The 72,089-nt window shown below is 37.4% G+C and overlaps 1 long non-coding RNA gene across 1 annotated transcript; it reads left to right on the top strand.

Moving 5' to 3' along the window:
* The first annotated feature begins 24,832 nt into the window (after positions 1–24,832).
* LOC126821745 (uncharacterized) lies at positions 24,833–57,306 on the top strand. Its single transcript, XR_007680480.1, has 3 exons — positions 24,833–24,950; positions 53,041–53,104; positions 54,741–57,306. It is a non-coding gene; the product is annotated as an uncharacterized LOC126821745 (long non-coding RNA).
* The last annotated feature ends 14,783 nt before the right edge of the window (positions 57,307–72,089 follow it).

Here is a 72,089-nt window from a genome sequence, read left to right as displayed (position 1 = left end):
TTTTAAGACTGGCTCAGATCTACATTTCATTTGAAAAGCCATGAATTTTTGGTCGTATTGACTGTTCTACATTTTAACTTTTCGTACAGGAGACCATGCCATAGACAACGGTCTTTCACTGGGATCCGACCTTCATTACCTATCTTTGAACAGCAATTGAGGGTGTTAAATGTGAAATATAGTGAATGTTGAATCTCTAAAAGGTATATAGGTCCAAAAATGGCTGAATTGGAAATTAGGTGTCAAAACTAGAAACGACCAAACTTTATTTGTAAATCACTGAATTCTTGTTTTCATAACACAAATTAAAACCACAAATTAGATTCAATATTTATCCATTGATGTTGTTATCTTGCCGTGAAACTATAGGATCCTAATATCCAATATTGAAGTCACAACATTTTAAAATCAGTCCACGAGTCGTGTACCCTATGGCTTCTGGTGTCATTTTCGAATGAACAAATAAAACATATCCTACAACACAATGTGGAAGTAATTTGTAAAGGCTGATTCACAAACAACAAAATAATAATTTAAAAAGCGTGTAGAATGCACTAAGAAGGCGTAAACGACTGTCGTTCAGTTTGGACTCTTCTCTGAACATAATTGATTAAAATTACAATATTTGTTTCAAAAATTAAATATCAATCACTTTCCATGCATTCATATAACACGGATATGTGCTTTTAGAACTTTTGTCTATTTCAAGGTTAAAAAATAGAGCCACGCGCCCTTTAAACGGATCGGCAGTGCCCATGAAGACGCATGTGAAGAGTGTTTTACCTCAAGAAACTGTATACATCATACAAAGCTTCCAATGCCTTAAAGCGAGAATTTCATATATTCTAAGAAAGTCAAAACATAATTATTTCTATAGGTTGTCAACTCACTATTATACGATCATAGTTATCATTCTCACACTCAAAAATGTTTCACGCCGGAAATAATAACACAATTATTTCCCTTGTTTTTCTATTGACTACCATTGAATAGCTATCTTCAAACGTTTGAATTTGAAGTTGAAAATTATATTTTTGCCAATTTCTCAACCGGCAATAGTGAATTATAGAATTAGTAGAATTATTCTTTATCAAGGTAGGACTGTTTATACATAGCATCGATTTTAAGGCTTTATTTTAATACATTTTAAAAATATAACTTAGAAATATGAAATAGTAGCTTTAAGTTGTCTTTCTTTCAATTTGCTTTAAACAAATGACAACTTTGCAATGAAAACTCTGCGCACTCCTAGAACGACGCCAATTTGAGAACTTCTCAAAGCGTCGTCTCGGTCACCCAAAACCCCCTAGTCTTCAACGTACGGAGGGTCTGGGACCGTTGCCCATGCGTAACCGGGGTTTTTATTTTTAATGTGGTTGATTATCCAGTATCTTTGGAAAGTCAAGTAAGAGTTGCGCCCCTTTCTGCAAAAAATCCTATAATTCTTGCATTAATACACTCAAAGATATTAAAAACGCAATGCCAAATTCAAAGTTTATTTACTGCAACAACTTTTAACGAATGTGTACATAATTGACAAAATCGAGATAACTAGCATCTGTGGATAATTTCATGAAAGAATTCACTACAAATGCACAAAACCGAAACGTCAGAGAACCATGAAACAAAGCTGAATTCAATATCGGTTATGTCTACCTGAGCTTTAACACATGCCCGAAATCGCCTTGGCATGGACTGGCACAGACGTCTCACTACACGCTGTGGGATTGTTTGCCAATGATTTTGCCAAGAGCAGCCAGGCGCCTTCGGACTGTTTGGGGGCTGATCTGACGTTGCCGAGTTCCAACAGTTCCCCTGGCAGTAGCTTACTGGAACCTGTTGCGCAGATGCTGTAGTTGGATGTGGCGATCGTGAGCAGCGGTTGTTACAGGTGGCGCTCCGGGTCGGGGTCGATCAGCAACTCTTCCAGTGGCGTGGAAGCGTTGTCTGAGGCGGGCAATGGTCGGACATTAGAGTGTCTGGCGACGGCTACCTGTGACATCCCCTGATCCAGCATGCCAATAGCTGTTCCTGTTTTGTTGTGTAAGGCGTGGCATTTTTCCGAAGTGATGAATGTTGAAATTTTGATCTGTATTTAAAGGGCCAGAGTGCAGGGAATGTACGTGCAAAGCGTGTAACATCCGGGACAGCTTAAATTCGTGAAAAAAGAACTGATATTGGGTTCAAACACAGAACTCCATAAAAAGAGACCCATCGCAAGTTTCACCTAAGTGCCATAATTCACGAATTAGGCATTGCGTTTTTAATGGCTTTGAGTATATAAACAAACATAAATCATGACGACGAATTAGGATTAATTTTAAAAAAACATATATATATGGCCCATGGAAGAGAGAAATTTTACAATAAATAACATCATGGTGTTGGATATTGAACTGGCAATGCAATCACATGTATTTTTTGAAATCGCAGTCTAATATTAATTTCATAGGCGTCAACATCTTGTTTTAGGACTAGTTGCTCCCTTAGACTTTGTCTATGATAATGTAAAAGACCGTATAATCTAGCCGATGACCTATTATTCTCAAATGTTGACAACGCATCCAGATAAATATTCGTAGAATATTTTTCTGGATGATAAAGACTACTAAAAGCGGCAAGTTTTCCTAATAAGTAAACCTTTAGCCACATCACTATACATGTAGTATTGGTGTATCTATAACTTACCGTCATACAGCCGAGGTTAGAGTACCGGTGTCTGTTCTGTCATTGATATTGTTCTCTTAATTAAATGTTAAATAATAAATTTTAGTACATTTCAGACTGATTTTTTTCCAATTACCCTGTTTTTGTTGTTAAGATTTATGCTCCAATGTAACTCACGACACTTAATTCACTATATTGCTTTTTTCGTCGCCCACCTACAGTCTATGTAGGGCCATTTAGTAAAATAAGCCATAAATTATGACTACTGATGTGGAGGCACCTAAAATATGTTTGCCCCCCAACCACTTAAAACGTTACTTGCCTTTCTGATTTTTGGACCTCGGTTAACGTTGTTAGGATTACGGTGCAGGCAGGTTAGGCGATGATATTGTTATAGTACATATTTTGATGTACATGTAATTACTGTGTCTTGGACAATCAAAGGGCAAAACGTATGACGAGTCACAATTAGTGAACATACATTTAAAACCAATAATGAATTTTTTTTTATCCTTACATAATGACATTAAAAACAAGTAAAATGCTTAATTCTTATCGTGTATATGTTCAAATATGTCTAGTTAAATTATTATTAAGTTGGCGATAGCGACTGGGTATAAATATAAGAGACAAAATACGGAATTCGTTTGTTAATAAACCCAGTTCGACGTCAAATAATTAGTACTTGTGTGTCTTATAAGCGACTTAGTGTATATTTGTGTTGTCTAATAATTCATTAAGTATATATGTTTATATTATGCATACTATTATGGTGTGAAATAGTTTACTACCCTTATTCACATAGTATAATTCGTCCCCTGAGAGGTAAAAGGTTGCAAGTGACAAAACAGGCAAATTTGATATTTTTGCACCAAAAGTTTATAAATTGACCCCTCCAGGTTATAACAAACAATGGTGACAATTGCAATGATACAAACTACAATATGGGCAATTAATATTAGGTAGTAAGTGGAAAACTTTACCAAGATGTCACCGGGAAAAGGTAGTAAGTACACTGATGGCAGTGTAACAAGGTCGTAAGTGACATTTAAATATGTGGGTAGCAACTTCTTTCTGGCAAACTTCTTTCTGGCTTTCCCACAAAAGCCTGTGTACATTTCATTTTGCGATAATAGTGTTTAAAATTGATCAACCCGCAGTAGACTTTAATCCTTGAGTGGCATTTAGGGATTGGGCACATTAAAAAACACAATACAATTTATATGGAAAAAATAATCACTGGTCTGTACACACATAGCACGACGTTTCGACAAGTATCCTCTTATCGTTGTTGTTTTGGGCTTGATAACAATAAGGGAATACTTGTCGAAACGTCGTGCTATATGTGTACAAAACAGTGTTTGTTTTTTCCATATAAATTGTGTTGTGTTTTTTTCACAGTAGACTACACAAAGAACGGGGGTGTAGAGAGCTATTATCGTTGTCGTTTTGTGCCTGATAACGATAAGGGAATACTTGTCGAAACGTCGTCCTATATGTGTAAAACACAGTGATTGTTTTTTCGATATAAATTGTGTTGTGCTTTTTTTTACAGTAGACTACACAACGAACGGGGGTGTAGGGGGCACTTTTTGCTATATTGCATGTAAGAGACGCTTTTAATACCCCACGTATGGGAACTAAAGAGGGATAGGGAGAGGGCTGTGATGCAATGAGACGTCCCTTGAGAGAGAGAGAGAGAGAGAGAGAGAGAGAGAGAAGGGGCGATGGGGGGGGGGGCTGAGAGCGAGAAAGAGAGTTAGAGAGAGTCACATTGTAACTTAAAGATAGGGCTACAGAGAGCTAGAGAGGGGGGGGGGGGGTAGTTAAAGAGACGGGCTAGGGACAGAGAACTAGCGATAGTGAGGGCTAGAGAGAGCGAACTAGAGAGGACGAGGGCTAGATAGAGAGAGGACAAGAGCTAGAGAGCGAGCTTAAGAGTAGAGTAGAGAGGGAGAGGGGGGCTGAGAGCTCGAAAGAGATCCACATTGTAACTTAGAGAGACAGGGCTATAGAGAGGGAGAGGGGGATAGCTAGAGAGGCGGGCTAGGGACAGAGAGCTAGCGGGAGCGAAGGTTAGAGAGAGCGAACTAGAGAGGACGAGAGCTACATAGAGAGAGGACAAGAGCTAGAGAGCGAGCTTAAGAGTAGAGAGAGATGGGGATTAACGTCCACTTGGTTCAATTTTTACTTCTCGAGGGAGAACAAGCTAGAGAGAAGGGCGAGAGCTAGAGAGCAAGCTTAGCCTATTAGAGAGAGATAGAAAGAAAGAGAGAGAATCCACAAGATGAAGAACTAAAGAAAGAGAGCAAGAAGATAGGGAGAGAGGGCGTGAGCTAGAGAGAAAGCTAGAGCGTGTGAGATAGAGACCTAGGAAGATAGCGAGATAGAAGGCGAGAGCTAGGGGCGGGCTATAAAGAGAACTATCGATATGAGGAGAGCAATCTAGTGGGCGAGAGTGAGGGGCGGAGGGGGTGGGGGTTAGAGAAAGATAGAGATAAGCCTGCGATGTGATGATACTGTCAATCTACTGGGAGAAGGTTAGAGAGAGATCGAGAGAGAATGAGCTAAAGGTTGGGGTGGTAGGGAGGGGGCTAGCAAGGGTAGGGAGTAGCGATAGAGAAGGGAGAGCAGGGGGGTGGGGTGGGCACAGCAAGGGAGAGTGGGGGCTAGAGCGAGATAAAAAAGTGGGCGAGTTAGAGAGGTGAAGAGAGTGAGATTATAGAGAGAAGGTTGTACGATACCGCGAGGCTTGACAGGGAGGGTGTGCGCCAGATAAAGGTATCAAGATAGCGTGAGGGAAGAGGGGGCTGGGGTTAGAGAGGGGTATAACATCCACTGAACACAAACTAGGCTATAATTTTACTTCAATAATTTGCTTGCACTAGGGGTCTGTATCAATGATAGAAGTCGGAGAAAACCCAACGAGGTTGAGCAGGCTACCATACTGTTAACCATGCCACTTAACTCAATTACAGACCTTAAGATCTAAAGCGTACTCGTAAGACCAATCTAACTTCCACCCCATCGCTAAATCACACAAGAGAGTAGAAAAAGGTCGTAAGTGACTTTTCCGAGTTACCACACCTGATAACTGAAAACTTTATATTGCATTTCTAGCTATTCCCAATCATAACATACTGTACAAAATATTAGAAAAAACAATAAATAAACAATTTTACAGGACCATTTTCAAACCTTTTAACTCGATTTTCTCGAAAAGTGAAAAATGTCACTTACGACCTTTACCCTCTCAGGGGACGAATTATACTTTATATTCGATTATTGATTGATGTATGCATAATATAATGTGAAACAGCTTACAATTACAGTTGGTCATATAATATATGCCAATATTATACAATCAATTATTCATTAATAGATAATTTGTAATTGATGTTTTAATTGTGATTTCAATCTCTTTATTTGTATTATGCTGACTCGCTAGCCTGGAGGTCGGGTGTTCGATCCCTGCATTGGCCGAGAAAGTTCATCCAGATTTTCCGGCGTGGTTCCCCCTTGTAAGTGATGCAGGACGGAGGGCCTGACAAGGACAGCTGTCTAGTCCTTCGGATGAGACGAAAAACCGAGGTACCGTGTATACATTGGAATGCACGTAAAAGATCCTTGGCAGTTGGAATTCGATATAAGAGTAGGCGATAGTGCCGCTGCCGGGGCAAAATTTCCCTCATAGCACACTGTATGGCGTATGCCCGTCTTCATTAGCCCAGCATAGGAGCAGAACAGTAGGACGTTAAACCCCATTTCATTTCATTCGTTAACAAACCCAGTTCAACATGAAATTTTTATCTTTACTTATGTTTTTATAAATTAAAACTCCCTGAATAGTAAATATTGTGACAACGCGGTGCTTCAATGTATTAGAGCTACGCAACCCCAGCAGAAGCAGTCCTAATATACGTCAAGATAATAACAAACAGTCCGCGCTCTCGCCATTATAAAAGTTTCGATGCGAACACATTGACGAGTATATACTTCAGACAAAATTGCCGACTGAATTATCATAATAAAACATCGGGATTACGTTTGGTTAAGCCAACAAATAATTTCACCTTTCGGGATTTAGAATGCATATCACACCATCCGTGTAAATTATCGATGCTGACCATTGAAAAGATTACACAAACATCGATTAACAATAAATTGCCAACGATTGTTTTATTTATGGTGAGCAAGACCTGATTGCTGAGAATCATTGCAGCTGATGTGTTCTGGAAGTAGAACGCTTACTTCCTCTTCATTGACCAACGATGACGGTTGTTGTAATGTTTACAGTAACAAAACAAACCAAACCCCGTGTAAGTATGTTGACTGCGTTATTTTGACCAGAATCCTATTAATCTTGAATACGTCTTGGTACAAAACACTCGTTAGTAAATTTAAGAGTTATTTGAAGGGAATCGACTTATTTTATTCAGAGATACCAACAAAAAAAAATATCCGTTATCGATCCCGATTCGACCCTAACATGTTTATTTGCGTTATCTGTCGTTTGAAATATAAGAGTAAACTAAGTCTTTTTATAGTTCCTTTAATAAGTAAATGCGTCGTCTGCGACATTATTGGAAATTCTACAATCATGCTTTCTATTTCTATTTTATTTATTGATGTATTTTAAATTCGCCTTATATTCAATTTATACGCCCATATTTATGGCCTCGAATTGCGGCTTAAGTGATCATCCCCAATCTCGTTTCAATGTAGTTCAACTCTGAACGTACGTTCAGGAACCGTCCTATTGAATCCTTGGTGAAAAATTTCACTTCCCAGTAAATTTTACTGGACAACGTTTTACTGCTAAACGGTCACGTGTCAATCCCTGTTAACGCCTGAACAATGTAAATGAACACCTTAGTGAGAAAATAAGACCTTGCTTACCTCGCTAGAACCAGTAGACGTGGTACAAGGGTTAATCAGCGAACTGGATGTATGAGATGTGTTGTTGACGTTTGGGAAAGTAGGACGAGGGGAAATGTGTAGGGAGTGAAGTGCTGTAAAGGGATAGTTAGATGTATTATGAATGGTTAGAGTGGCTGTGGTGTTACGGTGAAATACTATGCCGCCACCGTAACACCACAGCTTTATGATTTGTTAGACAGGAGTGATGTAATGGGTGTCAACAACTGGGTATGCTGGTACCGTCGCAACGTAGCCGTGAAATATATATTGTGGGGGGGAAGGGCGGAAACGGAAAAATATACAATGTTGACAGTATGTGCCAGGCATGAGGCTGCGCAGACCGAGCGGCAGCTCGATAGGGAGTGTGTGGGAGGGTCACCCTCATAAAAAATTTTTTTTTTAAATTTCAGTTTTCTGTAAGCAGTGAAAACACTATTTTGGCATTGTTTGCGGGGTTAAACCTAAAAATCACATTATTACACCTATTGCACGATATTGTGAAACTAGCTGACGAAGACAGCTCGGGCGGCGATTGTTTGACTCGGGGCTGCTCTGTCAGTATCTAACAAACGCATTTAGTTCGCGTACAACTTTTAAAAACCGAATGTCAGTATGGTATTTCTCACATAATTGGTTATCGCAAAAACAGAGTAAACTGAAAGCGAGTAATCTCGACTCAAACCTATAGTCTACAGCCTACTTACTACACTCGTCACTAGGCTTCCTATATTATTGTTTGTGGACGGTTTACTACTCAGTGATAAGCCTGCGCCGCAAAAAGAGGTCTCGCCTTTTATTATTAGTATAATGACTTCCTCATGTGCGGCAGGTTAGTTTGCTTCTAAAAACACTGTTTTCCGTTCCAAAAAATACAAAAGTAATTTTCTACCAGATGACCATGGTTCTTTTCACCGAGACTAGATAATTTCTCTCGGTGTAAGGATATAGCTATGGATAAGTTCATACAAGGTCAATAAATCCGCGGTCACTTCGGGTCACACTGTTGAGAAAATAAACCGATGGGTTTGTTTAGTAGCAAATCGAGCGTGAATCAACTGAGTTTGTACTGAAAAATTTTTGAGTGATATGTATGAACTGTCTTCACACATTCGGTTTATAATTAGCGATACACAGGTACAGTGGCAAGTGTTGTACTTCACAGACTGTTTACCTCCGAACTACCTCCGCACGAAATCCCCGATTTGGGTACTTGTTAAAAGAAAAAGAAATAGTACCTGTGCGCATGCCAGTAAAAAAAAACTAAGAGTTCGCGCATAAAAATGCCCGAACGTACCAGGCGCCAGGTCATCCAGTATGAGCGACACAGCACGCTGTTGCAAAATACGTTCCCATCTTCTAAACGACTTGACCGATGCCATTGATAGGGTAACTCACAGATTTAAGAACTCGGCCATGTAAGAGGAAACAAAATTTAGGTAAGCAGCGGGGACCTAGGGATGACTAAGTCCAATACACAGTCCCATGTACCACCACGTTGTTTTGCTTTACGAAGTCCATAAAGACACGTGTTCATGTGCACGTACATCAGATGCTGAAAGGTATGTCGAGCTTGGTGACGTCTGGAAAGCGGGGTGACCTGATGTCTTGAAACATTGCCGTTGGGTTACTAGACATGTAACTCGGCGTCTGTCATTCTCCTAAAACGGCGAATGCCAAAAAAAAAATAGGGATAAAGCGACTTGATGATCGGGATTACTTTATTCCTCGGGTAATTTTTTATTCTGCTGTGAAAATTGGAACCACCTGAAAATTCACAACGAAATGACATGTTCTGATAATACGAGAAGTCGTCTATATTAAATGCCATTTAAAGACATGTCTTCTATTTGAGCAGTTATAAGCCAAACAACTCAATTATTAAACTACAGACAAATAGGATTATAATTGTAGTGCTTATAAGATTTGGTGACAAAGGGAAATAACATCAATAAGGTTCTTCGATTTAACAAGGTATACATATAGAAGGTATGAATTTCACAATTCACAATGGATTAATAATTGCGTCTAAATAGTCACACGATTTTGGTCTTACCATATGGATGTAAGCCACGACAGTATCTCCTCTGTGCTTTGTCTTAAGTCAGAATGACATCTAACAAATAATTATCAACTAAGATGGATAAACAACAGTGTAATAATACTTAATTCAAACGTGTAAATTCTTTAAAAATGGCGAAATGGTAAAGTTGTAGGCGTAGGAGAACTGATTAAAAAGAAATTTTGAAATGAAAAAAGGATTTGAAAATAGTACAATCGTGACACCTTTGTTGTTTTCGTTGGGTTAGTTAAATTATAAAAATATTCCTTTTGCTCCCCGACAGTAAAATGCTGAATGTACCCCTTATATCAAAATATCGACAGAAACACATGATTAATTTCCAAACACAAAATTAAATGTGAAGTAAAAAATATTAACGGAGTTAAACCTCTATTCTTTGCTACCTAGAAATGGACGCAAATGCTTCGCAACGCATAATAATTTAATATCAATGCATATAGACTGATTTACATTCAATCGTTTCTGTGTTTACTGTAATTTCTAATCAGTTATGTTCAGCGAAATATGTGAAGAGTCAAAATTGAGCGGATGATATTGAGATCCATACGGTCAGCGCAACTTTTTTGACACCACAGATTATGGTATATGGTTATTGTCTAAGATGAATAATATAAAAGAACACGTAAATGAAAACGCTACTATCTTTAAACAAAATACTGTTACCACTAATTATTGATATTTTCTACTAAGGAAGACAACTCTATCACGGCTAATGGATTTCCAAAATTTTGCATGTTTCTTGTCCATTATGTTTTCTGCATATTGGTTTAAATCAAAATTTAACCATATTCTTTGCCGAGGATGAAGGCATTGGGTGTTTTCTCGATATTTAATGTTATGTCAACTTCACAATTGTTCGTATAAATATAGCATTTACTTGACAATTACCACAATTTTCATCTGACCCTAAATCGAATTATTGCAAACACTTTGCTTGGAACACTCTGGATTTGTGTACCTGGTGTTATAAGCTTTCCCAAAATGTATAGCTTGTTTTGTAGGGTGGAACTTGTAGCGGAATTGTGTTTTTAAGCAAGCTAGAAATTTTGGCTGCGGGCCTAAATGAATTAAATTGCACTGGAGTACCATGTTGAAGTACTAAACAATTAGTGTACATTTTATAATCAGTGTTAAAATTGGTTAATGGTTTATTATAGATACCAATTTAATTTTTCCAGAAGCGTTATCTGGATATAATAAAATATCATAATGTGTTTCTTCTAAACGTCCCAAATAAAGGACTGTTGGGCTCTAGTGTATTATTTAATGACGTAGACTAAACGACTTCAGGAATACCTATTCTGGATACAAATGTTATTTATTATGAAAACACAATATTCACAAACTAATAAGACGTATACATTGCAGGGTGGACCTACAATTAATCGACATCCTTAATTTTTATTGATATATAATGTTTATTTGAATATTAGTACATGTATATAAAAAAGAAACGATAATAGTTTTCAGCACAATAGCAAATAACCCTAATTGAACGGCCTACGGGCATTATACTATATAATTAATGATTTCAATATATCACAGAAATTATTTACACTGTAAATTCGATGTTCAAATGCGGTTAATACCTAGGATCTGTTTAGGCCAACGTGAAAGCTTCTACAGAGCAGTAGGCAAACGTTTGCGTATTATAAATTTAACAATTTAAATGAAATTATCCATTTCTACAACATTCCATATTACATATATTTTCTTGGGTATGTTTTGCACTGCAACACACTGTTAAGTATTTTAATAGAAGCAATGTTAGATTTTAAATTTTTGCAGCGGGCCATTCATTAAAATCTTTAACAATCTCAGATTGATGGCCATTCAAATGAAATTAATTGAAAAGAATTTGAAAAAAAACACTACATGTGTAGCTAACTATGGAATCATAAGTTTTTTTAATATAAAAAAAATGACAAATTATATATAATGACAAAAGTTCTTCGAGAGACAAAAAACAAGAAATAGCCGTAATTAACGATGCATTATGTATAATGTAGATAAAATGCTGACCGTTCTTGCTATAATAGTTCAAAAATAGATAATAAAATTAATCTATTGAAAATTTCATTCAAATTACTTTATTCTGAACCACGTTATCACTGTTGAAAGATTTGATAAGATGTGGCAAATATTGTTAATCTGCCGCGAAAAAAAAAACCTGCAAAAGGGCAGATTTATCTCTTGAAAAATACATCTTTAAGGAGAAGGACCTAGTGAAAGAGCGGCATGAGGAATGTACCCATGAGGCAGCAATGGGAAAAGTGATGAAAGTATATGATTGACATGCCAATTTCCAATAACGTATTTCTCATTTTGAACTGGCTCGGTTGATATCTGGTGAACTAACCAGTGGTTCTCGGTTTCAATCATAGCCAAGAGAGTACCCCGACTTTTCACCCTTCTCAGTGGCGAGGAGTCCACCCGTACACGCGAAAGAAAATTGGAAATCCGATGAAACGGAAACGCCACTGTCAGACATTTCCCACTGAATGGCGGTGTAAAAAAAAGAAAAAGAGGACGTTAAACCCCTTTTCTTTTCATTTAGAAATTGATTAGCAAATGGGAAGTGCACAAGTCTTATTAAATGTCTATTACTTTCTATACTATACTATTCAAAAAAAGTAGGGGATATTTGATTTTGGGGGCATAATACTAAAATATGCAAATGACTACGAAAAAAGTCACTATAGAACCTAACAGAAGAAACATTTCTAGTTACATGTGACGCCCAAACGCACCAATAGCTACCGCATGGAATGCAGGTGATGCTTGGGATAATCATGGGGGTCCAACCCAAGATTTGCACGACTCTGACTTTGAATGTTACAGTCATTGTGGCATTGAATTCCAGGGTGGAAACATCAGTTTAATTGTTTTAGTGACCAGAAAACAAATTTTGATATGCGTCGGCTTACCCAAAATGAAAGGTTACGTGCCCTTGGCATGCTACAGATCGGCACAACACAGGCGGTTGTGGCGCGGACGATGAATGTTTCTCAGTCTGTCATAAGCAGGCTATGGTCCAGATACCGTGATACACAATCTGTACAGGACAGACCACGCTCAGGTCGACCAAGGGCGACAACTCAAGCCCAGGATCGATTTATCCGTACCTTGGCCTTGAGAAATCGTGTCATCACAGCAAATCAGATCAGCGCTCGTCTTCAAACAGACACTGGTGTGAGAGTGAGTGGCCAGACGATTCGGAATCGACTGCATAGGGGTCACCTTCGCGCCCGACGTCCTCGCGTGATCCCTTGTTTGAGAGATCATCACATTCAGGCAAGACGTCGTTGGTGTAGGGATCGTCAACACTGGGATAATCGACACTGGAGCAATGTAATGTTTTCAGATGAGTCAAGGTTCACTGTTGATTTTTTGGACAGACGTAGGAGGGTGTGGCGCCGTCGAAACGAGCGCTTCCAAGACGTTAACGTCATCAGACATGATCGATTTGGGGGTGGTTCTGTTATGGTGTGGGGAGGCATCACTGTTGCTGGAAGAACGGCTTTACATGTTGTTGCAGGGCGTGTTACAGGCCAGTACTACCGGGACAACATCTTGGCAGTCCATGTTGTGCCGTTCGCACGACGTCATGGCCGCCGTTTCATCTTCCAGGATGACAACGCAAGATGTCACAGGGCCAGGATCGTTACAGGTTACCTCCAACAACAGAACATCACCTTGGCCAGCACTGAGTCCCGACCTCTCCCCCATCGAGCATGTCTGGGACATGCTTGGACAGAGGTTACGTCAACGTCAACAACGTCCTGCCAATGTCCAAGAACTTGCTGCTGCGTTGCAACAGGAATGGGACAATCTGGACCAAAATGACCTTAGACGACTCATTAGGAGTATGCCACGTCGGATCAATGCTTGTTTGGCAAACAGAAGAGGATTTACCAGTTACTGACTTGGTTGTGATGCTGTGGTAACTTTGCTGTTTGACCCCGGGTATCATTTTACCCTTATAATGGTCAGTCTGTGCCTTACTTAGTCTAACGATCATTTGGAATAAATCGATGAATGTGAACTTCATTTCATTTTGTCATTTGTTTCTTCGTCAGTTTCATTAGGTGACTTTAATAACACTTAAAAATCAAATATCCCCTACTTTTTTTGAATAGTATAGTATATAGAAGGTAGGTCTGAAGAATAGGAACACTTGGTCGCATAAAACAAAAGGGAGTTGATATACTGAAAAGCATAAACTGAAGTTAAGCGCAACCAAGAAACTATTTATCAGTTTATTCACCGGACGCGGTTCTATGGAATACAGTTACTGTTTATTGTTGTGCGGTAAAGCGGTAATATTTGCTATACCTGTCTTTATTTCAGACGCATCCTAGCTACATCACGCATTAATGTAAGGCTAGTGATTAATTTCAAATATGCTAAAGTTTTATTCCATTTTATTATTCGCAGCATAGAATACCGCGATCGGTTGGATTGACAAGATTCGTTTTTTTTTTTTTTTTTAAAAATGAGTAACGATGTCTTATCATGACGTTTGTTTAATAAACATGTTATATTAACTTACACTAAGCTAAATATTCCAATAGGTTGGGAGGTATAACGGCGAATAAAACCGAACTTAATCAAATTCTAATTTGAGAATGATGGGTTCGTCTTGATACAAATTCTTTACGACGTGTAAAAATGTGTCCAACGACCGACTTTGACGTACGCTCGGCTGCCTATATATGGCAGTAATCTAATTACTCAATACAAGATAATATAATAAGTGACGTACTAGACATTAACTGATCGAATGAATTAATTATGAGGATATAAATTATTTTAAATTGATACGTCTGCAATATGTAAGCTACTTTTCCGTTTAAAGTTTATTTTTTGAATAACCTAAACAAGATGTGAATTTGGAGATCATATCACAGCGGCACAACATTTTACGCCTAAACGTTTAAAAATGGTAAATTGCACATTTTGGTACGATTTGAATCACTAAATCGACTTAAATATCAACGGATATCCGGTTAAATCTTTGACAGCTCTTTGAAGACGTCCCATGTGTACATACCATTTGCAGCACCACGTTAATTTCAGTCGAAATCATAGTAGGCCGAAGCGACGGTACCCCCCCTCCACATTTCGACTTTAGCTTATAACAACAGATTATACGATCTGGTGGGTTTATTATCCCTACTTATATACCCACTCTGTAGCTAAAATAGATTCTTCCATAAAACATCCCATTTAGGCTACAGCGTACAATAGATTATACGGTCTAGATTCTTTCATAAAAACAATATCAAAACAAATTAATTTATATAGAATTCGTATAAAATATGTAACAAAACAAGACAGAAACAAGCACTTGTAGTCTAAATATAATATAGTAGTTTATCCTAATTTTAAAAAATGTCCTATAGCATCCAAACAGTGAATTGGTGTCATTTCGTCATTAGTAAGTTGGGTCTTCAGTTTTTGTACTCTATTTCCTTATATATCCGTCCTTTTTGGTGGTGTCGCTCCTAAGGTCAATTGAGCATATTTCGATCGTTAGCACTTTACAATATTTCGAATTATGTCAATAAATCTATAGAGGTTAGGATGACTGTGTGGAATGGTTTTATTCAGTCTTGAGTGGAAACATTTTAGGCTGTTATTAGTCCTGTGTACAACAGTTTCAAATTGGTTCCTTAAACAAACAGGAAATTTGGTCTTAATCTACCCAGGTATTGGTAATGTAATCCTTACATTGGTGATGTTTGGAGTTTGCTCTATTATTGACATCCAGGTTTCCTGTACCAAATGAGCTGGTAATAATGCTAAACCTGCTACTCTCCTACTCCAAGTCCTAACTTTTCATCTTCTTTGTATTGTACTGCAAGTCCTAAAGCTTTACGCCAAATACATTGCGAAAAAATGAAAAAAGCATCCTTTCACATCCACATCAAATTTCGCAGTAGAAGCTTGGATTGCTGGTAGTTCGAAATCTGCTTGAATGATGGATGGTGTTAAAGGTTGACACAAAACTTCATGCGGCAGTAGGTTTGTCTTCTCCCATCTTGCCGTAACGCAAACACAAGTGAATACATCGCATTTCAATCTCTAGCATGAATAACATACAGTTGGTTCCATAACGACGGACATGCTGGAAAGGTACCATCCATATATATGACGTCAGCGAACTGCAGCATCGTAAATTGGGCATCTATCGAAAATACCACCATCTTGTCATCTTCAAACAATAAAAATCGTTTTTCGTCATGCGTCAGTGATCATGGACTGTCTAGTAATGCTGCCTCCAACAGTGACTTGGGCAATTGTGGTACAGTAGCTTTGTTGTCTATACATTCTTCTGGACAGGGAGGAATATGAAGGTAAGTTAGGTGAAAATTATTCAGGTATTTGAACAAGTTCTTCGGTGTAATTTAATTGCACAGATTTCGTTTCTTCCAGTGAACGTTTCCTTGGGGTACTTTTAAATTGATTTTATCTTTATTTTCTGGGTGGTGGTTGTGGTTTGAAACATTTCGAAGGTATATATCCATTGTGGTACGTTTTCCACTACGCTCATTATTTTATTTATACACATATCCATCCAGCAAGACTGGCGGCTTATCCCTCTGAGTAACTACTTCACAAAGTCCCACCATATACACATAAAACAATGTTATTGTTAAATAAATAATTAAACAAATATTGCACAGGTTTCGTTTCTTCTCGTGGGCGTTTCCTGGGGTTACTTTTAAATTTGATTTGATTCCATTTTCTGGGTTGTGGTTGTGGTTTGAAACATTTCTAAGGTATATATCGATTGTGGTACATTTTCCACTGCAGTTTACCCACACATGCTTCCAATGAATACAGTCACCGCGCTCATTTCTTTATGCACATATCAATCCAGCAAGACTGGCGGCTTACTCCTCTGAGAACTACGAATTCTACCCAACGAAATCACGTCTCATACACATAAAACAATGTTATTGTTAATAAATAAATAAACAAATATTTCTACTTCCAAATTCCCGGATTTTAAAATAAACACAATATTTCCTATAAAGGAATTCTAATAAAATAACAAAAATTTTGACTGTTTGATAGTGAACTTGAAGAATGAATGTACAATGTTTCGTACGTTCGTTCCTAGAGTTTTACGTCCACTTTCACCAAGGGTGATATCGTAGACAACTACAAAATTTTCGTTCGTTCGTTCATTCCTAGAGTTTTACGTCCACTTCCTCCAGGGTTAATATCGAAGACAAACTACAAAATTTGGAACAATTCATCTTATATACAGCAAGTATTAAACTCAATGTAATCTTCAAATATTACAAATATTTTTCAAAACAAGTTGATAAAGAAAACAAGTTATATAATGAATAAGCTATTTTAACAATAATCATTACCTCAATTACATCTCTTAATCGCCGGAACAGTTCAATGCTGATTAGTTGGGGTCAGGATTTTGACGGTAATAAAATTTGTAGTAGAAATGGGACGTAGTACAGGAAATGTTTTCTCGTGACGCACTGCATGACTATGTAGAAACGTAAGAAGTTAAACCCCATTTACTAATTCTTTAAGTTGGGGAGAATTTTAAGTAGGTCATGTAACTAAAGTAACTGAAGCGTCGCCCTTAAAGATAATGTTGTGAACGTTATCTGGTACGAATCGCAAAACTGGTGGAATATAATTCACGGATAAAAAAATGTATTTTCTAACATTTTCAAATAAAAAAAATCAAGATTATATTTGATTATCTTCTGGAAAAAAAGGTACTTTCTTAGATGTTAGCAAGTAATCTGTTAGCGAGGACTTCGGTATTTAATATTATAAGTTTGAAAACACCTCTCCGGGCTTCATCTGAGTGTATTGTTAAAGCTCACTTTGTTTTATTTATGTCAACAACTTTAATTAGCTTATATCAAATAGTGTATCATAATCAAAAGCAATTTATACGCGAAATTGATTTGTGGAATAAAGCTGGCGCAACATTTTGACTCTTCCGCGCGTTGGTATTTTGCGGTCGATCAGTATATTTAAAGTGGCTAGAATTCTTGAATTATGTCAAATCTGATCTTATTTCGTTTCGCTTTTGGTTATAAAAGAGAGCAACAAAATAGAGATCAGTATTTAATCAGATTGATTTCCATCCGACTTAAAATTGTCGACTGAAATTTATTATATTATGTTGATTTGTTTTGTGGTATGTTATTATTGATAAACACTGACTTATCGCACCACCCATAAAAGTGTTCAGATGTCATTTTACAATACAAACATGTATAAAATGCGTAACTGGTATATAAATTAAACTTTAAAGGATGAAAAATAACATCATAATTCCCATTTAATCCCAAACTATAATCCCCCAGCAACGCACTTGACAAGACTTGTTAGAAAGTGGAAGTTTGTATTCCAGGACGCGTTTCATGTTCGAAAAGGGCTGCCTCCCGAAACGCGTTCTGGAATAAAAACTTGCACTTCCTTCCAGCAGTCTTGTCAAGTGTCTTGCAGGGGGATTATTTTTTTACAAAGGACCGCCTCCTTTTCGCCCCCATAGTATCGCTGAGATTTCAAAGATTTTCTCGCTACCAACTGAAGGTGGGGGCGGGGGTGTCGGAACCTCCAAGAGCGGGTGCCCTAACAATTCCAGGCGAGCGGCCTAGGGCAGCAGTCGACGAATATCTACTTTTGGATAATCGCAGTCAATACAACAAAACATACGTGAATTGAATAAAAGCCTATCAATATATTAAGCCAACATTGCTGCAAATACGCCTACACAGCAGGTATATGTCTTGAACAAACGATAGCCAGACCTGAAGACCTGAATGGTGACCAAATGTCTTGTAAGATATATGATCTTGAAACAATCTTTAAAAATGTTTGCCTTTGTCGCGTTAACAGTCTTTTTGGAAAAGGGGAATGACTCCGGAATATCGATCGGGTTCATCCTCTTGATTCGCACCAGATTTGAAACAAATCCAATAAAAACTGTAGCCTGTCTATCATGTTCACGTGGTTTTCGTTAAAGGGCGGCACAACGATAGAGTAAGCTGAATATCCATATGGCTCGTCCTCTAAATGACCCAAGTGCTTCACATCAAACTTGAAAAAATCTGTAGCCTTTATCGCGTTCACAAGCAATTTGTTGACGAACGAACTGAAATGTGGGCGCATAGAAATGCCTGGTTTTTCATCACCTTACTGTAACCGCCTTTGTGGGCATGGGCGTGGGTTGTGGTACTCGCCGGAGTTGGGTTAACTTTATTTAAACAAATCTGAAAAGGTATCACCCATGCAAGATACCGATCAGGGCAACAGGTCAGCTTCGAGTTTCATAACGGGTTCATAATCGTTTTAATCCTAATTAGTACTAGGTAATAAAAACATCCTGAGTTGGTGCTTAGAAAATATATTATATGTGATGCATATTTGAATAAGGATAGATTACAGTATTCCCTGGGAAAAGCAAAATATTAGCCAAGTCTGTCACAGATAATATCGTTTTAAAAATACAAATAATATTTCTATTATTATAATTGCTAGATCTTTATTTTGAATTTGTAAATGTCCAGGTATATTTCAGTGAATGTAACTGATTAACATTGTGTGGGGGATTCTTGGAAGTCATTATCCTAGTCCAGGAATCTGGTAGACCTGTATAGTGTGAGACGTGAACCTTGGTTAACATTTCCCTTGTGTCCGGATACACCTGTTTACCTCGCGTCCGAATTGACGTTTCCCCATGGATTTTCTTGTTTCCTTGTGTAATAAAATTTTCAGGATATTACCTCATTTTAATTTAATTCTTGGCAGGGTTTATAACGGTGCTGAATAATCACGTGTGACAGGTCAGTCAATAAAAAAACATTGGAGGTGGGCGCTCTAGTAGCAGTTGTGTATTAACACGATCATTTACAAACGATTCGATATTTAGAGCTGAAACTTTCAGACATTTATATAAATAAAATCAATGATTTCTGTGTGTGTGTTTATGTTTGCCCATCACGCATCGTCGCCCCGCTCCACCCCCACATATGTGGTTTCAAATTAACCAGCATGAACCCGTGAATATTTTTAGGTGATCGAATTTGGGCCCCGGGCGGACCAAGCTTCGTCGCCACGCTCCGCCCACACATGTGGTATCAAATTAACCAACATGACCCCGTGCATAGTTTAGGCCATCGATTTGTCCCCGGGCGAAGCCGGATATCCTGCTAGTGGTATGCTATGTTTTATGTGTTATTATTCGAGGTACTTGTGAGAAATTTTTCTTCGCCTTTTAAGGAATTTGAACTTCTGCATTATCGTATACATTGATTAAACAAATTTTATAAACCAAATCGTCTATATCTTGCCCTACAGAAATATCGTAGTGGAGTGGTTGTAGCCTTTCTCTATTACCCGTGATTAATTAAGGACTATAGATCACACACCAATAGTCCAGTGGCTGGGGGGTGGGGGATGGAATCGCCACCGGAGCTGTGAATTTATGAGACCAAGTTTTTCTAGACCAGTTTTTTGCGTAGATTCCGCATCTGTGTGGTGATCAGGCGTTTCAGGGGGCGTTTTCGAGATATGGGGGGTTCAATGTCTACAATTGGGGGAAATGTCATTATGTTGATATAAATAATGATCATGATATATATTAATAAAACATAAATTTCTAGGACTGTCCATCTCTAAAGAAGTGTATATGATGCCCCTGGACAACTGTTTTGATGTGTGGGGAGGTGGGGTAGGGGTAACAGGTTTGCGTGTGTGGGGGAGGGTGGTAAAACTGGCGGGAAATGAGATTACGTTGATTTAAATGATGATTTTCTTAGAGCTTGGTAAAAACAATTACTTTTTAATTCCCCTGCACATCTCTAAATGTGTGTGTAAGATTCCCATTGTATGGGACAAAATGTAATTTGGGGGACAGAAACCATTCAGTTCAAAATTGACCTGAAAAGTGTTTTCTCGTTAGCTTTTTCGTTCAATCTGATTAAAACACAGATGCTATTTCGTTTCGTTTTACTTGTCTTCACAACACTAGGATCGGGAGGAGTTGTTATATAACAGGCGGTCTAGTTGATGTGAGGAATTAGCCAATGAAACGGTCTGTTACGGCGAGTTCTTGGCGTGCCCTGCACGGAACTGTGGGTAAACCCCTAGAAACGCCAACGCTGATTGATTAATCAATGTCTGACGTCATAAAGTCAAAAGCCGCTCATATGACCTCCCAGTAAAACTGGTCAGATCTTCATGTAGTGCAGGCCATCGAAAGTATAAAAAAACACGAAACGAATTATACATCTGTAATTTAATCAGATTGCTTTTTCGTTCCGTACCAATTTCATCATCACAAATAATAAAATTAAATTACAGTGGTACTTTTCAAGAGATCTGGAAATGTTCTTAGTCTTCATCAGAAGATTCAAAATCAAAGTTCATAATATGAGCGGGATAGATATCTTCTTGATGACTAATCAAAACAGCTCGCGTATATCCTTTGGGTATGCTTCAGATATCCGTTTACATTGTAAATCTTCATTCCAGCTTACCTACTCCTCTTCGCATTGCAAATTAATGGAAGCGCTGAAACAAATTGTATTTAGCTTTCTTTCTCGGGCGAAAAAGACATCCAATCATTCTCCTCACAATGATCCAAATATATACACTTTGATCGATAATGAGACGGGCAAAGGAAGAAAGTATCGCGGTTACATTTTCTGGGTGAAAAAATAACAGACCTTTCTTTATTACCACCTTGCCGTAGTGGTCTTTTGCTGCATAGCGGGAATGAAGATTTACAATGTGAATTGGTATCTGAAGCATATCCAAAGGATATATCCAAAATATATTTATCCCGCTCATATTATGAACTTTGATTTTGAATTTTCCGATAAAGAGATTTTGAATTTTCCGATGAAGACTAAGAATAAACTAATATCTAAATATGTCTCTGATTTACTCTGTTTTTCTATGGACATTTCCAGATCTCTTGAAAAGAAACACCATAATTTAACATATTGAATGACGAAATAGGTAATTAACGAAAAAGCTAACGAGAAACCACTTTTAAAGTCAATTTTGAACCAAATGGTTTCTGTCCATCCCCGCGGGCACCCACCCCGACGTCCACCCCCACACAATGGGAATATTATAATCGTATTTAGAGATGTTTCATCAAGCTCTAGGAAAATCATCGACGTGAACTCATTTCTCGCAAATGTTACCCACCTCCCCCTCCACACACGCACACATGCAACTACCCACCTCACCTCGCCACAAATCAAAACAGTTGTCCAGGGGAATAATAATTTATAGATGGACAGTCCTTGCAATTTATGTTTTATTAATAATTATATAACATGATCATCATTTATGTCAACATAATCACATTTTCCCCCAATTTTAGACATTGGACCCCTTCCCCCACCCCATATCTCGAAAACGCCCCCTCAAACGCCTGATCACCACCCAGACCCGGAAACTACGCAAAAAACAGGTCTAGAAAAACATGGTTTCACAAATTCACAGCTCGGGTGGCGATTCCCCCCTCCCCCTTTCAGCCACCGGACTACAATTAAAATTAACGGAAAGGCCCAAAAGACATTTAGTTGTATAACCTTTATTAACCAAAATGTCATATCTCGCCCGTTCTTATGCATGCATGCATTCAGTTTGGATTAGCAGGCCGTCATGCCTTTCCCCGGTAGAAGCGGAGCGATAATGGGGCCTAGTTGATAGAAAATTAAATACTTATTAATATTAAATGGTTAGAGCATCACCTCTCCAGACATCAGCTGGAAAAACACAACCATATAAAAACCATCAAATCGCGGAAGTTGTAAATCGACAGAGAACATTTAAATCAAGTAAATTGAACCGGGACTGATCGACAACATAGCATGGTACATTTCATGAATGTATGCCTTAATCTCCTGGAAGATTTTAATCAATTTAAGTTTACAAAATAGAACAACGGTGACTTAAAGGAGCTACATCGCTAATATTTGGACAAAAATGGGTCGCAACGCATATAATAATGTAATATGAATGTATATAAACTGATTTACATTCAATCATTTCTGTTTTTACTGTAATTTCTAATCTGTTCGTCGAAATACGCCAGAAGTCTCATGTGAATCGCAATCTTTAGCGTCTGGTTTTTCCAGTCTACACCGATGGTATTTATTTGACATGACTTGTGGACTATGTCTAGCCATATTCTCTGAGTCCCTGGTTTCAAATGGCGCTGAAACGCATTATGGTACACGATTCGTGTACCAATGGTAAAATGTTTATTTTGTTTTGAATATTGGATATCAGAAGCCCATCTGTTCCCTGTAAGATCACAAGACATATGTTGATTTGAATTGACAAATAATTCGTGTTTTCAATGTCGAAGATTTTTGATGATATTGAGTTAGAGACTTAGCTACTTTAAAGAAATGATGCGTAATTTAAATTTTTAGCTGAAATATCAAATTTCCAACGGGCCTAATCCCCTCTAATATGCGGCGACGGGCTTCTTATATACCGAGTAACATAGATCGATGACATTATCGATGACATTTCAAGTCAACAGGTCTTTACAAATCCTGAACGGAATTGAACCATCATTGGAACGACATTCCTATTAGAGAATCATTGTTCACAAAGGTGTAGTTTGCAAGGGATTATATAGTTAACAGTCGTTTACATTTTTATTTAAAAGTATGCACAGGTTAAAGAGGGGTTAGCGAAATTAGAGATATATATGCCCATGCTTGGTTGAAATGTAGACGATCTATCGAGATGTATATATTTTATCGTCGTTTTTGGAGGGTTGACAAACGCTCTTTAAAAGTGGTTGTATTTACGATAATGTGATTTTAGGATTATCTGGAAGACGATACTATTCTAAATATAGCCATTTCCTTTAGTGGGTAAAAATACAAATGTGAACGATATAACTCATAAATTGTTCGTTTTGAGAACATTGTCATAAAAAGTCTGAAATTTTTAAATTAATATGATTTTAAAACGGATATATTTCAAGGTCCCAAACAATTTCTGAAAATCAATATTAAACGGATTTATTTAAAAGGTTGGAGCAGGAAATTACACTTCCAAATATGTACACTATACCGAAGACGGTGGAACAGTTTACAAAATCAAATTAGATCGCATGCAAAATTTGAGTTTTATCGGTACATACATTCCGGAGACCAATATTTTGATTCAACCTTCTGTTCGTGGAATTCCAACTGTAAATGAAATGAAACAGGGTTTAACTTCCTACTTTTATACACCGACTGGCTAATGAACATGGGCATACATCATACGGTGTGACATGAGGGATATTTTGCCCGGATAGTGGCACTACTGTCTAGTCTTATTTCGAATTCCAACTGCCAAGGGTTATTTTGCATTGACGCCTATGTGTATACGGCATCTCGTGTGTGCCATCTAAAGGACTATACACTGTCCTTGCCAGACCCTCCGTCCTACACTACTGACAAAGGGGAACCACGCCGGAAAATCTTAAAAAAACTTTCTCGACCAACACCGGTAACCAACCCTAGATCTCCTAGTTAGCGAGTCGCACTGAGCCACAGCAGGTCAGATTCCAACTTTAAAGTATTTTTAGATGCACTGCTTATAACTTGACGGTGCTTCGAGTTCCAAACGAATTGACGTGGCTGATAGGGATACGACTAAGAGGTTGAAGCCGAGATGCTTTGTGATTAGGCAGATGCGCGTACAGATTCATATATGCTAATAGAGCTCGCAGTGACATTATTGTCTTTAGATATGTCGCCCACATATTACGGACCAATGAAATTACTTTCCGATTAGAGATCGGTTCGTTTCAAACCATTAAGTATAAATATCGTTATATATATTAACAAGTGTCTGAACAATAAGGGAGCGCAGGCTATGATCAAAAGGTTTGGCTCCTTTTATAGACATATCCTCTAGGGGGGTTGCAAGCACGTATAAAACAAAACACATCGATCCAAATCACGAGCCACATTGAGCGTACACGATTTGCAATTCAAGACTCCCGCACATATTCACGTGGAACAAAAATATATGCTTAATATTAATGTCGTTATTTTACGATGCGATGATTCGCTGGATTGATTATCTCTACGTAACGAGTACTTAAAAGACGAAGCTGTCGCGTGTGGGGGAAAAGGGAGTATAAAACCTAGCGGAATGAGTTATTACTTTATTTTAACTTGATCTTAGACCCGATACCATCCACTGGCTAATACTTAGTTCACGCTCAATTTACCAAGAACACTCAAATAACACGAAGGTAAGTTATCGATTTCACATATTTCCAAATGATATAGACATTTTAAATAACTATTAGTTTTACATAACTTTTAATTTGAAGTGATGCTTTGTGAGCAATAGACCTGGACACTTTCTTTTTTAACTTTTTGTTAAAAAATTACTTTGGCTGTATGGATTATTACCAATGTATATTAAAACATTAATAAATATACTACGAAATTGTAACTTTGATAGTTGAATCTTCATAATGGTTTGTGCGTTTCTTTAGCAATTCCATCTTATTTTTTTTTTATTAACAATTTTGTTTTAACTAGTAATAATTGCTATATATCGTTGAGTTGTAAAGATAATGACCGTGTTAAGATTCCATCTCAATGTGCTTTGAACTATTCTATCTTTTTATGAAGCACATACATTTCATGGATACTTAGCAATTCGGTTACGATCGACGGTACTCATACATTTCGTGTTATTATAAGATAACGCTATGTAATTTGTGAGTGTATGTTTAACCACCTGAAGAAATTAACGTACTTGACCCTTACTTATCACCTGCGATGATCAATGATATGACGATATTGTAGAATTTTATCCAACGGGCATTTTAACAAAGAACATGAGTGTATCAGTTGCTTTCGCTATCTATATCAAATAAAATGAACATAGCAAATAATTGACTTTGTCGTCTTCTTTATATCCATACCGGCTTCTTTATATCCATATATTGTATATGTATTTAAATATTTATCTTATTGAATGGTTATACATGCACTCGTCTAAATTGATTTTTAAACACACCTTTTTGATTATTTAAATACATACCGTTCAATAAAATATTACTAGATATGTGAAATGAAATGAAATTTAAATTTTCTACAGTGTGCTATGAGGGAAATTCGGCGTACTTTTATATCGAATTCCAACTGTGAATGTGTACAAGAGAACACTCTTACTATCATAAACATTTTACAATTCGCACAGACAGAAATTTGCTCAAGAAAATATTTTTTGAAGAAATTTAGTAGAACAAATTTGATGAGCTTTTGGAATATTGGGGATGAGGAAGGGCAATTAGAAATATTCCAAGACGTAACCTACTGGAGAATGGACCTTTAGTTATAACATTTGTTATAATTTTCTCGACGGCCTGGGCAGCGGCTAGTCTTATTTCGAATTTCAACCGGCAATGGTTGTTTACGTGGATGTGTCCCATCTCTGCCAAGCACTCCGTCCTACACCATCGACGAGGGGGAACCACGCCGGAAAATCCGGATGAACGTTCTGGGTTAAAACCGAGATCGAACACGGGATCTCCGGGCTGGCGAGCTTACTCAATAATATAGTCTACACTAACGATTCAATTAGGGGGGCTAAGTGGGTTAGACGCTGACTCGCTCGCCTGGAGGTCGGGTGTTCGATCCCTGCATTGGCCGAGAAAGTTCATCCAGATTTTTCGGTCTGGTTCCCACTTGTCAGTGATGTGGAACTGAGGGCCTGACAAGGACAGCTGTCTAGTCGTTCGGATGGGACGAAAAAACGAGGTCCCGTGTACACATTGGCCTGCATGCAAAAGATCCCTTGACAGTTGGAATTCGATAGTGCCGCTGTCCGAACAAAATTTCCCTCATAGCACACTGTATGGCGTATGCCTGTTTTCATTATCCTGGTAGAAGCAGAACAGTAGAACGTTAAACCCCATTTCATTTCGATTAAATAAGTATATATTGATAACCTGCAATAAAGAAACTATGTTTTGAATGCATGCGTACGTCAGTTATAAAAAAGGCACATTTTACTTATCATCAATTTGTGATCATGTAAATTATTTCTTATAATTATACTTTGTTAACAATTAAGCATTCCGTTTTTAAAATTTGAGTTAAAACAACAAAACGGGTTAACATTTCAACTTATTATCGTGACATTGACATCAATGGATCATTAGTTGTAACAGCCGAGTGCGGGACAATTAGTAACTAAGTAACATGAAAAATAAAAGTAGGTTCTAGTGTAAACTTTGTTCGATAAGTACATGCGTTCTTGAATAATAAAGTTGTATATTTTAAGTTGGTCAACAGTGTAATAAAAACTGGAAGGTTGCCACGAATTTGTTGACTTTGCATTCCTGAAGTTTATTTTCAGGAACGCTTAGACGAAAAGTTCTTTATAGTCTGATGTAATTAGCAGTGGTCGCATTAACGAAGCCAAAAATGATACATTAATAATACATACGTTGAAGAAGCGTGATTTGCGCCAAGAACGTATGAACTAAATATTAACAGCAATTTGTACTAATCATAAGGAATATAGAAATGAAATGAAATGGGGTTTAACGTCCTGCTGTTCTGCTCCGACTGAGCTAATGAAGATGGGCATACGCCAAACAGCGTGCACGAAATAGTTTTTAATTCCCATACGAACTCTTGTCAGGCCCTCTTTTCTGTACTACTGACAAGGGAAAAGCACACCGGAAAATCCGATGAACTCTCTCGGCCAACACCGGGATTGAACCCGTGATCTCCAGGCTAGCGAGCCAGCGCTTTACTCACTTAGCTACCGCGGCTAACGGTACTGTCCCACCTGTGGCACGAAGAGGCAATCCATGGGTAATTCATGACAAGACCCGTCAACAATTCCTATTCAGTCGACAAGAGCTACGAACGTGAACCGTGGTCAAATAGGTGCTCAATCGGGCGTGTCAAGTATCAATAGAAATAAATGAAATGGGGTTTAACGTCCTACTGCTTTGCTCCTATACTGGGCTAATGAAGACGGGCAAAACACCATACAGTGTGCTATGAGGGACATTTTGCCTGGGCAGCAACACTATGGCCTACTATTTTATCGAATTTCAACAGCCAAGGGATCTTTTACGTTCTTTCCATCCGAACAACTAGATAGCTGTCCATGTCAGGCCCTCCGTCCTGCACCACTGACAAGTGGAAACCACGTCGGGAAATCCCGTTGAACTTTCTCGGCCAATGCAGGGATCGAACACGCTGACCTCCAGGCTAGGTAGCCAGCGTCTTATCCACTTAGTCACCGTGGCTCCCCAATACCAATAAGATATTCGAAAGCACTAAATCCAACAAAGAAGCATCGTCAATAAAATTATTTTCGAGGGGAGTGTGGGGGGGGGCTAAAATCTGATGTCACGATTAGCTCAGACAGACAGAATGTCACAGCTAATAGTGGCATAGCATTATCGCAGACAATCCTGAACAGGTATATTTCAGTGAATGAATTATGTGTGGAAGGCTAGTCTGTGATACGTTTTGAAAAATAAATAGCAACATCCAGTTGACAGGTGGAATTAGATCCAGTTGGCAAGTGGAATTAGATTTAATCAACAATGACAACTAAAAATCGCGTGCTTTCAATCCTAATATGGGGTAATTTAACGGGGTCGCTCTTGGAACTCTAGCTGGTCGGTCACTTTTGGGATGCAGCAGTGGATTAGTGCGGGCGTATGTGGCTTGGTAATAGGGCAGCCTGCTTAACGTTTACCCCGAGTACCCAGGCTGCCCCCACAGCACGCGCTGAATATTGATAAATGAGACCATGTCTGTGGTATCACCCTCGGATTCGGAGAAAGCCGACGTTAAGTCCTACTAGGGTTTGTCCCTCCATCTAAAATCGATGACAATGTCTACTCGGCCTAATGATTAACATGGAACATTCGAAAACAGATTCAGACAAAGCTTTATAAGTGTGAATCCAGCTGACATTCAATTTAATCACATGTTATCGAATGATTACTTACAATGATTATTACCTATGTCACGTTAACTGTATTGAATAACAGGAACTTCATGTTACGGAATTAACTATTGTAATTGTAGTTATCACCCATGTAATCTGTTTTTTAAGAGCTTGGGGCAAATGATTCATCGTTGGTTTTCCCCTGCTAAATAAAATGTCTTTGATGCTAACGGCACGGGATCGCGTCTTTATTGACACTAGACAATAAGCTTTAAATTTCCTAAGACTTTAAAAGGCACATATTATTTTACAGTCATATTTATAGCAGCCAAATAACCAGTTACAATTTTCGATGTCACCCAAGACACTACATGTATTTCCATTTTCAACACATATGAACCCATTTTTCGGTCCTTCCAGAAAATCTCGATAAACAGCTATTGGTATCCACATTAGCCAATCCAAAATAATAAGAATTCGTTGTTTCTGTTTAGGCCAATCATGTCATGGGATAACGGAGGTTCCTAGATAGGCGACTGTTGCAGAAATTAAGTTGTGTAGCGGTGGGTTGGTTTTGCCATAGCCGAAGCAGCAAAAAAGCGTCTTTTTGGTCGTTAAAAAATCGAAAGTGTACGTACTGATTTAATGGAACGAAATAAAATGTATTTTGTCTATTTATTTCAGCATATATTACTGCCCTTATCCTCATGTACTACATTTTTTTAAAAGAAGAAATGATCCTTATTTGACTCCCCTCCAATTTCAATAAAGAAGTCGGTATCGATACTTATACATTGCGAAAGGCCGTATTGCAATCGATAGTCATGTTTTTGACAACCCTATCATGTTCGCACCTGGCTCAATTAATGACCTCCCCGCACTCGACTTCTTAATTTGTTGTGGACGAATATTACGAAAGCACGTCTGACTGTACGCTATTTTCGTTAGGCCACAACCATCATTCGTCTGGATTCGGAGTTCAATATATGGAATAAGGAAGCGAAATTTTTCAAAAGTAAAATTAATAAATTAGAAAAACTAAACAATTTGTATACGTCCACATTGGCAGTGATATCCCGTCGGCTAGTCTAACTGTCCATCAAAAATTGCTTGTGTGGGGCATAGAGTCGTTTTCAGCAATCGTGGTGGAAAGCATTTGGGCTATAAGAGGAAGATTCTTATCGATCTTGAGCCTTTTTTTTGTTCCAGTGTCTTTCCTTGACCACAAAAGATTTTGAATGCAATAGAACCTAATGATTGTGGCAATTAGCTGTAATATTAAGGAACCGCTGTCCATTTTACTTTGGGGTTATAGGTGGCAATTTTTAATATTTTTACTTGATTATATGCTCTGAAATAGAATAATAATTCGTTCCAGTAAATCAGGACGTCCATTTCTGATCTGTAACGAAGCCTTCAATCTCGGTGGGTGTGTAGGGATCCAAAAGTACAAGAAGATAAATTGTAAGACTCATGTGAACTACTCTTGGAGAAAGTTTTAAATCGATTTTTAATGGTGTATGATATTACATTTCCTTTTCGATTAATTCAGTTGAGGAATTACATGTATATCAATTTCACATTTTTCAAACGACATAGCTAAAAAAAAATTGTTGCGTGAGTGTATATCAAATTGATTTTGGTGAACGTAAAGGTTTTTTTCCGAAAATTACTCGAAATAAACTGCAATGAAATCCAAGTTTTGATCATTTTAAGCAGAAACGCTATACATGTATAATGGGGTACTTAGGATGAAAATAGAAGTTGCTTTGGGGTGTATCTTATATGTTTCTTTCGGTGATAATATTTAAACAGTATTTCTTGTTTGGAAGTTATATTTATCAGCAAAACCTGTCTGTTACCCTAAGCATACAATTTTTAACGTTAAAGTTGTCCAAAACATCATCTGGGATGCTCTTTTCAAATGACTTTATGTTGACTATGACTATGTACCACATACGACTGAGCTTCTGAGTGGCTTCAAGCTGGTACAAACTCTTCTTACTATTAAGTTTGAGTTAAGGTTGAACGTTAAGTGCCACGAGGGAATAACTTCGCTGTTTGGTATCGAACAATTCGTAAGGCGTCTTCCTTGTGACACATTAATATTCTGACCTGTATATACACGAGTTAGGTATCGCTATTCAACAACACAAAATTGTGTCGAAACAACACAAACTTACGATAAATGTTGAAACAACACAAAACGTATGTTAAATTTGATCAAATAACACAAACTTGTGTGAAAATCTACACATCACATGTGTTGCAATTTCTGAAACTTGTGTTGTTTCATACAAACTTGTGTATAACCACCATAAAAAAATAGACAACGCAAGTTAGGTGTCTCTATTCAACAACACAGACTTGTGTTGAAACAACACAAAGTTGAGATAAATGCTGAAACACAAAACTTGTGTTAAATTTGATCAAATAACACAAACTTGTGATGAAATTTCTTTTGCTTCATACAAACCTGTGTATAACCATCAACAAAATAGACATTTCGAAGATTAATAAACAAAGTCAGTTCCAATACTAATAAAATTGTGTTGTACAATGCAAAATCCCCCCCATAAAACATAGCTATTTAAATTGAAAAAAAGGACAAAACAAGCACTAAGACATTTGGAATATTGATAAACAAAGTTAATTGTTATATAATGACCCCAATCACAAAATAAAAAAAGGCTATTTAAATTTTAAAAACAATTACCCTAAAAGACGAACAGAGAATATAATATATAATATAATAAAAGCACTAAGACACTATAGGTTATTAAAAAAAGGAATAAAAATATCAGAGAAAATGGCAAATCACGAATAATATGTACATAAGTCATAGGCAGCCATAAGCAAGTTTTCCGGCCAAATTCTTAAGAGTTTAGTATTACACTGCCGTCTATTCAGTAAAACAATATCTAGAGAGGAGGGCGTGGTATTTAACGTTAAGCAAAAAAGGCCATTAAAGAAAGCGATGGCGGCAGATAACTTTTGGGTATCCACAATAAGAGTCTTATTTTCAGATTTATAAAAGAATTTGATGGCTTTATATTGAGCATGTAAGGTTGGTTTCTTTCTAGTGTCTCGTCTCCTGTTCCCCAATTGCAATGGGGGAACAGTTTCTTTGAGACCATGGTTAGGTCTACATGAGTCCATCTCTTGCTTTGTTTCCCAACAAACTTTGGTTCACTATCATTGTCGTTGAGTAGTAGAAGATTGCTACCGTCTACATATGTATGTACTCGTAAAGTTCGTTCCGTCAGTGTCGCTTGTGGGTGAGCCCCATGCTGTATGATGACAATTGAAATCCCCACACACAATTGTGTTTTCTCCTGGAATTTGCTTAATAATCATATCATAATGCTGTTGTTTATTACAGATTTAACGTCCAATACAATGAATATGATATTATGGACAGATTGATTTAATTAAATTATTTACATTTGAAAATTGGTAAAAGCCCGGGTATATTAAAACGTTACCTTAAAACACACATAAAATCGATGTCATGAAAAGAGAGGGCTCTTATCCCTTTGTCATAATATAAAAACAAGTTAAAACAGGAGGTCCAGTTGACAGATTTTTGCGAACCGTGGGGAAAAACGATCCGCCTGCTTTATGTGGAAAAGCGAAGAGCTCGCGGTAAAAACCACATAGCTGGACCCGTGGATTATTTTACATATTAAAAGCTCTTCGTCCAATAAGTTCCATAAAGTGTTAGTTAAAGGTCCTTTAATCATAACCATCCTTCTTTGTTTTGTACCTGGTGGGTTATAGATATTGACTATACTTATACTTAAAGGCCAGTTATTTCCTATGGCAATGTTGATTTCCATTAATTCTACTTTGTTTGCTTGAATTACTATTAATCTGTTGAAAGGGATGTTGTCTTTGACATAAAGTGGCAATACCCCCCACCGCTGTTTTTCCCAGTCGATCTTGTTTCGACATTGAATAGCTCTCTAATTTGATATCATTTTTTTTTGGATGGGGGTGGCCTTGTCTCTTGTATACAAATTGTGTCAGGGTTGTTTTCATAGAAAAATTGTTCCAGTTGTATCAAAGGAGACCTAAGCCAATTCACCTTGAGTTGACAAATCGTGATTGGTTTCGTCATTGTGATTAACAATAGTTTGTTATTTAAGATATTGGCTTGCTTACACTACACCTATGCTTGTCGAAGCCATGGTGGCTAAGTGGACAAGACGCTGGCTCGCTAGCCTCGAGGTCGCGTGTCCTATCCCTATAAAATGGCCGAGAAAGCTCATCGGGATTTTCCGACGTGGTTTCCCCTTGTCAGTGGTGCAGGACAGCTGTCTAGTCGTTCGGATGGTACTAAAAACCGATGCCCCGTGCACTGGAATGCACGTAAAAGATCCCTTGGCAGTTGGAATTGGATATAAGAGTAGGCCATACTGCCGCTGCCCTGGCAAAGTTTCCCTCACAGCACACTGTATAGCGTATGCCCGTCTTCATTAGCCCAGTCGGAACAGAACAGTAGGCCGTTAAACCCCCATTTCATTTCATTTTTTTCATTTCCACGCTTGTCTTGGTCAATTAACTCCTGATCAGTAATCGTGGGATTAATTCCACGCCCGTGTGATTTGTCTTCCTCTTCAGAAACAATCGCTTCTATTGTTCTTTTTACCGTTGATCTTGAGTGGTTTCTTCTGTTTTCGGTGTGATGAGAGAGTGCATTGTATTTGGCCCCGTCTCTGGGGGCTTCTCTGCTTGAGGTTTCCCCTTGGTTACTTTTATTTCGGTGTTTGTTGTGGGTTTTTGGTTTGTTGCTTTCTGGGGAACGGTTTTGTTTACAACATGGGCTGTTGCCTCCTTCTGAGATATACCATGGGTATATAGTGTTTTCCAGCCAACTTGCCTGCCGAGTCAAAGTCCGCAAAAAAGCAATCTAATTACCGTAAGTCACTCTGTGATAATCTGTTGAAATCTGAAGACCGTTGCATGGACTGTGATGGTTTATATAGCATCCGGCGTAGGAATACGGGAACTCAGGTGGGTGGTCGTGGTAGGTCCTGGATATCCAGTCAGGTCTCAATAGGGCTACGGTACTGAAAACGGTAAAATCACAACACCCTTGCTACTTGCACACCTGAAAAAAAAACTTTTTTTCATATATTTTTTTTTGTTTTTTTTATTATATAATTAAGTCATTTACTCTCACAGTCACGCTGGCAACGGTATACAAGTACACCAGTAATATTCACCCCCCCCCCTCCCGCAAAAAAACCCCAAAACATTCCATGGTCAGTTCGACATTGGCTTTCACCTCCAGATCCCAGTTCTCAACGGGAGTAATGCTAACTGAAGTCGACCTGGGGGACCTTAAAAAATTGACAAATCCTCTCTGATCTCTTGAAGTGAGATTATTTAGCATGACTATCGTGCATCTCCAGTATGAGAGGCATGCGCGTGAGTTAAGGGGCCTTAACGAAAATCTAGTGGGGCGGAACCAGTGCTTTATCATACTCATCGTTCTAAGGGCGGGATACTCCTTTTTCCGTATTTGGCTCTGATCGGGGAAATGCTGCCAGCGATTAAAACGTGGCTGGTAGTATATTCGTCAGAAAAACATTAAGGTAGGGGATTCCGAATACAATGGAACTTAATTTGACGGTCTGGCTTTGACCTTGAGTTCGCCTGACGATTCTAGGCGCATTTATATTTGCTGCAAAAGTCCTGGGGGTTACAACCGTCCGGGTGTACTCCAAAAACAAGGGGTTGTATGTGATGGGATGCGAAGAGACTCTCCTCTCCGCGGTCAAAATAACAAGTGGGGCCCCCCTTTCATCCCTAAAATAATCCTCGAAGGAGGGCAAAGTTGCAGCTGTATGTCGGGGTGACGGAGGAGCTGGCTCAAAAGCACCAAATCCCATGGGCGCTTGGTAACCCCGTCTGTTTACGTTATTGAAACCTCTCCGGGTTTGCCCACGAGCGTCTTCCTGGTTCATCCATATCCTAAAAAATAAAAGCTAGCACTGCCTTTACCGTTATAGCCGTAAAGACAGTAACTGTATTAGTTAAGTCCCCCCCTCCCCATATCAACGTCACGACGGATAATTACAAAGAACAACTGGGACAATAATAATCCCTATCATCCCAGTCTATACCCGGGTCTATATTAACACAGCGGTAATGAAACCACTCATCACGTCGGCCACAGCATTATATTATCATTGGAAGACCATCATCGGGTTTTCTACAAATGCAATAAATATCGATATTTCCGGCATCAATCGGATTTATACTAGTTCCGATTTTCTACGGAACCTTGAAATCCACGACGACAATTTTCTATCATGACAAGCTTTTATACGGTCGTGATTTAAAACCATTTCACCTTTCCGTGTCTTGATTCGGAACAAATGCGGCGTAATTACTTGCGACTTTTCCCCTTTTTAGTAGCGGTGTCCAAAATATAAACTGCATCATGTAACTGATGTCTTTTCACGTTTGAACGTAAATCATAATCTTTCTTCATTCGTGCTTGGCTCGTATTTAATTTATCGCGAGCGCATTTATGCGTTTCAATTAAAGCTCGTTCGAGTTTGGAAACGAACGAATCCACGTCACCAGCGTTCTCGACGGGTGAACCAAAGATCAGATCGGCGGGATCAGTCAAACTGAAGGGAAGTTTCGTAAATTCTAACAAGCCGTACGTGGTAATAAAGGCGGTTTTCTTCCGATCCTCTTGCTTAAGAGGGATTTGCCAATACGCTGAAATTGCATCTAGTTTCGAGAACCATTTATTTCCTGACAAGGCCTCCATACTTTCGTCAACTAGGGGCAGGGGGAATACATCTTTAGTCGTAACCGCATTTAATTTCCGGTAATCTATACACCATCGGACCATTCCGTCTTTTTTACGGATTAAAACAGGAGGAGATGCCCAATCGGAATTTGACGGCTGGATCACCCCAGAATCTAACATTTTTTTTAAATGTTCCTCTTCCTCCCTTGCAAAACAAACGGGAGTACATCTCATATGTTGTTTAATCAGTTTGGCATCGTTAGTTTCAATAACGTATTCCAATGCGGTAAAATTTCCTAAATCAAACTGATGTGTTGCAAAAACCTGCTGGTATTCAATTAACAATTGCGCAAATCTTAATTGGTCTTCTTCCGGAAGCAATTTCTTGGAGCGTTGAAATAAATCAATTAAATGCTCGGGTATTTTGTTAAACCTTAAAGGGCCAGATTGACTAATATCCGGTGGTAACGGATTAACAATATCGTATTCCCTAAACTCAACGGCCTTAGCTATAGATTCGTTTGTGTCTAGTACTACCCTTTCTTCGGAAGTCCGTCTTCATTAGCCCAGTTTAGGAGCAGAACAGTAGGACGTTAAACTCAATTTCATTTCTTCGGAAGGGTTGATCAAACAAATGCGTGGAAATTCTGTTTCAATATGCGAGTGTACTGAGAGAGAAAAATTGGGTGTAATGTCCACTCGACACAGACTAGGTCATTTCTGTACTAACATATGGTTCAATTTTATTTCAATAATTCGCTTGCGCGTAGGGGTCTTTAGCAGTGGGAGGAAACCGGAGGACCTGGAGAAAACCCACGAGGATCGACAGGCAACCCTACTCCTTGTCACGTACAACCGGGGATTCGAAAACACGCCAGTTGACTCAATGACAGACCGTATGATACAGCGCGCGCGTGCTAACCATTCGGCCATCCAACCCCCCAATGAGTGATTAAGTAGATAATTCATGAGTTTCATTATTAAAAAAATAATGTTTTTTTGTAACAAATTTCGGCTTGATCACCTTTCTGTAAATGCGGCCGTGTATCTGTTATCACTCGTCACATCAGTCAGTTATATTGAGGGATTACTCGTGTTTTCCTTTGGCGTTCGTCACTTCCGATTCAGGAAACCTGTATTACTCAGCTATCGTAGCAATGATCTCTGTGTTAAAATTATATTTGGAATGTGTTTAACCAGCTCTATCACATATGTGATAATGACTGGCACAATATTGTCCTTTAAGTGTACTCTTTCGGACTTGGGCGAAACCGTCTCTTTAATTTGTGGCGCGTTTACCGCTCGCACACGAGTAGACTCGTACTCCCGATTGGGGCTATGGCGTTTCTCTACAAGAACGACCATAAATAGCAATACTGTTGTGCTTATACCACTTAATAGCTTGTATTGCCTCTTCAAGAGTTTTCGACCGTGCATTACAAGCATATTGTCCAGCCTCTTTGCCATAGTACCCCTGACAAAACCTAAGAACTACTTGACTAGTGACATGTTCCTCGGAACAATCCGTATATGCACGAGAAGCCATGTCAACACCCTGTCAGCACAATCATTTAACTTTTCGTCATAAGTTTGTCTCAAATTATCATGGAAGTCTCGGGTAAATCTTGGTTACCGAACCTACGGTCCAGTTTCGCCATAATTTTTAAAAATGTCAGACCATTAAACCTCGCGGAAACTATTGAGAAGTACTCGCTGGCTTTACCTTCTAGACAAAAACATAATTGATCTCAACACTCAGTGTCAGACCAAGTATTTACGGTCGCAAAACGTGTAAATTTATTTGAGAAAGCTTGCCAATTTGAATTGTCATCATAGGATAGGGATTTATGGGCCAATGAAAACCGTTTTGGTCCTGGGTATTGTTGTGTTAAGTTACCCGTGCTAGCACGGGAAGACTTATATGCACCGGAGGACGACGGTGTCGCTGCCTCGGTGAAATCAAAACAACAAAAGATAGAGGCTGACAAATGCATCACCTCTGGAATTTGCATTAATTCCTCACGATCCAACTTACCACATGCTTCGCGGGTTCCTAACATCTTGTCAGTTGCTTTAGGACTTACACCCATCTGAAGTAAGTCACCACTAGTACATGTGTTTACATTTATATTACAAGCCTTGCTGTCCCTTTGAATAAATCTAAACCAAACTTATGTAATAAATAAACAATAACCCAATATACCACGTGTAGTTATACGAGTATAGCCTAGACAATGTCTGCACGTGCGATCCGTATATGTACAGACACGTGCGTTTAAGTAAATAAATTTATCAACGAGTTAATGAGTTGTATTCGGAAATGCGAGACACGCTCACGAATACGACCCTTCACACAACAAAGTCAACAAAGTAAATCAATCTTTATTTAACTTCCACTCCACCTTTCAATGAACACATTGGCCGAGAAAGTTCATCCAGATTTTCCGGCGTGGTTCTCCCTTGTCAGTGATGCAGGACGGAGGGGCTGACAAGGAAAGCTGTCTAGTCGTTCGGATGGGAAAAAACCGAGGTCCCGTGTACACATTGGCGTGCACGTAAAAGATCCCTTGGCAGTTGGAATTCGATATAAGAGTAGGCCGTAGTGCCGCTGTCCGGGCAAAATTTCCCTCATAGCACACTGTATGGCGTATGCCCGTCTTCATTAGCCCAGGTTAGGAGCAGAAAAGTAGGACGTTAAACTCCATTTCATTTCAATGAACAAATGTTCAAACAATGTCAATGTTGCAATAAGTTTTTATTCGTAATACCAATATAGTGTTTTACAGCCAACTTGGCTGCCGAGTCAAAGTCCGCAAAAAAGCAATCTAATTACCGTAAGCCACTCTGTGATAAACTGTTGAAATCTGAAGACCGATGCATGGACGGTGATGGTTTATATGGCATCTGGCGTAGGAATGCGGGAACTCAGGTTGTTGGTCGTGATGGGTCCCGAATATCCAGTCGGGTCTCAGTAGGTTTACCGGAAGTTGATGAAAACGGTAAAATCACATGTATATTGAATGGTTAGAACAGATCATATGTTTAGATATTTTTGAAATTTTGGCGAATCAGTTCCGTGATTATCCTTGCAATTTACACATTTGGACTGCGCGACCCGACACTCATTCTGTTTTTGGGTATTCCCACAAACTGTCCTATGCGTACAGCATGTAGATAATATCCTGCGAGGTATCATTTTTTTTAAAAGTTACCTGGATCGTCCGTACGTTTTTACCCTGCCTTACCGCGTATTGGCATAATGCCAAGGGATTGTAGCCCCCTTTAAAGTTTACGATGATTTTCTCGTATGTATCGGTTATGCTCCGTCATGGAGATTTCAACCTTTATATTTCCTAACATTTTTATATTTATTGTCAGTTGGGCGTCCTCCATATGTTGGAACGCGATTCTGACGTTCCCATTTGCGAGAATCCGTATGTCGGAGAGAGCTGCTGTCTCCCATTTCATCTCGGATTTTTGACTCCTTCTTGCATTTAAAGGATTTCCCCTCTTTGGACGTGCAGAGTACAATATATTTGTACTCCTGCACCATCCTTGTTGGGGTTGGGGGTTTTCGGTGGGTTAATTAAAACATTCGAGAAACTTCCTACGAGTTTAGGTAAAATATATATAAAAGAAAATAAAGATTTTAACAGTACTCACACTTTAGGTATAAGATAATCCGCTAATCACAGCTTTGATCCACTAGTCAACAGTCAATGATCAAGTCAATGGTCAAGTCAGGGAAGAAATTACCACACAGCTGTAGTACATAGACTACGGCTGTCCCCAAATCCCATTTCCCAACCGAACTATTGTTTTAAAACAATCAAATTATTACAGCTACCAAAGTAGTATAAGAAATATTATCTTAGAAATCGGCGTAGCACATAATATTTAGTAATTATCGAAACATACACATTCCTTGTGTTAACAAATATCAAACAAAAACACAAGATTTGATAAGTTTACACAAACTTGTGTTAATGTTTTAAAAAACAACACAAACTTGTATTAATGTAGGGAACCCATTAATGTATTAGAATACAACACAAGCTTGTGTATTGTAATTTTGACCTGCAACACACGATTTTTTCAGTGTAATTGTTATATATTTTTTTTTTACATCTGTTCTATTCTACGACCAGTATCACTAACTCGACAATTGATAAGTTGAAATATGGAAAAGAGAGACGAATCAAGCAAATTGTCGTGTAATTGGAAACGTTAACGCACAGTTTACTTGTTTGGGAACTTCGTCTAAACACCTTTTACATGGATTCACTAAAATGTTAAAATGTAATTCGATTATTGGTAAATTGGTAGGTAGAAAAGTAAAACGAAACAAATTGACGTGTATTTGGAAAAGTTAACTGACAGGCAACTTGTTTTGGAACTTCTGAGTAAAAGCCTCAGACAAGGATTTACACAGCTTATGTGTCATTAAGCTGTTCTATTACATTCTCGTGAGACACTAGTTAATCAACGAAAGGTTAATTTGTTTTCTATTCTGGTAAAGAAAATTTGCACAGGCCATCGTAGAATTTAAGCACGCCCTGGTGTCGTTATGAATATGTATAAAATATCTAATCACCAACAATAACAGGATATCTGACAGTTTCTGTCGGAAGTTTTATTTAAAACTCTTAAAAGCAATTGTAGGATTTTCAACATGTAAATTTATGTCTCACCTTTTCTATTTATAATACAGGAATGTTCCTTATATCTTTACTTAAAGATGCATAATGTAAGATTTAGATAAAGAGCTGTTCGTTCTTGCTATCATAGTTCAAATTAGGTTATGCAAAATGGATATATTCAAAATTTCATTCAAATTACTTTAATCTGAGCCAAGGTATCATCGTTTGTAGTTCTGTCAAGATGTATGTATTGATTGTGTATCATCGTAACCACGGTACTGGTATATTCAAGGCTTAGTCTCGCTTTCGCATTTTTGAATTAAATCATTAAATGGCCGAACCGTTCTAATCTAGTTAAATTCGATGGCATCGAGAGTTGATTATGGTTTTATCATGTTAATAAATGTCCAATTAACAATTTATATAACATTTAAGGCCTAAAGAAAGACCAATCTGATTAAAAGATCTATATTTCGTTTCGTTTTCTTTATACTTTCGATGGCCTACACTACATCTGATCTGTTGTAGCGATAGGTCGAGTCAGAGGTCATACGGGCGGCTTTTGGCGTCAGACATTGTAACATTAATCAGCATTGATGTTACTAGCGGATTACCCACAGTTCCGTGCAAAACACGCCGTAACAGACCGTTTCATTGGCTAATCCCTCACACCATTCAGAACACGTCAATGATAACAACTCTTCTAGATCCTAGTGAAGTAAAGACAAGTAAAACGAAATTTTGAACTATAAAAACGAAACGAAATAGGAACTGTGTTTTAATCAGATTGGAAGAAAGACCTGCAATAGCCAAATTTAGCTCTTAGGTCGTACAGTTCTAATTCAATATTATTTATTTAAAACTCGAATTACAATTCAGTATTGGTTCATTTCATTCAATATTAATGTTGATATCTTACCATGAAAATACGCGCGCCTGATATCTAATATGTGAGACACAATTAACATTGTAAAAACAGTTCCCGACATCGGGTTCTTCTCTAACGTCTAGAGCACCATTTGTAATGCGAAGACTTGGTGAACAAAAGATAAAAGATAAACCTGTATACTGAACCAATCAGACGCAAACGAATGCCACCCAATTTGGACTTCACGCATATTTCACCAAAAGCGGAATATAATTCAGTTGTACGTTCATATTACATTAATATGTGCTTTTCGATCCATTTCCGCCCATTTTAGAAAAGAACTGTAACCCTTTAACAGCAAAACATTTCTTACATTTTGTTTTACAGCCGCACTGAATACTTTTCTAGTTATACAATGTTCATAGACTAACATTCATTACAAAATACATTAAATTATATGAAATGTAAATATGCCACCACCACCCTTAACCTGAATGTTTACTGTAGAATTTGATGTGATATTAGAACTGGAAATTCACATCTATATAGATGAAAACAAATTCTGAATAATGTAAAACATGAATTATTATGAGTCTGATATTCCAGAAACTGATACAAAATTGTCATTTTTTAGTGTCTGGGTTATTTAATTATAGAAACTGATTTAAAACAAATTTTATAAAAAAAATGTTGCTTTTGGTATGATAATCAAGTAGCAGGTAATTAATTACTTTTAATTACATAGCTTAAAAATAATAAAGTAATTGTAATGATTACATATATAAAGTAATGGTAAATACCAATTACATTTGCAATGTAATGGTCCGAGGTCTAAGAAATAAAAATAACGAAAGAAAGTAATAGAAGCTAACTGTTTGGTGCTGAACATTTTTAGTTTACGACACTTGCGCAAGGAATCGCAATGATCATCAATCATGCCAATAAGTTTGTTTTTTGTATTTGGAAATCTAGTCAACAATAATGAAACGACGTTTAATGTCACGATTTGTTCATAAAGATATTCATCTATTTTTCTTATTATCAGTATTTGGTCATGATCATTCTATTCGGTAATAATTATGTTTTCACGAATGCTGTAGATATCAACTAGCAATGGTTATCTTCGGTGCGTCTAATGGCCTGGCTATTTTTAAAACATTGAAAATTCCGCGAAATTGAGAACCAATGCGTTATTCATGCATTTGGGACTTGTGATTAGCTCAAAACTGTTATTTGATGTTCTTTTTAGTCCATTGTCTCTAATAAGTTATATTTGGTGGGCAACACGGTTATGTCTCTAGTGGTTAAATTTACTATTTGGAATCAATAAACTATCATGTTATTTGTATCTGTTTATTTTGAACATAATAAGATCGTGGATAAATAATTCATTTATGGTCATGAGATAGGGTGGGGAGGGGACATTCAGTGCGGAAAGACATTTCCTTGAAATCTGAATTTGTTCTTAACCCTGGGTATATGAGATCTGGTTGACAATAAAAAGATTTATACCACGCATATTGGAACCGTTATTTAAATATTAAGTTAGGTACATTAATTATTAATCTTTCCTTTGTATTCAAATTCAACTTTCACATATACATTTACATTTTCAAGTATTAACTATAGTTTTCCAGCGTAAATTCATTTACCAGTAATTGTTTACTAACAAATCCCAGTCATATATATAAGCAACCTATATGCAAGCATAGAAGGTATCCTTAATAATCACGATGAAAGTTGTCCAATAGACCAGCGTGTTTGCCAGATTTCATAACTTCAGTCCTAATATATGTGTACCTCGTATATTGAATGTTCAAGTGTTTATATTTCAGCATTGCATGGACTTTTAGATATTTGTCAATGTATGGAGCTGAGGTGCCTCAGTCTGTTGTGTTAGCCGGGAGGGTTTCCGGCGCAGGGTCGGACAAGAGACAAAACAGATGCCCCCCTCCCTCGTGCACATTGGCGTGCACGTTAAAGAACCGTTGGTAGTTGTAATTCGATATAAGGTCAGGTCGTAGCGCCATTGTCCGGGCGAATTCCCTCATATTATAGCACACTGCATGGCTCAAGCTTTTCTTAGTTACACCGACGGACGTCAAACCCCATTTCATTTTATTGTGGTAATGTATAATCAAATCTAGTGAAACTGAATGAAAGGAAAAGACTGTCAACGTATCTTCCCATATAAATGAAACAGACTCACATTTCGAAAACGTCTGATCTGGTTCTGGTACACGTCATTTGTGGTATTTAGCACCGGAAATATGACAAATAACGACACATCTATAGATGCCCGCCCCCTTCGATCAACAGATACATATAATTTCTAAGTAATGGATTTTTGACTGTTGTAATGAATGTTTGGTAGTGTAGGCGGTTCCACTGTAATAACCAGTAGCTAATACAATAAAGGTGAATCTGGAAGTCGAACTATGCCTATTACTTTGTAGAAATGTTTTCAGTGGGTGTTAATGCAAATGTCGGTCATTCTAAAAGCAGACGTAAGCTTGTTGATTCATGCAAAGGCCATCCTCGCGGAAAAGCGAACCGCATGGTGGCACTGCCTGGCTTCACGGTTCCACGTGACCTGTGGTCATAAAAAGCCTCCTTTGTGTTTACATTTATTCTCGCCTGCTACGTTGTGTTGTGTCCCATTGTGTGCAAATAGGGGTGGTATATGTGGTTATTCGAAAGTCCATGGAAAGATTCCAATATAGTGATAGGGGCTGTACCTAAGAGATTTACTGTCGATTTTATGGTAAGGCCTGGTCCAAGAAATGAAATGTAAATCTAGAACGGATCACGGCTGCCGTAACTTTGTTACTGATTTCAGTAAATAAATCCAGCAAAACTAACCTAATGGTTACAGTCATCTATTCATCTCATATAAAAGTTGGATATCTTTTGTCAGCTATATGAGTTTGAATTTAAAATATCGGTTTTTTCTAAAAAAAATAAAAAAAGGGTAAGAATGAATCACAGGAGAACCAAATTAATGGAGCCAATAATCTAGGGTTCATCCCGGAGGAGAAATCTGGCAGCCGCCAGCAAATCCACTAAGTGTGCTAATACAAAAAATACGTTTTACTATCCAAACTGCATGGCCATATACCACACATAATATAGTCATTCTTAACTAATATCAGAAAGGTGCCATCGGTTATTATCATAAAAGTGAACAATTGGACATACATCCTTGAACTCGTTCCGTGTTAAACATACCTGCACCAAATGTATTTATCGAAGGTTATTTCCAATAAAAGTAACGCAAATTTGGTATCTATGGAAAGTATAGACACAAAATACTGATTACCCGAAAAACATTCATGGAGCAAGCACTGAGCAAAAATGTCCGGGTATCACTAACTGGCAACCCGACTGTGTGCTAGTTTGACTGAGGGAGTGGTTGTTATTTCTTGATCAAATGGTTAGGTGGTTTTAAGAACATTGAGGGGTGTCAACGTACAAAAGGCTCTGTAATTAAACGGCGGAAAAAGAAGATGACAGAAAATAATTAATTTACTTAGGCCTCAATATGTATCATAAATGCACAGTAAGTAATGAAAAATACTTCCTGAAAATTGTACCCTCCCGCAATGAATTGAGGGGACAGACATGGCGTCTAACAACAGTTTATTTGTAGCTTGGGGTATCTCCTCGCGAAAACAATTTTTGAGAGGGATTTGAAGCAACTTTTTGATAGATTAATTAGTTTGAATATGTTTTTAGTCCAACTATATCATTAAACCACACAGTTTGTACGCGGGAAAGTATCGTTAAAACAGTTTAATCGTGCACTACATGCATTGGGGCCACGATGTCTCAGTGAATAAGGAGTTCTGTGGATAGGCCCCGGGAATCTCAAGACTTTTCTCTACTTGAATGTGATGCAGAACAGAGGGCCTAGTAAGGAAAAGCGGCAAGCCATTCGGTTGGGACGATAAAGGGTGCTCCTGTGTACACGTTGACGTGCACGTAAAGAAGTCTATGAAAGTTGTACGTCGATGACAAGTAGGCGGAAATACCGTTGCCTGACCTAAATATCCCCAATATCACACTCAATTGCGTATGTTGGTGCAATACTAAGGACCGATTATAATCGGATATAACATAATTTCATGTATGAAAACGGAATTAATAAATCATCACACCACGACAATGGCTTCTAGACGAGGAAGTAAGGTCTTACGTTTCTGGACAAAATAACCTACTGCTGACAGAAGTAAATTTGCACAATTGGCATAGGATATGAAATGGGATTAAACGTCTTACTGTTCTGCACCGACTGGGGTAATGAAGACGGACATACGCCATATAGTGTGCTATGAGGGGAATTTTGCCCAGACAACGGCATTTCGGCCTACTCTTGTATCGTCCCATCTGAACGACTATACGCCGGAAAATCAGTACAGGGGTTGAACACGAGGCATCCATATTAGCAAACCAATGTCTTACTGACTAAGCCTCCGTGGCTCACAATTGACATAAGACTAACGCGGACACGTAAATAGGACGACAGGAAACAATATTTAACCTTTTATATCATTATTTAGTAATCCGTAGCTTTTAATCCACATGAATTACCGTGTCTATGCTAATACAACTATTGACACGTCGTTAACGATATTTGTCAACTCCACTGGACATGTCTATTTACATGGGGTGTCTACGAGTAGGAAACTGTTACACTCAAAAACGTCACCAAAGAATTGCCAGCATAAATCCTAACCCTTACTGGTCGCTATTGTGCTAGCTTGCGGTTAGTGCAGTCAGAAAACGATATTTGTCAACTCCACTGGACATGTCTATTTACATGGGGTGTCTACGAGTAGGAAACGGTTACACTCAAAAACGTCACCAAAGAATTGCCAGCATAAATCCTAACCCTTACTGGTCGCTATTGTGCTAGGTTGCGGTTAGTGCAGTCAGAAAACAGCTTCATTTTTTCCGAAGTTTCGGTTTAGAGGAATTTGCATAACAATTCTATAACTTTATACAGCGTGTTGTTGTGTCAAATACAAAAATAGAATTTAACGTATTTTGTTCAGCATCAACTAGGCTAATAACGCCGGGTCCGCTACCAACATCCTCAGGTCGGCAATAAGGTTAGAATATATAAATCATTGGTCGTTTGTTTTGTAGAACAATTTCGATATATCTTTAGAAAGGCGAATGATTAGTATGTAAATGGAGGATTCCGTGTGAAAAATCTGAAAGGAAGCTAGTCATAGCATTTCGGATTACTGGATGGCATGATCGAATTCAATATAAATAAATCATTAATAGCGTACTCATCTTTACTAAATGCAGAAAAGTATGACGTTCACCCCGATTTCATTGTATTTCATCTTTATGACCCGTCACTAATCAAAGCGTGCATTAATGAAACACAGTTGACAATCTGTAACTGACTTTCGTTTGTACGTTTGATTTTGAGTCGTAAACAATGGCAATTAATACTATGTTAATCTAATTTAGGTATAATATGTGACGTAATGATATTGATTTGTTCGCTTTCATGGGAATTACATAATATAGTTATAAAATAATAGTTCACCACTTTCTGATTTTAGTTCACATATAACATGAATAAGTTGTAAAATTTGCCTTTGATTTAATACTACCAGTGTCATATATGACGCGATAGTGGGATTCCCTTTGATGGGTTTTACCTAATAAAAATGTTATGTAGGACTTTGGACTACTTAATCAATCCCAGTCGTCTAAAGCAATTGGGAATCAACACAAATGAAGAAGTAGTTTCGAAATACGCCTCAACGCCTCAAATGTCAATGTTTTGTATATGTAGGACTTAATTAGTCACTTAAAAAATTAGGAATCCACACAAATAAACTAATAGTTGTTTCGAAATCCAGCTCAAAATCAAGCATAATCGAATCTACTGAGTGATCAAAATACAATGTCCAACTGGCGAATTTTAAGCGTTATTCGAAAGAATTGAGGTGTATTGACAATAAAGCTAGGGCATGCATAGTAAAAGGGAACCCAGCATGATGCCAGACTCATGTTGATTGTACTCGATTTGGATAAAAATTGAGACCTCTAGAGAAACCACGCGCTAAAAATACGATTTTACGTACACTCAGGGGGCATGGTAATATCGAGAGTAACCGAGATCTGTGGGTGATAATCCTATATTTTAAGTTTCGTCAAAATCGATGAAAATTGAGACCTGTAGTGTATCCACAAACAAGTTGTGGACGGACGTCCGGACGGATATGGGCGACGACAATATACGTGCACATGAAAATGTGAGCGTATAATAATGCTCAATGGCACCGATAATCAGACGAAGTAAAGACGAATATGACATGATTTTGACAAGATGTCCGCTGTAGAAATATTGTCGTTGCGACATTGTTTTCAAATGTATAGACAAGGAATAGAGAAAAATTATGGCATTATATTGTATTAATTAATATCTTTGGCAAGTTATTAGATTCATATATATGTAGTATGTACTTAAATCAACTTAGTGAATGAATGACATATAGTTATATAAAAAAGAGTCATAATGTGCTAAACATTCAATTCTAGGTTGATAACATATATCTTGTGGGAAGTTTTTCCAGTAAATTTCCATTACCATACAAGGGTGGGTTTTGACGTCATTTGGCTCAATTAACCAATCTCTCTAATTATTTACATCATATTTGACCAGATAATTAAAGGTCCAAAACCCAAAGCTACAAAACTATCATACTTGTGAGAATTGGACAGACAGCAGCTTGATTCCAGAAGGGAAAAGATGTAGAAATTTCTATCAGCAGAATCGCCCAGCGAATCTGGCTTGCTAGTCTTTGAGAATGACTTTAGAATTGTAATCTATACTATGCTTGTTTCCCCGGCTATGATATATAAAATGTAAAAACGAACTGTTGCAAAAGACAAACGTCTTAAGAAAACAGTAAGACGTAAATACAGAACGTGAAGGGGAAGCAAAGACAGCTAGAGACAAATTCTAGACGATCACAAGGCTACTAAGATATGTAGTAAGAAATGATACATGGGTCGTACGTAGGATGTGGCTACCGGTTTTCCAACGCCCGCCCTCCACGTCTGACGAAATGCCCATGGTGCTACACCCCACGATGGCCTTATGAAGAACAAAATGGACACACGAATTCAAAACAAAAATGAATTTTTGCCAACGCTCAAGAAGTTGCTGCCGGAGCCCTACGGTGCCTTAAGATGTCCTCACGAATGGCCCGATATTTTTACGATCAGAGCCGAATTTGAACCTTTACTCTATCGTGTATCCACGTCGACGCTAGCATCGACGCAAGAACAAGGTTACCTAGAGTATCCAACCAGCTCTGTGTTCAAAGACTCTGGATAATTAACATACAGAACAGAATTGTTAAAGTTGTAATGAAAGACATCAAATGCTTCGAAGAGTAACTTATGTTTGTTGCAAGCTATTTTCTTTTAACTAGTGAAGGCAATTGTTGATGAGCTGCTAATTACAAACTTGCCGAAGGATCCAAGAGTTTATAGTCTGGTTCCCAACAAAAAAAAAACATTCATATGTATTTAAAGATGCACTCGTGATTGTTTACTGAACATTTACATTAGTTACGTTATACTAAATGTGTAATACAAATATCAGTCATTTCGCGTGAATGTGCATAGCCTCAATAATTGTGAGTAGTAATTGCCTATTGCAGAGCGTTTTTCTGTCTTACAATGTTATATTAACTACTATATCGACATTTAATCCAAGACAAGCACATAAAATCAACTATATAGGCCATTAGATGGCTTGGGTCTCGAGTGGATTAGACAATGTCCGTCATATCTGCGTCAAGATGACATATTCTGAAGATGAATGTCGTCTCTGATGGATAATGGCACTCAAAGGGCTGACAGTGTTATACATAACTTTCTATTATTATAGGTTGAAAGTCTAAATCTCGCAAAATACCTCTTCAATTTGGAAAGATTTTCGTCGCTATATCCATGGCTTGTTTGGTAATTTTGTCAGTCACTGAGTTGGGGGTGACATTGATTCCGCTTTGACACCTTCATATTGTGTAGATTACAGGTTATAAATAAGTTGAATTGTTCTCCCAGGAGACAAATTATATTATCATTTATTTACGTTTATAAGAATTCGACACTGTTCATGGCAATCCCGCGAGGATTCTATTCAAATGCTGGATTATATCCTGTCTAGCGGGTCTGGGCAATTCTTCTAAAGCTTGTTAGATCTAGTTGACAAGAGTCAATAATGTATGCATGCTTGAGAACTGACTGTTCTTTGTTCGACATTGTATAATTATTGTGTTAATTATTACATAAACATTGTTAGTTTCGTGATGGTATTCTACGCAATATTTATTTGGTTTCCATAATCAAATAACTATCCCTGCGGAATCAGTTCGTTCTGGTAATAAATCAAGTATTCAGTTTGGTTTGGGAACTAAGGATAACAACCTTTTCAGCCTGAACATTTCCAAGCTACCTTCTTTCATTGTATATCATATAAAAACCTCTTGGATTCCGTGATAACTAGTCTTAAACTAGATTTATCTTAACGCTCTCAAATAGTTATCATTAGACATCAGACACGTGCTGTCTGAATTATAGGTAGAGCGCTAGCCTTTTGTAAAGAGCACGGTCATATCATTTTGAGAAAATGACAAGCAGTCAAATAAAAATACCCATATTCTGAAAAAATCGGAAGTATGTAAAGTAAACTTGTAAATTATCAGTTAATCAATAGCCTAATGGACAAATAAATTTTTGATAAGTTGTCAAACCTGGACATCTTATTCTATTTCCTGTAATTTACGTTGACCTGACTAACGCCATGTCGTACCTGTCAATGACCGCTATCTTTTATCGATAAAGTATGCTCGTGTGAGATAATCCAACTCAATATCATCAACAGTCTCCGACATTGCAAACACGACTTACCGGTCAGTTTAAATCAACATTGGTGTTACTATCTTACCGTGAAAAGATGGGCTTCTGATATACAATATTTAAGACAAAATGAAAATCTTCAAAATGGCACATGAATCGCGTGTCAGAATGCTTTCGAGCGCCAATTGTAATGAAGCGACTCGATGAATGAGCCTAAACATATCCCACAGGAGAATACTTCAGGTGTAGACTGGAATAGCCAGACGCCAAAGACTGCCACAATCCAATTTTGGACTCTTCGCCTATTTCGCCGATCATAACTGATAAGAAATTACAGTAAAAATAGAAACGATGGAATGTAAATCAGTTAATATATATATTCATATTATATTATTATATGTGTTGCGACCCATATGTGTCCATTTCTAGTTGCCAAAGAATATAGAATTAGCTCCTTTAAAACCTAATCCGGGGTATGAACAAAGGACCGAATAGAAAGCCTTCTCATGGTCTTTTCAGAAAGATAATAAATATAATCAATTTGAATAATATACAACGGTACTGTAAATGGTATAAGGTGTTCTAGAATACGCATACTCAGTACAAACTTAAATGCACCTATAATTATCGAATTAGAGCAATGTGTTTTTTGTAAGAGTTTTTGAACGCAAATTTGCTTCATTTGTTTAAAATAAAATGCATATAGCTAATTCTGAAATTTAAACGTCTGTATTTCAGCAATCGATATTTGTCTAATTCAAAACTGTCTCATTTAAACATGTCCGTTATATCTTTATAGTCAAACCCGTCTATTGGGAGGGGGAGGGGGGCAGTTGTAACAAATTAACGGAAACCCTGCTATCTGGGCACAATTTCCCCCCATGGCTCACTGCATAGTGTATGTCCGTCTTCGTCACAAATTGACGGGAAGCAGTTGGAAGTTAGTTTTCATTCGCTCTTTACAATGTTTATATTAAGTTGGTTGCAAACTGAAATGAAATAGGGGACCATTAAATTCAGGTTCCATTATATGTAATTAACTTTTATAATGTGAACTACAACGATACAAACTGGATAATTGTCTTATGATTGAGATACTAAAAAGACAAACCGTCATTATATGCCTTTAACGAGTCTTAATGGAATTGGGTGTGTTGTCGTTGATTCAGTAACAACTGCTTCTAAACGATATAACAGAAATATAATCGTGACGTGTTTTTTTTTCAAAACTGAATTAATGACAACATTATGAAACGGTAGGAGAAGTTCGGAACACTTTATATGCAGCAGTCAGTTGATTTTAAAGTGCATATCTGGTGTTCTCATTCTCCGTATCCACATTTTATTATATAAGGTTTTTTTTACAAATGGAATGTTAAACATCAAACAGGTCGTTTCATCCGTTATTAATGCTACGTTTCCCAGTTTTGTGACCAATATTAAAGATGCATTATGTGCGTTCAAATCCATTTAAAACTCTGTCATCCGATGGTCTAGGGGGTTGATTATGACTTGTCGTGTTAATAAAAGTCTAAATAATGGTTTATATAGCAATTGAAGCCAAACAAAAAACCCGTAATAGGCAGATTTAGATATTAAATAATGGATCTTTAATGTTCTGGTAAATGTGTCGTACATCATCACCGAGATTTAGACGAAGTCACGAAAATACTGATCTTCCGACTCAATCCATCCTTGCAAACAGGGAAGGTAGTATTAATCTGTATTTCGTGACAACTAAGACAAGTGGAGCACATAATTTAACAAGGACAGTCTATATGTCGAATACGTTTGGTTTTTATCTGAAATAGATTAAAGAATATTTGTTGAAAGGTCGCGCTATATGTTGAACAACCAGTAATTGCATTTCGTATTACTGTTTAGTATGTTCTTTTACTTGAAAGTAGTTTGTTTTCAACTGTTTTCATACAATGACACCAAATTATGTAATGTATGTTGACGTCTCTCGCCACTGTTGTTGGCAGTCCTGTCGTAGTGTTATTCTGCTGTAGTGGCTGATCTTTCTGCTCTCAGATAACTCCCGGTACTATTCTACTATGGTATACAGGTCACAATTCTATGGAATACAATTACTGCTTTTTACTGAGCGACGTTTCGACTAGGCTTCTCTAGTCATTATCAAGCTATGATAAAAAATGAAAATATGTGGCAGTCAAACTCATTGATCAGATACGAAGAACAGAAGGAAAATATGTACATGTATGTAATAATCTTACTCAGCATTAACTAAGCATTGTGGTGTACATGTATATATTGTCCTGTCATATTTTCATTTTTTATCATAGCTTGATAATGACTAGAGAAGCCTAGTCGAAACGTCGCTCAGTAAAAAGCAGTAATTGTATTCCATAGAATTGTGACCTGTATACTCTAGTTCAATTACTAAATGCCATTGAAACAGTTTATTCTACTATGGTTGCATTTCTACATTTATCAATTACACATACATTATTTATAGCCATTCGGGAACCAGCACAGTGCCGCGTACAGTTTGTGAAGCCAAACGTGTAAAAACGATATTAAAGGCCAGGAGTCGTTATCAAATTAATATTAAAAACATTAAGTTAACGATGCGCCATTGGCATTTTTCGCTAAAATATCAAATTTTCCACAGCTTAATCCTCACTATGTACTCTGGTTGATTATTTAAACATCCATTAAATTCTCATTGACAACAAAATGGCGACGGGCGTATCGCTAATGAAGACGGAAATAAGCCATATGGTGTGTTATCGGAGAAATTTTACCCTGTCAGTGGCGCTACGGCCTATTCTAATTTCAAATTCAACTCTGAACGTTCTTTTACGTGCACGACAAGGTGTACACGAGACCTCGGTTTTTCGTACCATCCGGACGACTACGCACTAGCTTTGTCAGGCCCTCGTCCAGCACCACTGACAAGTGGAAACCACGCCGGAAAATCCCGAGGAACTTTCTCTTCTTAGCTACTGAGCCACTGCGGCTCCCACGAAGCGGGGCATTAATAATAGACGTGCCACAGTCTACACTAGCAATATAAATACTCTGTCATAAATCATGAACTCGCAAGTAAATCATATATGATGATTGGGAAATTATCCAAATAATTACTTAGTCCCAATCTTTTGTATCATTTTTTTATTATTATTTTCAGACACAGTTTCCAGAATAAAGACAATTTCTCCAAATAATTAATAAATCCCATTCTTATGTATAAATTTATTTATTTTAGGCAAAGTTGCCAGAATAAAGAAACTTTTTGAAGAACTCGAATAAGAAGATTTCGATTAACTCAGGTAATTTATATTTATATCTCGAGAAATTGTGGCAATATGGAAATATAAATGCGTTTTATTTTAATGTAGTGGCATGGAACAGATTTATTGGATTTTGTATATTGAATTGTTTTGTGGGAGACAGATTGTCTTCATTGAAAACTGTGCGTCGATAGAACACGCCATGAAACCGTCGATAGAGCAAGCCTGGATTGAAACTAGTATTAGTGTACATTCGATTTCCGCTTAATCTTTCAAAACAAAAATTTAATTGTGTATAGTCTGACCCATCGCTTATCGAAAAACACATCAGATAAAGCAAGTCAAGACTGCCGATGGGTCTAAAACGGAAGGTTGACTAAATGAAAGCTTGAAAAGGATGGAACCTTTCGCATCGGTCAACGCTTTTGTGGATGTTCGAGTAATTAATATTCTCTTTAAAACCTTCCGGACAAATTTCAAAGAACAATAATGATTATGTCAACGCTTTTCCATATGATATTATACTTTCCATTCTCATAAAATATTGTTTCAACTAATTGGCATTTTGACGAAACGCAGACATTTCTATTTAATTTAGATAATGAGGAAATATATCATTGTAATATCAGGGTGGCATGACCACAATAATTGTAAGATGGACGTCCATAGTGTATTGAACGCCTTTCGGCAGACAGTGAGTTGGTATTTTGACAAGCTTTGTCAATTAATAAGTTTACTGTCATTCCGTAAGTAAGACAGTCGACTAATACCGTTCATGTTAAGATATTAATTAATTTTATTACATTTAATAAAACTTTCGCTTGTACCTAATATTTAACATTATTCAAACGTACAACAAAATTGTTTAGCAATATCGAGCAAGAATAGTCTGAAACCAAATACGGGCAGTGTTAACCATAACTAAACTATATAATCAAGCAAAAGAATCCGGAATTATATGGCACAGTGGGTGGCTACGATCGAGCAAGACGTATTCATTGAATTAAGAGTTGTTTGTTAAGATACATTATTAAAGATCTAGGTATTTATGCCTTAAATGTTATATACGAGCGTAATTGGACATTTATTAACATGACAAGATCGTAATCAACTCTCGAAGCCATCGGATACCTGAGATTTTCACTAGATTAGAATGGTTCGGCCATTTAATGATTTTATTTAAACATTGGAAAGCGAAGCTAAGCCTCGAATATACCAGTACCGTGGTTACGATAATACACTTCAATACACACATCTTGTCAAACTATAAACAGTGATAACTTGGCTCAGAATAAAGTAATTTGAATCAAATTTTCAATATATTCATTTTGCATTATCTATTTTTGAACTATTATAGCAAGAAAGACCAGCTCTTTACAAATCTTACATAATGTATCTTTAAATGGCATGTCTGTCCAGTTATAATCGGATGCAGCATAAATTTTATTTAGCGTCACAGGATGCAACCCATTATCTTTTTGCCCGTTTCAAAGCTAACCCTCTCTACCGCAAATGAAGCAACTTGGCGAGATGGTTTGCTCCAAAGCTTACACACGGCTGACCATGGAAACTGTAAAGACTATACATGCCTATGAAATTTTCTAGAATCGTGTAGACCCAAGTTAATATGTCTAGATTTAAACATATTATATTCATTTTTTTGTATTTATTTCAGATTCACAGATATGCAACAAGTTTTAGTTTTCGGGTTGCTACTAGTTGTGCCCTCCGTTTTCGGCTTTTCTCTGGTGACCACGTGTCTTACAAAATGTCTGTATTGTGTCGACGACTGGGGCAAGGATGTGTATAATGGCAAGGCATGTGCGCTGGAATGCGAAAGAAGTATGGGTAAAAGCATAGATATCGACTGTTCCATGGGCCACTTGCAGTCCGGAAAACGAACAATGGTACGTAATATGAAACCATCTGGAAAGGAAACGTGTTTTGGAAAATGCCGCCGATGTGCTTCAATAAAAGGTCTTAAGGTTCTCGATGAGTTATCATGTATATTTGGATGTATTTCCAATTCGAAAGTGCCTTTCGATTGTTAAATTATTAAATTATAACTAACTGCTTCGGGCGTGTTGACTGAAATCTAATCGAGCATGAAGCATCTAAATGAATAGGACTTGACCAGAAGCAGAACCGCCAATACATATCATTTTATTATTTAAGAGAAATAGATGCTTAACCGGGATACATTTAAATTAAACATTTTTCTTCTAATTATCCTACAATGACACCTTACATGTCATAATTTTAGTCATTACACTTGTGTTCATATTATTTTCATGTATATGTAACTGTTAAATACCCAAGATCGTGAAATAAGACTCACAGCAGTGTAACATAGAAATGTTATTATCAGTAAAATTGGTTTACAGAAATAGATTTAAAAGTTGGATACATTCAAAATAAAGGGTTTATTTTTTTATTCACCCAATGGCATTGCGACTGCATTCATATTGTTTTTATTTATACATATATTTATGGAGGCTAAATATTTGCAGTAGTCCCGTTGATATTGTAACATAAAAACGTTTTTTTAATAATTGGTTTGGTTAATATTTAATAATAATTTGAGTGGAAATCAAGAATTCTAATTAAAATCTAAATAACTTCATTAAATCACACAGTAAAATTTATAATTTCTGCAAAATGTGGTATTTTTATTATATCGGTCCTGGGCGGGGGTGTTACTTTTCTTTTTATTTTATTTTATTTCAAGATTTGATTGTGTTATATCGTTAAAGCTCTGTCCATTATGTCCATTAACTATAAATCACTAATATTTAAAATCAGAAAGCTCTGTGCATTAACTATTAATCACTATATTGGAAACCAGAAAGCTTTGTCCATTAACTGTTGGTCACTTATATTGAAAATTAGAAAGCTCTGTCCATTAACTAACATTGAAAGCCCTTTCCATTAACTGGTCACGTATATTGGAAACCAGAAAGCTCTGTCCCTTAACTATTTGTCACTAACATTGAAAACTAGAAAGCTCAATCCTTTAACAATTGGACACTTACTTTGGAAACTACAAAGCTATGTCAGTTAACTATTAATCACTAATATTGAAAATCAGAAAGCTCTGTTCATCAACTATTGGTCACTTAATATTGTCTGGTGATTTGAAACTGGTAAAATTAAAATATAAATTGGAATTGACACTTTCATTGCTGCAATGCAATCGTCAAACTGTGCATGAAGATTCAAATCCGATGTACCCGTGCCACCAGTGTCTGTCAATGGGGCTAACGTTTGTTACCACGGATGGAAATATCATAGACAAGCTGTGACATCAGACGTAGACGGCAATTTAAGGCGTAAGGTCGTGTATTGTGCAAAATGTTTAGTGAATTAAAGGCGAGACAAATATAACACGCAGATGCTTTAATAGACTTAATATCATTTCCTGCGGATGCTAGAAAACCCGAAGAAGTCAATTAGTATTGGAACCGAATTGATCAACAATATCAAATACAATGATTACTAAGTCCATCGTAGTCATTAGTATACATAAATGTTTTAAAGCCGGAATGTCATGTAAACTGGAAAAAGCATCTAATCACGTTTTTATTCTTATACAAAGCTAAACGTAGGATGCCGAGATCTCAATTATTTATAGATATTGTGGTATTCTACGCCGTTTATATTGTGTTAAAGATCATGTATTTAAATCGCCAAATGTATATTCAAAAACCCAAGTTATTTTGTGTTGTATTGTTCACCTTATGATCTGAAGCCCACAAACTGTGGGTGGCGAGGTGGTTATTATCATTTCCGTTCTTTCGCATTGATTGATCGACACCGTGTTTGACTGATGGGAATCACAATCCGAATTAAGTTTTATTCTTATACATAAACACTTATACGACCCCTGCCATAACGATACCTAATTCCAGTAATCGGAATAAGCTTTCCATGACCGCAACTAGAAGAAACTCACTGGAAATCATAAAATTTCGCAAGTAACCAAATTAATGCAATATTATTTGTAAGGGAAAGTGGATTCTAAGCTTGTCAAAAGACACTATTTACCTCTAACAATTAAGTTAATGTTAAAATTGAATACGATGTACCCGTATTTAAGTATTTATTGATGAAATTTCATATCACGTCATTTTTGTTTTATTTATTCATGGATTAATTCCCTAATTCATCCCTCAATTAATTAATGCTGTATTTTATTTTATCTTTATGTTTTATTGTGTTATAGTTTCTCTCTGTTGGTATTTTCTCAAGATAATAATAAAAACAATATAATTAAATAATCAGATTCAGTTTTGTTATTATCACACTACCGGATGCGAAACAGCTACCCGGTGTAAACCAAAAGGAAATGAAATGGGGTTTTACGCCCCGCTGTTCTACACCGACTGGGCTAATGAAGACGGGCATACACAATGCAGTGTTATGAGTGAACTCTTTTTTGGTCAGCGGCACTAGGTTCTACTCTTATCTCGTACTTCAACTGTCAAGTGTTTTTTACGTGAACACGTGCACATGGGACCTCGGCTTTTCCTCCCATCACAACGATTGGACCGCGGTCTTTGTCAGGCCCTTCGTCCTGCACCACTGACAATTGGAAAGAGGGCCAATACCGGGAAGGAACCCGAGACCTCCAAGCCAACATGCCAGCGTGTTACTCGCTGAGCCATCATGTTTCTGATATCCTGCCTAGGTGTAAAACGGTTACTCGGTAAATACGAAAGAGCCAATTAATATTATTTAATGAACATCGTCACCATTCTTACCGATAGTCGTAATGTGATTATCGGATTTGTAATTAGCTTAACATATCCAACACGAGCAAAGAATCAAATGTGGTTTTAAGTCTCGTCAACTATACTTAAGTCATTTGGAAACTAACATACGCTGATCTTTATTTCTATGACTTCATTTACAATGCGGAGGGTGAATATCGTGGTGTTTCGTCCGAAACATACGACTAGGCACACTTTTCCTGTCAGCCTCGGCTGCGACACTCCTGGCAACTGAGAACTAGGCTTACGAAAGATGCGACAGAGTATGAAGAGAGCTATAGAAATAATTTAATGAAATGTAGCACAGTTCATATGCAAATAGTATGGTCTTATATTTGATTCAACTTGGCAGATGTAAGGATCAAGACATCAAAATTTGGTACGTGTACTATGTATACGCGGTGTCAGGACGTGATGCGCATCAACTAATATAATATGTAAAATGAAATGAACTGGGGTTTAAAATACTACTTTTCTTCTCCAATCGGGCTATTGAAGACGAGCATACGCTATGCCGTGTTGTATGAGGGGAATTTGTGCACGGGCAGTGGCGTTTCCGCTTACTTTTTATCGAAACCCAACTGTCAAAGTCTTTTTTACGTACTTGCCAATCCCTTTTCATCGAAATCCAACTGTAACGGGTTCTTTTTTGTACACGTACAGGTCTTCATGGGGCCTCCGCTTCACGTCCAATTCGAACCACTAGATGCTGTTATCCTCCCCAGGAACTCCAACCCGCGGCACTAAGAAGGGGAATACATGCTGAAAATGCCGATAAACTTCTCGGCCAACACCAGTCACAGTACCGCAGTTCTAAAATAACGATTACATATGATTCGATTTAAAACGAGCCACATCAAATTCAGAAATAAACACACATGTACAAAGATTCTGGCGAAGCTGGTAGAGATAATTTAATGTGTGAAATATCTTTATTTAACGCGGGGTGATATCACAAGACAAAGATAATTTAATGGAATTTTGTACAATTTATATGGACACAAATCCACATCTGTATGGAAGACCAAACAGCTCTTTATTCAGTGTTCTTAATTCTTAGTTCTTAATTCATTGTCCTTATTTCTTATTTCTTCATTTGTTGTCGTACTCCGACATGTCTACACTAAAACTAACACTGGTATTGTAAAATCAATATTTGTTTTACAAATCAGACATTTGCTATATCAGATTTGTAAATTTAATTTTTGTTTAAATTATAGTTTAATATAAAGATCTGAAATAAAAAAAATAGCCTATAATTTACATTTCATTAGAGGCATACAACGAAAAATAAATCTCGAATAACAAATTTCCAAATACAAATCTCCAAATACAAATCTTGCATAACATTTCTCCAAAAACATTTCTCTTAAGTCATCATAACGGAACATTATGACGACATGAGCGGAAATCAACCTGGCATACAATAAGTCACCATACAATAGTGGAGAATCGAGCAAGCATATGCACAATAAGAAAAATCGCTGGATGACCGTGACCATAGTGAAACCACATGGGCAGTACGGCTAATCGGGCCCGGCCTTCGATAAAATAAATAAAGTTAAAGTAGTCTATTTTCAGAAAGTAGGTTATTGTCCGATAGCGACATATTTCTTTGCTCAAACGAAAGGGTATTTTATCTTTTATAAATCATACAATCAAAAAGGGGCCAGGGAATAAGTAATTGAAAGAGTGATAAGAAAAATACTTTTCGGTCATACATTATTCGATAACCCGTATATTAACATTAAAATACCCCTTCCCCATTAACTAAATAGTATTTAGCCTCATCCAACTTTAATACCCTTTTCAAACTATGTTAATCTAAATGTACACAGAATATAATTTACATTTTGAAAATGTCAGTGAACATTCTTTTCATTGGTATCCAGTGTGATTTCTGGAATTACGTAGTATGGTCCGTATTTTGACATTTAATAGAGTTTTGTGCCATGCATCTTTTCAAGTTATTTTCTCGCACATTTATATTTACACACCTTGAAAAAAAGTTTCACGGTACTAAACTGATTTATTAAGTGGAGGGAGAGGTGGGGGGGGGGGGGGGGGGGGGGTATTTAAAGTAAAACAACCGGATATTAATAATATATATTCATATAATGCTGGAAAATGTTTATTGCTTGCTGCAAAATGTAAATTATTTTTAGCCACATTTATATTTAAATACCTTCAAAAAAGATCAAATTTGAATGGCACTAGGGTATATTAAATGAGGCAGTATGGGGTATTTAACGTCAAAATTCAGACCATAACACGAAATAAAAGACATCGGGATGCATATCTTTAAAAATGGTTAACGCTTGAGCGTTGAGTCATAAAGTCTGTCATTGAGTCCACTGGCGTGGTTTCGATTCCCCGGTTGTACGTTACAAAGGGTAGGATCGCCTGTCGTTTTCCGGGCCCTCCGGATTCCACCCACTGCTAAAGACCCCTACGAGCAAGCTAATTATTTGTCCTAAGAAATATGTCGCTTTCAATAACTTATCACTATCAATAGACTACTTTCAATTTATTTTATTTAATACTAGATCGGATTATATGTTGGTTGATCCGATCTAGTATTAAATATATATATATATTTTTATATATATATATATATATATATATATATATATATATATATATATATATATATAATTATATATATATATATATATATATATATCTGTAGTGAGTTGTTGTTCTAATGTACAGTATCATATATCATAGTATAAAATAAGCAAATCGGTGTTATTTTTATATTTTATACTATGATATATATATATATATATATATATATATATATATAGAAACATTTTTTGCCATATGTCGCTTTCAATAACTTATCACTGTCAATAGACTACTTTCAATTTATTTTATTTAATACTAGATCGGATCAACCAACATGGATTATCCATAACACGTACTTGATTTCACTAAAGTCACGATCATTGAGCGATTTTTCTTATTATATATCGTGCTCTATACCGCATTATTGTATGGTGACTTATTGTATGCCAGGTTTACAAATCTAATATGACAAATGTATAATTTGTAAAACAAATATTGATTTTAAGATATAAATGTTAATTATGAAGAAATGTTAATTATGAAGAAATGAGAATTAAGGACTATGAATTAAGAAGTAAGAATTAAGGACACTGGGTAAATTGCTGTTTTGTCTTCCATAATCTGAAACGTGATAGATTTGGACGTGTGCAAATTAAATACGGGTGAAACAAATCGGTCAACTTAAAGCTAAGAGACTCATTTTATATCTTTTTGCGACACAGTGTCACTCTTACGAATTGCAATGAAATGGGATTTAGCGTCTTACGGTTCTGCACCAAATGTGCTATGGGGGAAATTCGACCTACTCTTATATAAAATTATATCGAATTCCAACTGTGAAGGGTGCTTTGATGTGTATCTCAATGTGTACCTGAGACACTCTTAACATCATAAAATTCTCTCGACGTTTTCAAGAAGGTACACTTACAAATCCTACTACTGGTTCTTTAACGTTTGCTTCCACAGAAGTGATGTCGCAGACAAACAGTAACAAATGTGTAGGACAACAAAATAGAAACCATGCATGAAAACAACGAGTTTAAAGGCAAGACAACAACATGATCAAAGGATTAGAGAGGCTACTGATGATTGACATTAATTAACATTGGAGATATTAATGATTAATCATAGGGGTAAATAATTTGAGACAGACAATCAATAATGACAAATCAGAAGCCATACGTGAGGTGAGGGTACATCAAAGGAAAGTAAAAGACTCATAATAGGTAGTAACAAATGAACATAAAAAAGACAAACAAAGGTGAAACCACAGATGATACCAAACATCGGATAATTAGTAATTACAGATATACTAAATGGGGATTAAATAGTTGGACCATAGTTAAGTGATTGCCCTACATATTTGTTACCGTACATACTAGAAAACGTCGATAGAATACTCTTGGAAACGTCGCCTAAATAAATCAGTAACTGTTCTTCCATCAGTATGTGTTATAGTTTATTGCTCTATACAGTTACTAAATGTCGCTAAAAGATTAGATACTAACATAGTATATATTATTATCTATTAGCAATCTTTTAATGGGTGGCTTAATTAAAATCTACAATATGTCCAACTTTTAAAGCTGGCATTCTGTTTCTATATGTAGCTAATCGTAATATTATTACATGTATATTGGTAGGGTATGAACCTGCTTTAACTGTTGAATTCATTATGTCTCGATGAGTCATTTTTGCGGCGCTTTAGGAATCACTTGCAAACTACAATATTGTCAAAGATGAAACTCAATTCCGTTCAGTATTTACAACGATGTCTAGAATTGAAATTTCATCGATCAATGCTGCTTGATATGTGCACGAAAATTTAATGATAGGCCTGTTTTAAATCCTATGGAATCCAAGCAGGAACATTATCCAGCGTTGGTATTTTGATTTTGTTTCATTATTAAATGTTTGATAATCCAGCGTTGGTATTTTGATTTTGTTTCATTATTAAATGTTTGATAATCCAGCGTTGGTATTTTGATTTTGCTTCTTTATTAATTGTTACATAATCAATATGATAACAGGGGAGACACAGAGAGAGAGAAATGGGGTTTAACGTCCACTCGACACAAACTAGGTCATTTCGGGACTAATATATGGTTTAATTTTATTTCAATAATTCACTTGCGCGTAGGGGTCTTTAGCAGAGGGAGGAAACCGGAGGACCCTGAAAAAACCCACGAGGTTGGACAGGCGACCCTACTCCTTGTCACGTACAACCGGGGATTCGAAACCACACCAGTCGACTCAATGACAGACTTTATGATACAGCGCGCGCACGCTAACCATTCAGCCATCCACCCCCCCCCCCCCCCGATTACAGGTGATAAAGAAGCCGTGGGGAATTGGGTGTTTTAGCGGAAAAAGCCAATGACGCATCGTTACTTTAAAGACTTTGTATCATTTATAAACTTATAGGGAATGAAAAATAGAATAATCCGATTCTAGTAATATTTAGTATTAAAACAAAGCTGCATTTACACAGAATTTAAAACAAAGTATAGTCTGATATACTTTTACATTTACGCTAAATCGCGAGTTGTAGCAACACGTGATAGTTGTATATTAAAGATGCATTATGTTGGAGCTAAATCTGCCTATTGCGTGTCTTTTTGCTGGCTTCAAATCTTATATGAATTATTATTTAGAAATTTAATCACACGACCAACCTATAATCAACTCTCTAGACATCGGATGCCCGAGATTTAATTGGATTTGAAAATGGATAATCTAGACATGGCCTCGGTTGTCGAGTTCCGATGCTACATCTTCAAACAGTCATAACTTCGCCCAGAATAAAGTAATTTAAATGAAATGTTCAATATATATATTTTTCGTTATCTTATTTTGAACTATTAAAGCAAGAACGGCTAGCTCTTCAACTAAATCTTACATTATGCATCTCTAATATGTAAGGCGCTTATCGCTTGACATTGATTAGCTTTTATCTTTACTAATACTTCGAAATGTGGGACGTCTCCGTTAAATTCCTTTCTCTAAATACTTTAATATATTTTAAGTAGGATTATTATTGGGCTTTATCAGCACGTGTGAGTCTTACAAACGTGATGTAGTATTCGGCATATTAATATTAAAATTGACTTTACCGGCTGTACTATGTTAAGCTTTGTTTTTCTTGACAAATATTTTAAATGTCTGATCAAACAGACTGACATTATTTTTCGTCAATAATGAAAATAACTCAGTGGGGTATTGTACGATCGAACGTTTTGACTTTCAATTAGCATCTGCACTTTTCTGTCCCGTGTACACATTGGCGTGCATCTAAAAGATCCCTTGGTATTTGGAATTCGAAATAAGAGTAGGCCGTAGTGCCGCTGTGCGGGCTAAATTTCCGTCATAGCACACTGTATGGCATATGCCCGTCTTCGTTAGCCCCGTTCGGAACAGAACAGTAGGACGTTAAACCCCGTTTCATTTCAATTAATTTCTGTCCAAAAAAACACCGAAATGAATGCAATGAATCGGGTTAATAATGGCATGCACAAAGCCTTGAGGGAAATTTTGCCAGCCTGCTCTTCATCGAATTCCAACTACCAGGAGGTCGTTTATCGCGGTTTTTAGGTACAATCCGAACGACTAACCCATGTTGATTGTCAAGCTCCGCTTCCTGCACCACTGACAAGGCAAAGCTACGATGGAATATCTCGGCCAACACCGGGATTGAACCCATTACGTTGTTGTTAGTGATGCGACGATATCAAGCTATTCGAGGTTACGAAAGCTTTTCTATGTATTTATATTGCTATATTATAGCTTGAATACACTTCAAAATGTAACCTTAACATATTTGTACATGTAGATATACTATTCAAAAAAAGTAGGGGATATTTGATTTTTAAGTGTTATTAAAGTCACCTAATGAAACTGACGAAGAAACAAATGACAAAATGAAATGAAGTTCACATTCATCGATTTATTCCAAATGATCGTTAGACTAAGTAAGGCACAGACTGACCATTATAAGGGTAAAATGATACCCGGGGTCAAACAGCAAAGTTACCACAGCATCACAACCAAGTCAGTAACGGGTAAATCCTCCTCTGTTTGCCAAACAAGCATTGATCCGACGTGGCATACTCCTAATGAGACGTCTAAGGTCATTTTGGTCCAGATTGTCCCATTCCTGTTGCAACGCAGCAGCAAGTTCTTGGACATTGGCAGGACGTTGTTGACGTTGACGTAACCTCTGTCCAAGCATGTCCCAGACATGCTGGATGGGGGAGAGGTCGGGACTCAGTGCTGGCCAAGGTAATGTGGTGATGTTCTGTTGTTGGAGGTAACCTGTAACGATCCTGGCCCTGTGACATCTTGCGTTGTCATCCTGGAAGATGAAACGGCGGCCATGACGTCGTGCGAACGGCACAACATGGACTGCCAAGATGTTGTCCCGGTAGTACTGGCCTGTAACACGCCCTGCAACAACATGTAAAGCCGTTCTTCCAGCAACAGTGATGCCTCCCCACACCATAACAGAACCACCCCCAAATCGATCATGTCTGATGACGTTAACGTCTTGGAAGCGCTCGTTTCGACGACGCCACACACTCCTACGTCTGTCCAAAAAATCAACAGTGAACCTTGACTCATCTGAAAACATCACATTGCTCCAGCGTCGATTATCCCAGTGTTGACGATCCCTACACCAACGACGTCTTGCCTGAATGTGATGATCTCTCAAACAAGGGATCACGCGAGGACGTCGGGCGCGAAGGTGACCCCTATGCAGTCGATTCCGAATCGTCTGTTTGAAGACGAGCGCTGATCTGATTTGCTGTGATGACACGATTTCTCAAGGCCAAGGTAGGGATAAATCGATCCTGGGCTTGAGTTGTCGCCCTTGGTCGACCTGAGCGTGGTCTGTCCTGTACAGATTGTGTATCACGGTATCTGGACCATAGCCTGCTTATGACAGACTGAGAAACATTCATCGTCCGCGCCACAACCGCCTGTGTTGTGCCGATCTGTAGCATGCCAAGGGCACGTAACCTTTCATTTTGGGTAAATCGACGCATATCAAAATTTGTTTTCTGGTCACTAAAACAATTAAACTGATGTTTCCACCCTGGAATTCAATGCCACAATGACTGTAACATTCAAAGTCAGAGTCGTGCAAATCTTGGGTTGGACCCCCATGATGATCCCAAGCATCACCTGCATTCCATGCGGTAGCTATTGGTGCGTTTGGGCGTCACATGTAACTGGAAATGTTTCTTCTGTTAGGTTCTATAGTGACTTTTTTCGTAGTCATTTGCATATTTTAGTATTATGCCCCCAAAATCAAATATCCCCTACTTTTTTTGAATAGTATATATCCATGTGTTATATATTCATTTGTTAAGTTATTCAAGGTTACGAAAGCTTTTCCGTTTATTTATATTGCTATTAGCTTGAATACTCTTCAAAATGTAGCCTAAACATATTTGTAGATACATATATATCCATGCGTTATATATCCATGTGTTATTCATTCCGGGTACTAAATGCCACTTAAAAAATAAACAAAAGATTGTAGATATGTACGTATGCATTAAACAGACAGGTTCGAACTTGTTTTCTCAAACCAAGATGTATAGACCTCCATTTTATTTAAATAACATTATGCATTTATTCAAATGACAGGCCCACAATCAACTCTCTAGGCCATTGGGTGGATGTGATATTATATGGAATAGAAACTCGACGCCAGTTAACAAGTTAACGTTAAAATGGATGATCGAGATTTTGTTTATTAATGCAGCAATGGTACTTGACAGTCGAGACAAAATTTCAAATGAAAATAAAATAAAATGGGGTTTAACGTCCTACAGTTCTGCTCCTACTGGGTTAATGAAGACGAGCATAGATCACGGTGTGCTATGCACGGACATTGATGCTACGACCGGCTCTTATATCGAATTCTAACTGCTAAGGGATTTTTTATGCATGTCAATGTTTACACGCGACCTCGTTTTTTGTGCCTTGACAGGCTCTCTGCCCTGCGCAACTGACACAAAACTTCAAATTTATCTCAGAATAAAGTACTTTGATTGAATTTTTAAATATATATTAATTTTTCCTTATCTATTTTTGAATTATTATATAGCAAGAACAACCAGCTGTGTATCTAAGTCTTACCTAAAGCGTTTCTTTGATGCTTTGTGACCTTCTACTCAACATTTTGTCTGGATCTCGTTAAAATAACTAGTTATAAGGGCGATAACTTCTTTTATCAAGGTGTATGAATTCCCCCATTGACCTCGATACTGTTTCACGAAAGCCTTTATTCTCTGAAGTTAGTCGATGTTTCTATACAAAATAAATCAAGATATTTCTGAGACAAATTGGAAGTAAAGTTAATACACAAATAATGCAAATATTACACTTCTTTTTTATAACAGCATGACATATATATAAAACACAAATTTATATGGAAAACAATCGCTGGGTTTATTTCACACCACGTTTCAACAAGTTCCGCTTGTCGTTCTCAAGTAAGTAATGACAGTATAATAGCAAAAAATCAAATTATATACAACTTTGTAACAAAAACAATAACAAATATGAAACCATAAAAGGGCTAATAAAAAAGAATAATAACATTACAAAGTGAGAGAGAGAGAGAGAGAGAGAGAGAGAGAGAGAGAGAGAGAGAAATGGGGTTTAACGTTCACTCGACACAAACTAGGTTATTTCGGGACTAACATATGATTTATTTTTATTTCAATAATTCGCTTGCGCGTAGGGGTCTTTAGCAGTGGGAGGAAACCGGAGGACCCGGAGAAAACCCACGAGGTTGGACAGGCGACCCTAATCCTTGCCACGTACAACCGGGGATTCGAAACCACGCCAGTTGACTCAATGACAGGCCTTATGATACAGCACGCAGGTGCTAACCATTCGGCCATCCAACCCCCCATTACAAAATGATCATAAAAGATATTGATTAAGGATTAATTAAGATGTTAATCCATCTAAGGGCTGATAAACAGGGCAATAACAACATTACAAAATGAACATCAAAGATAGTATTAAGGGTTAATCAAGATATTATAACTCCTTGGAAGATATAATCCCTCGTCTTTATTCATTTCTAATTTGATTTCTTGCTATTATACTGTCATTACTAACTTGAGAACGACAAGAGGAACTTGTTGAAACGTAGTGTGAAATAAACCCAGTGATTGTTTTCTATATAAATTTGTGTTTTATATCATATGTTCAGTTACTAAATGCCGTATAAGGATTTCAACAGCATGGAAGAAACATCATACAACATTCATCAATAATAATATAATAACTAGTACAGCATTCGGGGCCCTAAATCATGTTTTAGGTCTAAAGCAATTATGGCTAGCACCATATGTTACTCCTGCGTTCATTGCATCCCCACATTACCCCCCCCCCCCTCCGACTCTCTTTCTTGACCGTATAACACTTATACTGCCAGAACTCCCACCCCTCCCCTCAGGCTCTCTTTCTTGACCGTGTAACGCTTATACCGGCAGAAATGTCATCAAGAACCTTATTAGTATTTAACAACCACGCGCGTTTAGAAATTTTTGAGTGTAATGCATTACCAATCTTTTAAGTTTTGTAAGTTTGTGTTGATTTGACATATAACACAGGTTTTTGTTGTTGAATAGAGACTCCTAACTTGTGTTGAATATAACACAAGTTAGTTTTGTTAAACATACGCGAGTGATTATTATCCGTCATTAAAACGAGAAATCATATAATATTATGTAATAACAAGACGAGATAACGAATAACTAAAATGTGACATATGATCAACTATTCGATAGATTCCATTCATATTGATGTCCACCAAGTTTATACAATGGTTAAACATAGAGCTTTTTGCTACGGTTGATCAGTAACAAACTTTGAAGAATCCGGGGGTAACGTATTTTCCATTTATATCAATGGGGCCTCCATCACGGATTTGCAGCTTTTGACCATTCGGTTGAATTTGTTTTTTTGTGAAAATAATAAAAAGGGTCACAATCCAAATTAATAAAGGATGGTGGTAATGATTTCACCTTATTTTCTACTCACCTCCCTCTTTTTTCCTGCTAATTTGAAATTTACAATTCTGCCAGGTTTTGGTGAGTATCGGTTATTGTTTGTTATGGAATAGGAAATTCATTCATATTTAACTTTGACTTCAAGCACATGTGACATGGAGGGCTCTTTGTTGTAAAGAGTGCGATCAACGGAGTGTTTAAAGCGTTGTTATAGGCCAAGATTTAACATTGTGTCCAGTAGTGAAAAAATGCTCAATCCAAATAAGTTGTAGTTATTCAATGCAGTTATCTCCCTTTAAATATGTTTTTGTTTAGCTTTGTTCCCAATGAAAAACGATAAATGAGTTTATAGCCCAAGCCCGCGTAAGACTATTCGGAGTACTCGGTGCGATATTTAATTTCCACAAATCAAGGACTATATAATTAGTCATTAAATGTTGAATTAAGGTTCATAATAAATACCAAGCGACTTGGCATTACAAAGTTATCGTAATCTAGCTTTTCTATTATAAAAAGTCTGGGAAGGGAAAGGCGTCTAATTGGTCGGATTTAACACACCACTCGCAAAGTCTTTGACGTGAAAGTAAAAAAAATCTTGACAGTTAGAATTAGCTAAAAATTAGGCGTATACCTGATTGTCCGGGAAGAATTTTCTGCATAGTACACTGTGTGACGTGTGTCCCTTTTCTTTAGTCCGGTTGGTGCAGAAAACCCATTCATTTTATTTTGTGTCGCCGAATCTTTTGAAGAAAGTAGGGGACAATCAATTAAAATGTTGGCACGCAATAACTCTTTTAATTAAGCTAGAATAACTTGGTGAAGATGTTTTTTTGGAGAAAGCTTTGACTGATTTCGATTTTAAACATTTTCTGCTTAGACTAAGCGGACATAAGTCGGTGCTTTGGGACAGGATATCTCTGATTGATCGATATTTTATTGGATCAGAAGGTCCGTCATTGAGTCAAGTATCGCTGTTTCGATTCCACGTTTGTACGCGACAATGATTAGGGTCGCTTGTCCAACCGTGTGGGCTTTCTCAGGGTTCTCCTTGCCGCTAAAGACACCTACGCGCCATCGAATAATTGAAATATAATTGAACCATATGTTAGTCCCGAAATGACCTAGTTTGTGTCGAGTTCTCTTTGGGTCTGGGCATATAAATTTTGTCATTTTATACCATAATTCCATTTGAAGTTAACATGCATGAGAATTGTCTCCCTGTTCTTGGGGTAGAAGGGGCGACTTATCTGCTGAGGGGCGTAATAGGGGCTTAAGAAACCTACCGTCTATATTCATTTTCCTATGAACCCGCAATTGTTCCCACCTTCTAAAAAGGACGTGCTATGGTACTTATTTCATACACCAAAGAATAAAATACTGATGCCAAGACATTGTTGCAGTGCACACATTGAGGACTTTTACACCTATTTGTATCTTCGATTTCAAATTTGAGTTCATACTAACGAACAAACAGATGCAACAAATTTACTAAAATAAATAAACTTAACTTCCAGAACAATGAACAATAATTAGTTCTTATCAATCATCGAGTTAACTTTGACGGACTTTCATCAAGTAAAATGTGCTATTATTATATTACATTGTTTTAATGTCATAATTAAAAGTTCATAATAGGTTCAAGGGATATGACAGATGTACATTTATTAACATCAAGACATAGATTTATATATGCATTTGGTCCGACCTTAAGTTCAAATTTGACACATTTCTATGAATTGTTCACTTCTTGATACTTTTTAAACTTTGAACCGAATGTTCAGGTTAAAACATTTATCCGCTGTTTCGTATTTAGCGACATATATGTGCAGCTGCAAAAGGACCAATGTCGGATTCTGACACGATACCTCATCAATGCTACAGCGACAATTCCCAGGTAGATTTTTGTGAAGGCACGTAACCTTTGCGACTTTTGAGTGGGTCTTTTTCGCCGTGGTTCAAAGTGCCTTTACACTGTTTGTTGACATTGACGTGTGTCACAGGAGAACTGACCGGTGTTCTATGATGCTAAGCAGGTGTGATATATGAAATATGGGCGACTGATGTTGGTCTCATAATATTTTAACTTGTCATTATTCTTTTTTAATGACCATTGTCCAACAGTTTGACTGTTGTGTGAGGAAATGAAATGGGGTTTAACGTCTTACTATTTCGCACTGACTGGGATAATGAAGACGGACATACACCATACAGTGTGTGGACTACGGTCTACTATTATCGAATTCCAACTGCCAAGGGTCCTTTTACGTGTACGCCAATGGACCTCGGGTTTTCTTCCCACCCACGAACAACTATACGTTGTTCCTTGCCAGGCCCTCCGTCCTGCATCACTGACAAGGGGTAACCACGCCTGAAAATCCAGATGAACCTTCTGCATGGGCATACGCAGGAATCGAACAAATGCCTTCCGGGTTAGCGAGCCAACGTCTTACTCACCGAGTCACCGTGTGAGGACAGAATAGTTACTAAACTAATAACTGGAACTATGTGACACAAACGAATTATCATTAACCTTTTGCAATAAAATATTGAGATCAGTTCGGTTAATTCGGTTAATTAAAAAATTAAAAAATCATTGGAATTTTAAGCTAGGAATTAGAACTTTTAAAGAAAAACAATTCTTGTTAAATTTTATATAATATGATATTGTAAATAACCCTACTAAGCTTATTATCGAAAATCCAAGAACTGGCCTCCTAGGGAAAAATATCTTTCATGACTGCCTGCTAACTCTTTGAAAACCACTATAGGCCATAATGCTACGACTCGAACGGGGTTAGGGGATCACGTGGCTAAGTGGGTAAGACGCTAGCTCGCTAGCCTGGAGGTCGGGTGTTCGATCCCTGCATTGGCCGAGAAAGTTCATTCAGATTTTCCGGCGTGGTTCTCCCTTGTCAGTGATGCAGGGCGGAGGGGCTGACAAGGAAAGCTGTCTAGTCGTTCGGATGAGACGAAAAACCGAGGTCCCGTGTACACATTGGCGTGCACGTAAAAGATCCCTTGGCAGTTGGAATTCGATATAAGAGTAGGCCGTAGTGCCGCTGTCCGGGCAAAATTTCCCTCACAGCACACTGTATGGCGTATGCTCGTCTTCATTAGCCCAGGTTAGGAGCAGAACAGTAGGACGTTAAACCCCATTTCATTTCATTTCATTTCGAACGGGGTTGTCTATTTTTGAGGGATCATTGGCAGATACAACTCAAGTTTTGCACTGAATCTAATCTACCAACCCTCGATGAAACCCAATAGTAAAATCGAAAATAGGTCTTACTGGTCGGCGAAGAGTTCCAGTACCAGGCAGGGCTTTGGTGATGCCCGGTACCAGCCCTTTGGTCGTATGAACTTCAAGGCTCATGTGTAGAGGTTATATGGAGTAGGGCAGATTACGAAAACCAGATTGTAATTCCATTTTTTGTTTTTGGTTATCACCCCGCATTTAAGGCCCACATTTAAGTCGCTCGGGCTGAAACCGGCGAAACGCACGGAAATTTGATCTGGTACTTTGGTTGGCGCGAACTTTTCCAAAACATTCTCTCGGGGGGCAATTTCTGCGGTTTTTCACACGAAAATAAAACCGACTGCGTTCTCGTTTAGTTTAAATGGCTCCATTCAAATAGTAGCTAATCAAATGCGATC

Source organism: Patella vulgata, chromosome 5 (assembly GCF_932274485.2).
Source record: "Patella vulgata chromosome 5, xgPatVulg1.2, whole genome shotgun sequence".
NCBI classification, from domain to species: Eukaryota; Metazoa; Mollusca; class Gastropoda; family Patellidae; genus Patella; species Patella vulgata.
Note: the sequence above shows the minus strand (reverse complement) of the source record. Positions and strands in the feature narration are given on the sequence as shown.